This window comes from Pongo pygmaeus, chromosome 9 (genome assembly GCF_028885625.2).
Source record: "Pongo pygmaeus isolate AG05252 chromosome 9, NHGRI_mPonPyg2-v2.0_pri, whole genome shotgun sequence".
Classification (NCBI taxonomy): domain Eukaryota; kingdom Metazoa; phylum Chordata; class Mammalia; order Primates; family Hominidae; genus Pongo; species Pongo pygmaeus.
The window spans coordinates 2,020,045-2,092,133 of record NC_072382.2 but is presented as its reverse complement, the minus strand read 5'-3'; positions in this window follow the sequence as shown (position 1 = coordinate 2,092,133).

The window sequence follows — 72,089 nt, the reverse complement described above, 5'->3', positions numbered from 1 at the left end:
TAAATTTCTTTGGAGATGCAAATCAAAACCACAAGGAGGCCAGGCGCAGTGGCTCACGCCTGTAATCCCAGCACTTTGGGAGGCCGAGGTGGGCGGATCACTTGAGGTCAGGAGTTTGAGACCTGCCTAACCAACGTGGTGAAACCCTGTCTCTGCTAAAAATACAAAAATTATCCGGGTGTGGTGGCACGTGCCTGTAATCTCAGCTACTCAGGAGGCTGAGGCAGGAGAAATGCTTGAACCCGGGAGTCGGAGCTTGCAGTGAGCCAAGATTGCACCACTGCACTCCAGCCTGGGCAACAGAGTGAGACTCTGTCTCAAAAAACAAAACAAAACAAAACAACCCACAAGGATATACCATCTCGCACCAGTCAGAACGCCTATTACTAAAAAGTCAAAAAACAGATGCTGGGGAGGTTGTGGAAAAGAAGGAACACTTTTATTCTGTTGGTGGAAGTGTAAATTAGTTCAGTCATTGTGGAAGACAATATGGTGATTCCTCAAACACCTAGAGACAGAACTACCATTCAACCCAGCAATCCTTTTACTGGGTATATATCTAGAGGAATATAAGTCATTCTATCATAAAGACACATGCACGCCATTGCAGCACTATTCAATAGCGAAGACATGGAATCAACCTAAACGCCCATCAATGATAGACTGGATAGGCTGGGCGAGGTGGCTCATGCCTGTAATCCCAGCAGTTTGGGAGGCCGAGGTGGGTGGATCACGTGAAGCCAAGACTTCGAGACCAGCCTGACCAGCACAGCGAAACCCCATCTCTACTAAAAATACAAAATTAGCCAGGCGTGGTGGTGTGCACCTGTAGTCCTAGCTACTCGGGAGGCTGAGGCAGGAGAATCGCTTGAACCTGGGAGGCAGAAGTTGCAGTGAGCCAGATTGCACCATTGCACTCTAGCCTAGGCAACAAGAAGTAAACTCTATCTCAAAAAAAATAAATAAATAAAGATAGACTAGGTAAAGAAAATGTGGTATATATACACCATGGAATACTCTGCACCCATAAAAAGGAATGAGGTCATGTCCTTTGCAGAGACATGGATGGAACTGGAGGCCATTATCCTTCACAAATCAACGCAGAAACAGAAAACCAAATACCGCATGTTCTCACTTATAAGTGGAAACTGCATGATGAGAACACATGGAGATATGGGGAACAAAGCACACTGGGGCTTATTGAAGGGTGGAGGGTGGGAGAAGGGAGAGGATCTGGAAAAATAACTAATGGATACTAGGCTTAGTACCTGGGTGATGAGATAATCTGTACAACAAACCGCCATGACACACGCTTATGCATGTAACAAACCTGCACATCCTGCACATGTTCCCCTGAACTTAAAAGTTAAAAAAAAAAAAAAAAACCAACTCTTTGGCTGGGCATGGTGGCTCACGCCTGTAATCCCAGCACTTTGGGAGGCTGAGGCAGGCAGATCACGAAGTCAGGAGATCGAGACCATCCTGGCTAGCATGGTGAAACCCCATCTCTACTAAAAATACAAACAATTAGCCAGGCATGGTGGTGGGCGCCCGTAGTCCCAGCTACTCGGGAGGCTGAGGCAGGAGAATGGCGTGAACCTGGGAGACGGAGCTTGCAGTGAGCCGAGATTGCGACACTGCACTCCAGCCTCGGTGACAGAGCAAGACTCCATCTCAAAAAAAAAAAAAAGAAAGAAAAGAAAACTCTTTAAAAGGCGGTTTGGGGGAAGGTGGGGATGGTTAGTGAGTACTAAAAATAGAGAGAATGAATAAGACCTACTATTTGATAGCACAACAGAGTGACTATAGTCAATAACAGCTTAATTACATATTTTAAAATAAAGAATGTAATTGGATTATTTGCAACTCAAAGGATAAATGCATGAGGGAATGGATACCCCATTCTCCATGATGTGCTTATTTCACATTGCATGCCTGTATCAAAACATCTCATGTACTTTATAAATATAGACACCTACTGTGTACCCACAAAATTTTTTTTAAACAATAAAAATAATTTAAATCACTTTAAAAGGTAAAAGACTAGAAAAAATAATAACGGTGTATTATGAGATTTTTAACATACGTAAAAGTAAAATGCTTGACAAGAACTGCGTAACTGAGGGGAAATGGAAGGGTCCAAGTGCAAGGTGCTTCCCTATAAGTAACGTGGTGAGACATCATTGTAGAGAGTGATGCTTAAAATGTATACTAAAGGGACTAATAAAATAAACAAGAAGTTATAGCTACAAAGTCAACAAGAGATAAAATGAAATCATGACAAATATTCAGGCAGGGTGCAGCAGCTCACACCTGTAATCCCAGAACTTTGGGAGGCTAAGGGGGGTGTATCCCTTGAACTCAGAAGTTTGAGACTAGCCAGGACGATGTGGTGAAACTCTGTTTCTACCAAAAATACAAAAAATTAGCCATGGCATAGTGGCGTGTGTCTGTGGTTCCCGCTACTCAGGAGGCTGAGGTTGAAGGATCACTTGAGCCCGGAAAATTGAGGCTGCAGTGAGCTGAGATAGCACCACTGCACTCCAGCCTGGGTGACAGAGTGAGACTCTGTCTCAAAAGAGAAAAAAAATCAATCAATTCAGAAGAAGACAGAGAAGAAAAATAATAAAGAATAAGTATGGCAAATAGAAAACAAATAGGAAGATGATAGAAAATTCAAGCCTAATGATATCAATAATCACATGAGATACAAATGGCCTAAACCTCATTAAAAGTAGAAAATGTCAAATTGGGTTTAAAAAGCAAGGCCTGACTGTATGCTGCCTACATTAAATATACAGACACAAATAGGCTAAAAGAAAAAGAATGAAAAAAGATACAGCATGCTAACGCTTGTCAAAAGAAAGCTGGAGTGACTATCCTAATTTCAGATAAAGGACGTTTTGGAGCAAAGAATATTATAAGGATAATGAAGGCTATTTTATAATGATAAAGAGGTCAATCCATCAAGAGGAAATAAGCATCCTAAACATTTAGGCACCTAATCATATAGCTTCCAAATGCATGATGAGATTGCAAGAAGTAAGCAAAACCATAATTACAGCCAGAGATTTCAATACCCCCTCTCCATAACTACGAGAACAAGCAGGCAGAAAAACTCAGTAAGGATTGAGTAGACGTAGACAGCACTGTGAAGAAATTTGATCCAATTGACATTTACAGGCCATTCCACCCAACGACGGTGGAATACACTCTCCCCTCAAGTGCAGGTGGGGCATTTATAAAGATAGATCATATTCTGGGCCGTAAAATAAGTCTTACTAAATTCAGCAGAATTCAAGTGATGCCAAATGTATTACCTGGCCATAACAGAATAGATTTAGGAATCAATAACAAAAATATCTCTGGAAAATTCCCAAATATTAAGAACTAAATAATAGGGTAAATAACAGACTTCTAAATAACTCATGGATCAAGGACAAAATCAGAAGGCAAATTAGAAAACATTTTGAACTGAATAAAAGTAACAACACAGCACATCCAAATTTGTGGGATGCTGATAAAGTGGTCATTAAAGAAAAAATTATAGCACTAACTGTTATATTGTAAAAGAAGAAATGTCTCAAAACAACGGCTCAACTTTTACCATAAGAAACTGAGGAAAGAAGAGCAAATTAAACCCAAATAAAAGAGAAAGAATGAAGATCAAAACAGAAATCAATAAAATAGAAAACAGAAAAAAAGAGAAAACCAATGAAAGTAAAAATTAGTTTTTTGGTAGGCTCAATCAAATTGATAAGCTTCTAGCCAGAATGATCAGGCAGGAGGGAGGGAGGAAGAGAAGGAGAGAGAGAAAAAAAGAGACATAAGTTCCAAATATCAGAAGCAAGTGACCCAACCACACATTCCACAGGTATTAAAGGGATAATAGGGGACTATTATAAATGACTTTATGCCAATGGGTTCAACAACTTAGATGAAATGGAAAAATATTAGCAATCAACACTCAGAAATTGAAATAACAACATTTACAATGGCATACAAAATATGAAGAACGTAGGAATAAATTTGACAGAAATGCAAAAAGCGTATTCACTGAAAACTGCAAAATGTTACCTAGAGGAGTTAAAAAAGTTTTAAATAAATGAAAGATATACGTTTCTCATAGACCAGGAGATTCATTAACGTTAAGATGTCAATTCTCCTTAAACTGATCTACAGATGAAATGCAATCTCAATCCAAATTACAGAAGTCTTCATTGTAGAAACTGACAAGCTCTAAGATTCATATGAAAACGCAAAGGCCAAGCAACTCTGAAAAAGAAGAAAAAGGTTGGAGGGGTCTCACAATCTGGTATCAAGAGCTGTTATAGTGCGGCATCAGCATAAAGACAGACTAACAGTGCCGCAATAAACAAACATGTGCATGTGTCTTTATAGCAGCATGATTTATACTCCTTTGGGTATATACCCAGTAATGGGATGGCTGGGTCAAATGGTATTTCTAGTTCTAGATCCCTGAGGAATCACCACACTGTCTTCCACAGTGGTTGAACTAGTTTACTTTGAACAATGAGAACACTTGGACACAGGAAGGGGAACATCACACACTGGGGTCTGTTGTAGGGTGGGGGGAAGGGGGAGGGATAGCATTAGGAGATACACCTAATGTAAATGACGAGTTAATGGGTGCAGCACACCAACATGGCACAGGTATACATATGTAACAAACCTGCACGTTGTGCACATGTACCCTAGAAATTAAAGTATAATAAATAAATATATATATATAATTTTTAAAAAGTGAAAAAAAGACAGACTAATAGAAAAATGGAACTGAACAGTGGGACCAGAAATGAGTCCACACATATGTGTCCACACAAAAGAGTCCACACATATGTGTACAACTCTTTTGACAAAGATACAAAGTCAATGCTGTTAAAAATAAAAAAGAGATGAGCTTTTCAACCAGTGATGCTGGAACAATGACCACACACAAGCCCCCCACCCACACACCCTCAAGCTATGTCTCACATATATAAAAATTCACCCAAAATGGATGATAGACCTAAATGTAAAACCTAAAAACATCAAATTTCTAGGAGAAAACATCAAAGAACATTTTTGTGACCTTGGGTTAGGCAAAGATTTCTTAGTTATACCAAAACTATAATTCATAAAAGAACTAATGGATAACATGGCCTTCAGCCAAATTAAAAACTGCTTCACAAAAGAGGCTGTTTAAGAGAATGAAAAAACAAGCCACAGACCAGGAGAAAATCTTTGCAAATTATTAATCTGATGAAGGATATAGAGTTATCAAAACTCAACAATAAGAAAACAAACAATTCAATTAAACATGGTAAAAGATTTGAACAGACACTCCATCAAATAAGATAAACAGCTGGCAAATGAGTACATGGAAAGATTCTCAGCCTGATTTGTCATCAGCTAAACTTGAAATGACTGATTATAACCAGCGTTGCTGAGGATGTGGTGGAACTGGAATTCTCACTGTGGGTACAGGGTATGGTACAACCATTTGGAAACCAATCTGGCAGTTTCTTAGAAAGTTGAACATTCACCCAGCACAGGGCCCAGCCATTCCACTCCTACATATTTACTCAAAAGAAAAAAAAAATATGTTGATGCAAAGACTTGTGCGTGAATATTCACAGAACCTTTTTTTTTTTGTAATAGCCGAAACCTGGGTATGACTCAGGTGTTCATCAACAGATGAGCAGATGAAAACAAGCTCTGGTCTAGCCAGGCACGAGGGTATAGTTAGCAACAGGAAGGGGTGAGTTACTCATACAGAACAACAAACAAGGGCGAAGCTCAAGAGAATTTTCTGAATGAAGGAAGCCAGAGGAAAAAGAAGACTCACTGTATATTTCCATATATACAGTGAAACTCAGAAATGCGGTAGAAAGCAGGTCAGCAGTGGCTCATGGGGGCTGGGGAAAGGGAAGAGTGACAGAAAGGGTTACAAAGGGGCAGGAGGACACCGTCAGGGAGGGGACGTGCCCACTCTCCCCATCATGGTGACCGTTTCTGAGGACATGAGTGGACACAAGTTTCACATGTTTTGAAATGTATCAAACTGTACATTTTTAATATGTGCAGTTTATTGTATGTCAATGATACCTCAATAAAGCTGTTTATTTAATGAACAGAGACTATGAATGAATGGGGAAGAGGCTGAAAGTGATCGCTTCGATAGGAAACCGTGCTGTCTTGCCCTATGTCCGTATCTGAGTTTATTTTCTGACCCAGAGCTTGTTGCTTGAAGACACAGCCAAGGTCTGCAGAGGGAAGGCCCAGCAACACCACTGCCAGCATTTGCTGGAATGTTCTCGCAAAGGAATGTGGCATTTACTCACAGGGCTGAGCACTCTGGCACAGAGAGCCCCTCACATTGTAGGACTGATGGACACAGGCTCTGAGTTGACGTTGGCATCTAAAGACCTGGAGGGTGGCTGGGCACAGTGGCTCATGCCTGTTATCACAGCACTTTGGGAAGCCAAGGAGGAATTGCTTGCACCCAGGAGATCAAGACCAGCCTGTGCATCACCACACCTGACTAATTTCTCTTAATTTTTCTTTTTTTGTAGACAGACACCCTTTTGTAGAGAGACAAAAAAAGAAAAATTAAGAGAAATTAGCCAGGCATGCTGGTGTACACCTCGGGTCCCAGCTGCTTGGGAAGGTGAGGCAGGAGGATCATTTGAGCCCAGGGGTTTGAGGCTGCAGTGAGCCATGATCATGCCACTGCACTCCAGCTGGGCAACATGGCAAGACCTTGTCTCGCAAAACAAACAGACAAGACCTGAAACGTTATCACTGTCTTCTGTTAGAGAGGAGCCTCATGGGTCAAGAAGTGAATGGTGTTCCTGCCAAGCTTAGAATGGGCCCTCAGGCAGGGTTCATGGACCCATCCAGTGGTCATTTTTACGGTCTCTGAATATTCCATTGGGATTGAGATATTCAGCAGTTAGAGTAATCCCCGTAAATCGTCCTTGGCCTGTGAGGTGAAAGCCACCATGAATGAACTGAGGAAGTCAAGGGTAGGTCACTGAAAGCATCCTCGGTCAAGATAATAAATCAGAAACACAACTGCATCTCGGCGAGGACAGTGGATGTTTGTGTGCACCATCAAGATCTCTGGTGTGACGAATTATTTCTATGTGTTCACTTAACTGGGCCACAGGGTGCCCAGATTAAACCTTGATCTGGGCATGTCTGTGAGGTTGATTCTGGGTGAGATGAGTATTGGGATGGGTGGACTCAGGAAGGCAGATGCCCTCCCCAGCATGGGGGCCTCCTCCCATCCATTGTGAACCTGAATAGAACAGGAAGGCAGGGGAAGAAGAATCTGCCCTCTTTTTCTTGCGTCACTGCTTGAGCTGGGACATCTTATCTCATCTCCTGCCCTCGGACTGGGATTTACTCTACTGGCTCTGCTGGGTCTCAGCTTGCAGAGGGGACAGATCATGGGAGCCAATTGCTCTCATCTCTCTCTCTCTCGTGTGTGTGTGTGTGTGTGTGTTCGTTCGCTGGGCTGGTCCTTGTGGAAGGTGAATAGATGGGATAGATTCTGGAAAATGGAAATGACTCCTGCAGGCTCAATGTGGCCCTGTCTCTGGTCACAACTGATGTGCTGGATGCGGTGTTTTTGCCAAAGCCTCAGGTGTGCAGTGTGTGACTATGATTTGTGGGTGTGTTGCCGGCTTGGCTGATGAAAGCTGTCAGCTCTAGTTCCCACTCCCACGGAATGGACAGTGTGGCTCCGTGCTCCTGGGACCTCTTCCACTATCTGTTAAAAGGTTGAAGAAATGAAAAGGTAACCTATGAAATGGGAGAAAATACTTGCAAACCATATATATGCTAAAGCTAATATCTAGCACATACAAAGAACAACTTAACAATGACAACTACAAAACAACCCAGTCCAAAAAACTGACAGAGGACTTGAAGAAGCTTTTCTCCAAAAAAGATATACAAATGGCCCATAAGCACATGAAAAGACGCTGAACATCAGTAATCATCAGGGAAATAGAACGAGATACTGCCTCTCACCCACTAGGATGGCGGCTAAGAAACCCCGAAAATAATGAGGTAAGGACGTGGCAACGTTGGAACCCCCGGGCACTGCTGGTGAGAGTGTAGAATGATGCAGCCGCTCTGGAGAACAGTATGGTGGCTTCTCACAACGTTAAAGATATAATTCCCATACGACCCAGCAATCCCACTTCTGATTCTGTGCCCAAAAGAGTTGAAAGCTGAGACACAAAGAGATGCTTGTCTACACATGTTCACAGCAGCATTATTCACACTAGCCAAAAGGCGAAGGTAACTCAAGTATCTATTGAGAGACAAATGAATATACAAAATGTGGTCCATCCATGCTGTGGAATATTATTCAGCCATAAACAGGAAGGAAATTCTGACACAGGCGACAACGTGGGTGAACCTTGAGGACTCGATGCTCAGTGAGATAAGCTGGTTGCAAAAGGACAGATGTCTAATTTCAGTTTTACGAGGTCCTTAGAGTAGAATTTGACCCTCATAGCTATGACTGAACGATGGTGGCCAAGGGCTGGATCGGGGGACGCGGGAACTGTTGTGTAATGGAGGCAGTTTCAGTAGGGGGCGCTGTCTTTCAGAAGCAAAGAGGCCTCGCTGGCTTTGTGCTTTCTCCTTTGTCACAGGGGAGACACGTGCAGCGTGTGTCTTTGATCTACACATCCAAACTTGCCCCTCCCTATGTTTGGGAAGATGAGAAAGTTCTGGAGATGGATGGTGGCGATGGCACCAATATAAATGTATTTAATGCCACTGAACTATACACTTAAAATGGTTAAGATGGTAAACTTTGTGATTTGTATATTTTATCACAATTTCAAAAAAAAAAAAAAAAGGAGAGATCTGGACTTCCTGACATCTGCAGTACAGCCCATTGAGTCAATGGATCATTAATTGAACATGAATGACTTAACAGGGAGCCGGCAGGATGAGTGGGGGTAGCGGGCGCACTGGGGTCCTCCTTAGGATGTGCCCGGGAGGACATGTGGTAATCCCTGCAAAGATCCAGGGTCCAGACCTGCGGGAAAGTTCTCAGAGGCCCAGGCTCAGGGGCATGTTTGCACGTCGAAATAAAAGACACATGGCTGCACATGTCTCCCCTGTGACAAAGGAGGCACAAAGCTGGCTAGGCCTCTTTGCTTTTCAAAGAAAGTGCCCCCTACTCCTGGAAATGTGGGGAGACAGTGTCACCTACTCCCAGGAATGGGGGAAACAGTGCACCCCACTCCATGGAACACAGAGAGACAGTGGCCCCCACTCCTGGGAATGTGGAGAGTCAGTGGCCCCCACTCTTGGGGACGTGGAGAGCCAGCGGCCCCCACTCTTGGGGACGTGGAGAGCCAGCGGCCCCCACTCTTGGGGACGTGGAGAGCCAGCGGCCCCCACTCTTGGGGACGTGGAGAGCCAGCGGCCCCCACTCTTGGGGACGTGGAGAGCCAGCGGCCCCCACTCTTGGGGATGTGGAGAGTCAGTGGCCCCGACTCTTGGGGATGTGGAGAGTCAGTGGCCCCGACTCTTGAGGACGTGGGGAGTCAGTGGCCCCACTCCAGGGAATATTGCCCTGGGCCATACTCTGGGCAATAGGGAAGCTGCAGCTCTGAGTGGGGCCTGTCGCAGAGGAGGCCTGACCACAGCCCAGTGCCAGGGCTTGGGAGGTTGGAATGCCCATCTGGGGTGCAGCAGGAGCACCAGCTCAGAGGCGAATCTCAGCATGCACCAGGGAGCTTCATGCAGCCCCGTGTCCCCAACAGGAGACGTGCATATGGTGCTGAGAACGGGGGTGGTTGTCGGGGTGGCCCCACTTCCCATCATTTCCAGTGCTCCATGGGGACTTCCTGTTTCTTGTGTCCTTAACGCCTGGCTCTGCGGCATTGGAGGCCCCTGTGCCTGAAGGAGAACCCTGGCAAGGGTGCAGAGAGGGTGTCTTTGAACTTCAAGGTCTGTCTGCCACGTGAGTCCTTTGGATTCCTGTGTCCAAGGACCACCAAGAAGAGGAGACAGCACCTTGTTGGGGTCAATTGACCCTGGCCGGCAGGAGGAGGCAGGGCTGCTGCAGCCCATTGTGGCCTGGGAGGGACATGGGCGGACTGCAGGGGACCTGTTCATGTACCCCTTGTACTCCTTGGCTAGGTGTGACCATGAATGGACAAGTAAAGTGGCCCTGGCCTAAGAAGGGCCTGTGCTGGGGCCAGACCATGCAGGTGAGAGGTGAGGGGAGTGCAGACTGGGCGGAGGAAGAGGGAGATGGTAAGTGCTGCTCACAGCCCCAGAGGAGCTCCAGTGAGCGGGGGCTGTGGTTTGTCCCAGGAGCCCTATTCCCAGGGCCCTGTGAGCTGCTCTTGCATCATGTGTAGGGAAGTGGATGACGCAGCACAGGGGCGCCATGCAGAGCCGCATGGAGAAAGGGCTCCCCGCCCGCTGCGAGGAGTGAGGACAACTGATGCTCCAGTGTCCAGAGCCTCCAGAATCCACCTCGGCTTTCGTGCCAACATCAGGCTGTTCTTGGGGTTCCCCTGGCCAAGGACTGAGCCAGGCAGCAGTACAAGGGCCCAGCCACTTCCACCCAAGGGACACTCTCCTGATGCCCAACCCTTGCTCCTGTGCTCCCTTAGCTTGGCAGAGCCCTTCGCAGGGGGCACTGGGACTTGGGGGCTGCCTCTGCCCCATCCTGAAGCCATCTCTATATTTTCATAGGTGTCCTCCCAGCACACCTTGTGCTCACCCGACTCCATCTCAGCATCTTCTCCTCTGAGAACTCAGCTCGCAACAACCCAAATTTTGGCTTTTTAATCCTCCTCCCAACAGAGAAATCATAATCGCTTCTAATGAGGCCAGAGTCTTCATTCATTCACCAAATCCTGAGTGAATGCAAGTTCAGGGGAGAAAAAGCTCTGCAGCGACCCGAGAAAACACAGTCCTAGGCAGCAGGGACAGCAAGTGCAAAGGCCCTGGGGCATGACCTCATTGGGTACAGTCAGGGAACAGCAGGGGGAATAGGGAGGCTGGAGTTGGCTGAACAAAAGTGCAACCAGGTGGCTAGAGGGATTCCAGGCCAGACCTGTGGGTCTTAGGCACTGCAAGCACTTAAAACTTTACTCTGAGCGAGGCAGGGCCGATGCAGGGCTCTGAGCAGAAGAGGGACGGGTCTGGTCTGTCTTATGTTGTGACAAGACCACTCCACCCACAGCCGCTGTGTGGAGAGTGGTCGGAAGGGGACCAGGGCAGAAGCAGGAAGACCACTGAGGACATTGGTGTTGTGCTCCAGGAGCCAAATGGTGGCTTGGACTGGGGTGGGGGATGTGGAGGTCTGAGGGTGGTCGGATTCTGGGTGCCTCCAACAGATGCGAGGTTGGGGAGTCAGAGAAAGAGGAGCCAAGCCTGGTGCCCAAACATCTGTGCAGGAATCAGACGCGGAGATGAGGTGGGAGCAGGAGGGAGGAGGGAAGCTGGCATTGGCCTGGTTCTGATGGAAACACTTGTCAGACAAGGGTGAGTGGGAACCTCAAGGCTGCACGCGACTATCTGGGTCTGCAATGGAGCCTGGACACGAGAGTCGGCACAGAGGCAGTCCATGTGGTCATAAGCAGAGGGGTCACCAAGTCTGTGAGTGTGGATGGAAAGGGACCAAGCCAGGCCCCGCAGCATGGAAAAGAGAGGAAGATGAGGACACTGAGCAATGAAGCACAGACAAAAATGCCCAGATGGTGGGATACACCCAGGAGGGTCCTACGGCCTGGGGCAAGGTGTAGGCACTAGCTCAAGGAGAGAAAGTGATCCAAGGAGGCGCCGGATGTGAACGATTATTCAGGTAAGGGGGTCCTGAGCCAGGACCTTGGGTGGAGTGCCTTGGGGGAGTCACTGCTGAGCTTGGGGTGTGTTGAGGAGAGGACAGGCTGTGGTCAAGTGGAGACACAGTGTGGAAGAATCGTCTGGGTGGCCTGTGTGTTTGCTGGTTTTCAGATGAAAGGAATACCCTTCATCAGGATGTTGGAAGGATCCTGAATGGAGATCTTTTCCCAGATAGCTGCATGGCTCCCTCACTCTCCTCCTAATTTTGACTTTCAAATCATATCCTTTTGGGATTTGGTGAGTGAAGGAAGACTCCAAACTCACCAGCAGCTGTTATCATTTCTTCCTTAGGGGAAGGTTTGGGCTGTTGCAGGTTGAGTTCTCCTAGAAGGAGAGGCTGAGGCAGAGTCAGGTTAACCCAGGAGTGGGGCCTGTGAGAACATTCCTCCTGCTGCGATATCCTGAGCTGGGGCAGGAACCTGCTGTCCAATGGACGGGTGACCTTTGAAGGAGCATGGGGAGTTTCCACCCAACATTGAGGGAAAGGAGCGATTTCATGGGATAGGCACAGAGGTTGGTGGGCACAGCACGTGTTGGTGGGCATGGGGCAGGGCATGATGTGCACCAAGACAACTGAAAGGCCAGGTCCCTAGTGGGACAGGATGGTGGAGGGGGCTGCTGGAAGTCAGAGACAAGAAGAAAGATAGAAGAGCCTCCAGGAGAGAGGGGTGTCAGTGGACACAATGGTGTGTGAAGGATGGAACAGAAAGAATGGAGTGTGGGGTACACAGTGTGAAGCATGGGGAAATATGGGACATGGAGAACGGAGTAAGCAGAATAGACAGTGGGCATGAAGAATGGGGAAGAGAACATGGAGAATGAAGCACTGGCTATAAAGGATGGAGAATGGAGCGTGGAACATTGAGAGTGAAGTGAGGAGAATGGGAAACGGAGTATGAAGAGACTGAATGTGGAGGCAGAGTATACAAGATGAAGAATGGAGGATGGAGAATGAAGTCTGAAGAATTCTGTAGCAGCATGGAACATGGAAGACGTATGGAAAACGGAGTGAGTATGGAGAATGGAGAACGGATAATAGAGGTAGCAAATGGGGTTGAGAGAATGGAGCATGGAGAATGAAGAAGGGAGTAGAGATGGAGTTTGGTGTAAGGAGGATAGAGAATTGAGAATGGAGGGTGGAGTGTGAGGTAGGGTATGGTGGACAGAATGTGGAATGCATCATGAGAGTGGGTCATGAGCATGCTGTATGGGGAACAGTGATGCAGAGTGAGGAATAGAGAAAGAAGTGTGCAGTATGGAGAGGAGCGCATGGAAAATGGAGCATGCAGAATGGAGATTAGAGAATGGAGTACAGTCAGTCCCTGACTTACAATGGTTCAACTTACAATTTTTTTTTACAATGGTGTGAAAGTGATATGCATTCAGTAGAAGTGATACTTCAAATCTGGAATTTTGAGGTTTTCCCAGGCTAGTGACCTGAAGTAGAATACTGTCTTATGAAGCTGCTGGGCAACCGCGATCCACAGCCCCCAGTCAGCCAGGCTAGTGTGAGTGCTCTGAACATGTTCCAGACAGAATGGGCTTACCTATGATGTTCAGTAGATTAGGTGTATTAAATGCATTTTCGACTTAAACAATGTATTTCACGTATGATGTTTATCAGGACATAACTCTCATAACTCAGAAGCATCTGGATAGAATATGGACAGAAAAGTATGGAGAATGAACAAGGGAAACTGTAGCATCTAATAACAGAGTATGGAGAATGAAGAATGGAGAATGAACAAGGGAAACTGTAGCATCTAATAACAGTATGGAGAATGAAGAATGGAGTATGAAAAGGAGAGGAATGTGGAAAATAAGGCACAGAATATGGAGAATGGCGCATCAAGAATGGAGTATGAAATATGAAGAATAGAATATGAACCATAGAGCATGGAGAATGGAAAACAAGGAATGAAGTACAGAATACGAAGGATGAAGTACTGAGTGTGGGGAATGGAGAATGGAAAATGATGTGTGGAAAATGGAAATTGGAGTTTGTGGGATGGAGTATAGAAAATGCAGAATGGTGATGGGTAGGAAGTACTGATTCTGGAGACTGTAGACGGATAATGAGAATGGAGGATAGAGAACGCACAGCCACACCTGGTTTTATTGTGCTTTGCAAATATTGTGTTTTTTACAAATTGAAGGTTGTAGCAACCCTGTGTCCAGCAAGTGGTACCATTTTTTCCAATAGTGTGTGCTCACTTCGTGTCTCTGGGTCACATTTGGGAAATTCTTCAAATATTTCACACTTTATTATTTTAGCATTTATGGCAATCTGTGATCAGTGATCTTTGAGGTTACTATTATCATTGTTTTGAGGTGCTATGGACCATGCCCATATAAGATGGGGAACTTAATCGATGTGCTGTTTGTGCTCTGACTGCTCTACCAACTGGCCATTCCCCTATCTCTCTCCCTCTCCTCAGGCTTCTCTATTCACTGAGGCACAACAGTATGGAAATTAGGCCAATTAATAAACCAGCAATGGCCTCTGAGAGTTCAAATGTAAAAAGAGTCTCATGTCTCTCACTTTAAATCAAAAACTAGACATGATTAAGCTTACTGAGAAAGGCCTGTTGAAAGCCAAGATAGGTGAAAGCTAGGCCTTTTGCACCAATTAGTCACGTTGTGGATGTAAAGGAAAAGTTCTTGAAGGAAATTAAAAATGCTACTCCAATGAACACATGAATAATAAAGAAGCAAAACAGTCTTTTGCTGATAGGGAGAAATTTTAGTGGTCTGCATAAAAGATCACACCCCCCCCCATAACATTCCCTTAAGCCTTATTCAGAGCAAGGCCCTAACTCTCCTCAATTCTGTGAAGGGTGAGGAAGCTGCAGAAGAAAAGTTGGAAGATAGTAGAACTTGGATCATGAAGTTTAAGGGAGGAAGCCATCTCCATAACATAAAAGTACAAAGTGAAGCAGTAAGTGCTGATATAAAAGCTGCAGCAACTTATCCGGAAGACCTAGCTAAGATCATTGAGGGAGGTAACTACATTAAATAGCAGATTTTCAATGTAGATGAAATGGCCTTCTATGGGGAGGAGATCCCATCTAGGACTTTCATAGCTAGAGAGGAGAAGTCAATGCCTGGCTTCAAAGCTTCATATGAAAGGCTGACTGTTTTTTTATGGCTAATAGAGCTGGTGAAGCCAACATTCACAATTCCAAAAACTCTAGGGCCCTTAAGAATTTTTATGCTAAATCTACTCTGCCTGTGCTCTGTCAGTGGAACAAAAAAGCCTGGATGACAGCACGTCTGTTTACAACATGGTTTGCTCAATATTTGAGGTCCACTTTTGAGAACTACTGCTCAGAAAAGAATTCCTTTCAAAACTTTACTGCATATTAAGAATGCACCTGGTCACTCAAGAGCTCTGATGGAGATGTACCAGGAGTCAAATGTTGTTTTCATACCTGCTAACACAACATCCATTCTGCAGCCCATGGATCAAAGAGTAATTTTGACTTTCAAATAATATTATTTAAGAAATATACTTCGTAAGGCTATCAGTCCCATAGATGGAGATTCCTCACATGGATCTGAATCTGAGCAAAGTAAATTGAGAGGCTTCTGAAAAGGATTCACCATTCTAGATGCCATTAAGGACATTTGTGATTCATAGGAGGAGGTAAAAATATCAACATTAGCAGGAGATTGGAAGAAGCCATTTCTCTCATGGATGATTTTAAGGAGCTTAAGACTTCAGTGGATGAAGTAATTGCAGACATTATGGAAATGGCAAGAAAACTAGCAGTGGGGCCTAAAGATATGATGAAATTGCTATAGCCTCATGATAAAATTTGATCAGATGAGGAGTTGCTTCTAGGGATGAGCAAAGATTGTGGTTTCTTGAGATGGAATCTACTCCTGCTAAAGAAGATGCAGTGAATATTGTTGAAATGACAACAAGGGATATAAAATATGACATAAACTTAGTTGATAAAGCAGTGGCAGGGTTTGAGAGGCTTGATTCCAGTTTTGAAAGAAATTCTACTGTGGTTAAAATGCTATCAAACAGCATCACATACTACAGAGAAATCTTCCATAAAAGGAATAGCCAATCAATGTGGCAAACTTCATTGTTGTCTTATTTTAAGAAATTGCCACAGCCACCCCATCCTTCAGCAACCACCACCCTGATCAGTCAGCAGCCGTCAATAACTAGGAAAGACCCTCCACCAACAAAAAGATCATGACTCCTTGAAGGCTCAGATGATCATTAGCATTTTTTAGCAATACAATTTATTTAAGCTAAGGTATATATATTGTTTTTTAGACATAATTCTATCGCACACTTAATAGACTATAGTATAGTATAAGCATATATGCACTGGGAAACAAAAAAATGTGTTACTTGTTTTATTGCAATATTTTCTTTATTGTTGTGGTCTGGAACTGAACCTGCAATAGCTTTGAGGCATTCCTGTAGTATGGAGAATGGTTATGTTGAATGGAGAATGAGGTATAGAATATGAAGACTGGATTATGGAGTATAGAGAACAAAGAATGGAGTACAGTTGATTTCTGACTTATGATTTCATTTACTATTTTTCAATTTTACAATGGTGTGAAAGCGATGGGCTGTCAGTAGAAACCATACTGAATTTTGATTTCTCCTGGCCTATAATACTGTATCATCACGGTGGGCAGCCACGGAGAGTCACAGCCCTCAGTCACCCAGGCTAATGTAAGTGTTCTACGCATGTTTAAGGTAGGCTGGGCTAAGCTATGATGTACAGTAGATTAGGTGTATTCAATGCATTTATGACTTGTAATATTTTCAATTTACCATGGAGGTCAAGATGTAACCCCATTGTAAGTTGAGGAGCATGTGTGTAGAATATAAACAAAAGAGTACAGAGTATGAAAGACAGAGAATAGGGAAAGAAGCATGAGAAAAGAGATTGGGATAAAAATATATAGCTAGAATACAGAGAATAGATAATGAACTATGGAGATAGGACAATGAAGAGTGGGGCACGGAGTATAGACTAGGGAGAAAGGAGATGAAATATAAAGAACATAGAATATAGAGAGGGGGTATGGAGAATGGAATATAGCTTGGACTATAGCATATAGAGAATAAAATATAAAGTATGGAGTATGGAGAAAAAAATGTGGAGCATGGAAAATGAAGAACGAGGAACAGAGTATGAAGAATAAAGAATGGAATGGGGTCTAGAATATGGAGAATGATACCTGGAGCATGGAAAATGGAGAATGGAATGGAATATGGAAAATGAAGAATAGACAGTGGAATACAGACAATGGTAGGTGTATGAAGTATGAAACTTGGAGGATGGAGAATGAAGAAAAAGTACAGAGTATGGAGACTGAGTATGGAGAATGAAGTATGGAGTATAGAGTATGGAGAATGGAGTACCAAGTATGATAAATATTGTGCAAAGTGTGTACTGCATGTGTGCACAGAGAACCTGAAACAATATATGGTCCAAGAGGAAGGCCTAGTGCAAGGCCTGATATATGATAGATGTTCCCAGAAACTAAGGTAAGACAGGTAGCACTGGATCTGCACACAGTGGGGGCAGTAATCCATAATCCATAACTATGAATATGGGGTATAAGAACTGCAGAATAGAGTATAGAGTATGAAGTGGGTTATGGGGTATGGAAAATGGTGTATGGAGTATAAAGAATGGAAAATGGAAAATAAATAACAAAGAATTGAAAGCAGCTGGAGCAGGAAAATGGTATATGGAGAATGAAGAGTGGAGTATGAACAATGAATATGAAGTATGGAAGATGGAGAATAGAATATAGAGTATGAAGGATGGCATATGCAGTATGAGAAATGCATGCACAATGGAGTATAAAAAATAAAGAATAAAATTGGAGAATGGAGTGGAGTAGATAGATAACAGTCTACAGAGAATAAATTAAGGACAATGTGGTATGAAATATGGGCTATGGTGTATAAAAATGATGTATGGAAATGGAGTATAAAGTGAAAAGTATGGTGTATGGAGAAAAGAGAATGGAGGACAGTGTACAGAGTATGCAGTATGGTGAATAGAGAACGGTATGTGTATGGAGTGTGGAGAAAGGAAAATGGGGGATGATTTATGGGCTATGGACTACAGAGAATAAAGAATGAAGAATGAAAGCAGACAACATATAATGGAGTATGGAGAATGGAAAATAAAGAAAGGAGAATGGAGCATGGAGAATGGAAAATGGAGAAAGACATATGGAGAATGAAGTATAGAGAAAATAATAGAGAATGGATTATGAACTATGAACTAGGGAGCATGGAGTGTGGAGCATGAGAAATGAAGAATAGAGAATGGTACATGCAGAATGGAGAATTGTGTATGGAGAATGGAGAAATATTGAAAAGAATAATGAAGCATACAATATGGAAAATGGAAAGTTGAGAATGGTGTATGGAGAATGGAAAATATAGAATGGAAATTGGTGCATGAAGAATCAGATGTGAAGAAAGAATAACTGAGTATAGAGTTTGGAGAACAAAGGATGGAATTGGAAAAGGAGGAAGGGGGAATGGCATATGAAGAAAAGAGTATGGAGGACAAAGAATGGAGAATGGAGCATGCAGTGTGAAGTATGAAGAATGGAGAATGGAAAATGGTGCATGGAGAATGGAGTTTGGAGAAAGGTGAACGGAAAATGCAGTGTGGAGAAAGAAGAATGGAAGATGGAGGATGAAGAAAGAAGAAGGGAGAATACAGTATGGAGTACAAAGGATGGAATATGGAGAATGGAGTATAGAGAAAAAAGAATGAATCGTGGAGATTGGAAAATGTATAGAAAAGTATGACATATGGGAGAAAATTTTCGCAACCTACTCATCTGACAAAGGGCTAATATCCAGAATCTACAATGAACTCCAACAAATTTACAAGAAAAAAACAAACAACCCCATCAAAAAGTGGGCAAAGGATATGAACAGACACTTCTCAAAAGAAGACATTTATGCAGCCAAAAGACACATGAAAAAATGCTCATCATCACTGGCCATCAGAGAAATGCAAATCAAAACCACAATGAGATACCATCTCACACCAGTTAGAATGGCGATCATTAAAAAGTCAGGAAACAACAGGTGCTGGAGAGGATGTGGAGAAATAGGAACACTTTTACACTGTTGGTGGGACTGTAAACTAGTTCAACCATTGTGGAAGTCAGTGTGGCGATTCCTCAGGGATCTAGAACTAGAAATACCATTTGACCCAGCCATCCCATTACTGGGTATATACCCAAAGGACTATAAATCATGCTGCTATAAAGACACATGCACAGGTATGTTTATTGCGGCACTATTCACAATAGCAAAGACTTGGAACCAATCCAAATGTCCAACAATGATAGACTGGATTAAGAAAATGTGGCACATATACACCATGGAATACTATGCAGCCATAAAAAATGATGAGTTCATGTCCTTTGTAGGGACATGGATGAAACTGGAAATCATCATTCTCAGTAAACTATCGCAAGGACAAAAAACCAAACACCGCATGTTCTCACTCATAGATGGGAATTGAACAATGAGAACACATGGACACAGGAAGGGGAACATCACACTCTGGGGACTGTTGTGGGGTGGGGGGAGGGGGGAGGGATAGCTTTAGGAGATATACCTAATGCTAAATGACGAGTTAATGGGTGCAGCACACCAGCATGCCACATGTATACGTATGTAACTAACCTGCACATTGTGCACATGTACCCTAAAACTTAAAGTATAATAAAAAAAAAAGAAAAGTGTGATGTATGGATAAAGGAGAATGGAAAGTGGAGTATAAAGAATGAAGAATGAAGGAAGTGTATGGAGAATAAAGTATGAAGAAAGGAGAATTAAGAACAGAGTATAGACAATGGAGTATGAGGAGAGAAGAATGAGCAATGGAGTATAGGGAATGGAGTATGGAGAAAACAGTATGAAGAATGAAGAATGCCAAAAGCAAAATGGAGTATGGAGAACAAAGCATGGAAAATAGAAAATGGAGAATGAAGAATGATGTATGAGAGTAGAGTATGAAGAAAGGAGAATGGAGTATAGAGATGGAGAACGGAGAATAGGTAGTGACATATGGAGAATGGAATATGGGGAAAGAAAAGTGGAGAATAGCCTATGGAGAATGGAGGATGGTGAATGATGTATAAGGAATGGAGTATGGAGCACACCAGTCAGAATGGCAATTATTAAAAAGTCAAGAAACAACATATGCTGGTGAGGTTGCAGAGAAAAAGTAACACTTTTACACTGTTGGTGGGAATGTAAATTAGTTCAACCATTGTGGCAGGCAGTGTGGAGATTCCTCAAAGATCTAGATGCAGAAAAACCATTTGACCCAGCAACTGCATTACTGGGTATATACCCAAAGGAATATAAATCATTCTACCATAAAGACACAAGCACGTGTACATTCATTGCAGCACTACTCACAATAGCAAAGCAATGGAATCAACCCAATGTCCATCACTGGTAGGCTGGATAAAGAAAATGTGGTATATATACACCATGGAATACTATGCAGCCATTAAAAATGAGATCTCGTCCTTTGCAGGGACATGAATGGAGCTGAAAGTTGTTATCCTCAGCAAACTCATGTAGGAACAGAAAACTCAACACCACATGTTCTCACTTATAAGTGGGAGCTAAACAATGAGAACACGCGGACACATGGAGTGGGGGAAACAACACACACTGAGGCCTGTCAGTCAGGGGGCAGGGGGAGGGACAACATAAGGAAGAATAGATAATGGATGCTGGGCTTAATGCTTAGGTGATGGGTTGATCTGTGCATCAAACCACCATGGCACATGTTTACCTATATAACAAACCTGCACATCCTACACATGTACCCCAGAACTTAAAATAAAAGTTGAAGAAAAAAATGGAGTATGGAGAAAAATGGAGAATGGACTATGGAATATTAGTATAAAGAATGTAGTACGGAAAAGGGGGAATGAAGAATGCAGAATGCCATATGTAAAATGGACCACGAAGAAAGGAGAATAGAGCATAGAGTATGGAGAATAAAAAACTGTAATGGAAAGGTGTATGAAGAACAGAATATGGCAAATAGAAAATGGAGAATGGTGTTTGAAGAAAGGTGAATAGAGAATGGAGCATGGAGAATGAACTATGAACAAAAGTATGAAAAAGGGAGTGTGCAGAATAAAAAATGGAGAATGAAGAATGGTGTATGTAAAGTGGGGTAGGAAGAAAGCAGGATGGAGTATAGAGTATAGAGTATGGAGGATTAAAAATGGAGAATGAACCATGGTGTACGAAGAATGAAGAAAGGACATTAGAAAATAAAGAATGAAGAACAGCATATGAGGATGGAGTATAAAATATATAGTATGGAAAATGGAGGATGGGGAATGGTGCCTGGAGAATGAAGTATAGAGAAAGGAGTAAGGAGAATGAAGTATGAAGAATGGAGTATGTTGAAAAGAGAACGAATGAACAATGAGTATAGAGAATGAGGTATAGAGAAAGGAGCATGATGAACAGAAAATGGAGAATGAAGAATGGTGTATGAAAAATGAAGTATGAAGAAAGAATTGAGTATAGAGTACATAATGTGGAGAATAAAAAGTGGAGAATGGAATACGGAGAATAAGGTATGAGGAGGAGGATGAAGAAATGATAATACAGAAAGGAGTATAGAGAATGGAGAGTGGAGAATGGTATGTGGAAAATGAAGTATGGAGAAAAAGAATGAAGAACGGAGTATAGAAAATAAAAAATGGAGAATGGAGAGTAGTGTACAGAGAAGCGAATATGAAGTATACCATATGGAAAATGGAGAATGCTATACAGAGAAAGGAATAAGGAGTATGGAACAAGAAGAATGGAGTATGATGAAAAAAGAAAGAAGAATGGAGTATGGAGAATGAGTATGGAGAAAGGAGAATAGAGTATGCAGAATGGAGTATGGAGAAAGGATCATGAAGAATAGAAAATGTAGAATGAAGAATGGTGTATGTACAATGGCATATGAAGAAAGAAGAATGGATTATAGAGTATGGAGAATAAAAAATGAAGAATGTACAACAGTGTATGAAGAATGGAGGATGAAGAATAGAAAATGAGGAATGAAGAATGGCATATGAGGAGGGGTATGAAGAAAGGAGAGTGGAGAAAGGAGCATGGTGAGAGTAAAGAGTAATGTGTGGAGAATGGACTATGAAATATGGCTTATGGAGTATGCAGAATCCATAATGGACAGTACAGGATGGTGTATAGACAATGGAGTACAAAGTATAGAGTAAGGAAAATGGAAAATGGTGTATAGAGAAAGGAGTCTGAATAATGGAATATGACAAAAGAAAAAGAAGAATAAAATATGGAGGAGAGTGTGGAGAAAGGAGAATGGAGAAGAGATAATAAACTATGGAGAATAGAAAACAGAGATTTAAAATGGTGTATGTAGAACGGAATATGAAGATAAAAGAATGGAACATAGAGTATGGAGAATGAACAATGGTGTGTGAAGAATGTAGTATGGAGAACAGAAAATGAAGAATGGAGAAAGAATGGAGAATGGAATATGAGGAGGACTGCGAAAAAAGGAGAATGGAGAAAGGAATATGGAGAAAGGAGTCTGGAGAATGGTGTATGGAGTATGGTTTATGGAGAGTGGAGTGTGGAATCCAAAAGAGAGAATGGAGAATAGAAAATGGTGTATAAGGAATGGAGCAGGGGGGGGAAAGAATGGAGTGTGAAATGTGGGATATAAAAAATGGAGGATGGAGAATGGAAAACGGGGAATGAAGTTCTTGGATGGATAATAAAGTATGAAAAGAGAAGAATGAGTATTGGGTATGTAGAATGAAGTCAGAAGAATGGAAAATGAAGAACAGAGGATAGTGTACAGAGAATGGCATATAGTGAGAGGGGAAAAGAAAATGGAGTTTGGAGAATAAGTATGAATAATTTTAAAAAGGTATAGAATATGGCATATGGAATGTGAAGATTACAAAATGCAATGCGGAATGAAAAATGGTATATAAAGAATGCAGTATGGAGAAAGGAGAATGGAATATGGAAAATGGAGTATAGACAAAGAAGCGATAATGGAGTATAAAGAATAATGTTTGGAGAATGGAAAATGGGATATGAAAAATGGAGAATGGTGTAAGGGGATTAGTATGGAAAAAGAGTGTGGAGTATAAAGTATAGACAATGGAGAATGCAGAAAGGGGGATGGAATTTGGAGTGTGATTATGGAGAAAGGAGTTTGGAGAATGGAAATGGAGAATGGTGTATGGAGAATGAACTATAGGTGAGGGAGAATGGAGAACGATGTATAAAGTATGGAGTATTGAAAATGCAGAATGTAGTATGAAGAAACAGGAATGGAGAATGGGATATGAAAAATGGAGAATAGAGAATAGCTTATGGAGAATGAAGTATGGAGAAACCAGACTGGAATACAAAATATGAGAAATAGAGATTGAGAATAGAGTATGGAGAATGGAGAGTATTGTATGGAGAATGTAGCATACAGTGTGGAGAAACAGTATTGAGAATAAAGTACGGAGTATGGAGAATTTATAGAGAAGTATAGAGCATGGAGAATGGTGCACAGAAAGGAGAATGAAGAATGGTATATATAGAATAAAGTATTGTGTATGAAGAAAGAGGAATGGAGAAGAGAATACGAAGAATACATAATGGTTTATGGAGAATGGAATATGAAAACTTCAGATTGAAATATAAAGTATGCAAATGGAGAATGAAGAATAATAGAGTATGTAAAATGAAAAATGGTGGATTGAGAATGAGGAAAGAGTAAGAGAAATGGAGGATGGATGATAATGTATGGAGAATGAAGTATGGAAAAAAGAATAAAGTATTGAATACAGAGATTGATGATGGAGAAAGGAGTATGGAGAAAGCAGAATGAGAATAATGTATACATTATGTAGTGGGGGAATTGAGAATGGAGGTTGGAGTCAGGAATACGAAGTATGGATAATGAAAAATGGAGTATGGTATATGCAGAATAGAGTTAGAAGAAAGAAAAATGGAGTATAGAGTATGAAGAATGGCTTATGGAGAACTGACGTGGAGAATGGAGAATAAGGAATATAGTACGGAGAACAAAGAATAAAGAATTGTGTGTGAAGAATAAAGTATGGAAAAAGAAGACTGGAGAATTGTGTATGGAGTGAGTATGGAGAAGGGAACGTTAAGAATGGATATTAGAGAATGGTATATGGAGGATGGAGAGTGGAATATAGTAAATGGGGAATAAAGAATAGAGTATGGAGAATGAAATATGAAGAAAAGAGAATAAAGTGTGGAATATGGGGCATTGAGAATGGTGTATAGAGAATGAGGTGTGAGGAAAAAGAATGAGAATGAAGTATTAAGTAAGTCTGGAATATGGGGAATGGAGAATAGAAAAAGGAGAATGGAGCATGGTGTGTAAAGAATTGAGAATGAAGAATGGGGCATAAAATATGGAGAACGGTGTGTGGAGAATAGAGTATGGAGAAAGAAGAATGAAGAATGGAATACGGAGAATGGTGTATGAAGAATGAAGTATGGAGAAAAGAGAATGGAGTATGGAATACAAAGAATGAACAAAGAAAAATGGTGTGTGGAGAATGGAGGGTGTAGAAAGGAGAATGAGAATGGTGAAGTATAATGCATGAAGTATGGAAAATGAAGTGAGTCTGGAATATGATGCATGGTGTATGCTGAATGGTTTATTGAGAAAGAAACATGAAATATGGAGTATGGAAAATTGAGAATGGTGTACAGAGAACAGAGTATGGAGAAAGGAGAATAAAGAACATAGTACAGAGAATGGAGAAAAAGAAAATAGTGTATGGAGAATAAAGTATGTAAAATGAAGAATGGGGAATTGTATATGGCATATAGAGTATGGAGAATGGAACAGAAAAAATGAAGAATGGAGAGTGTTGAATGGAGAATGCAGTATAAATAATGAAGAATGGAGTATTGTTAATCAAATAATAAAAGAACTGAAAATAGTCCAGGTGCGGTGGCTCACGCCTGTAATCCTAGCACTTTGGGAGGCCGAGGCAGGTGGATCACTTGAGGTCAGTAGTTCAGGACCAGCCTGGCCAACATAGTGAAACCCAATCTCTACTAAAAATACAAAAATTAGCTGGGCATGGCGGTGCTTGCCTGTAATCACAGTTACTTGGGAGACAGAGGCAGGAGAATCACTTGAATCTGGGAGGCGGAGGTTGCAGTGAGCCGAGATCACGCCACTGCACTCCAGCCTGGATGACAGAGTAAGACTCCATCTCAAAAAGAAAAAAAAAAGAATGGAATGTAAAGAATGAAAAGCCAAGAAAGGAGAATGGAGAATGATGTATGGAGAATAAGGTATGGAGAAAGAGAATGGAGAATAGGCCATGATGTATGGAGAATGGACTGTGAAAATGGAGAATGGTGTATGAAAAGTGGTGTATCTGAGAGCAGAAAAGGAAATGGAGGATGGAGAATGAGTATGAAGAACAAAGAACCAAGCATGGAGCAAGTAGTATAAAGAATGGAGTACAGAGATGAAAAAATGGAGAATGGAGAATGGTGTATAAAGAATGAAGCATGGAGAAAGGAGAACGGAGTACAAAGAATGAAGCATGGAGAAAGGAGAATGGAGTGCGGAGAAAAGACAAGAGAGGATGGAGTATAAAGAATAAGGTTTGGAGAATGGAATATGGGTATGAAAATGAAGGGTATAAAGAAATTGGAGTATGGAGAAAGAACAAAGGAGTGTGGAGTGTGGAATATGAAGAATGGAAAATGCACAATAGAGAATGACGTGTGGAGGGGAAAGATTGAGAGAAGAGAATGGAGAATAGAGTGTGGAGTGTGGAGAATTTGAAATAGAGACTGGAGAATGTTTATGAGGAATAGAGAATGGAGTAAGGAGTATGGAGAAAAGAGAATGGAGAATGAAGAGTGGAGAATAGAGAATGGAGAGTAGAGACTGGAGTATGGATAAGGAAGTATGGAGAAAAGAGTGGAGAATGAAGTATGGAGCGTGAAGAAGAGGGAAAGGAGAATGGTGTGTAATGAATGGAGAATGTAAAAAGGGGAATGAAGAATGGAGAATGGAGGAAGGTATATGGGGAATAAAGTACAGAGAAAAAAGCATGGAGTGTGAAGTACAAAGAATGGAGAGGTCGGGAGTGGTGGCTGAAGCCTGTATTCCCAGCACTTTGGGAGGCCAAGGTGGGTGAATCCCTTGAGCCCTAGAGTTTCAGACCAGAGTGGGCAATATGGCAAAACCTTGTCTCTACAAAAAATACAAAAATTAGCTGGGCATGGTGGCACACGCTTGTAGTCCCAGCTACTCAGAAGACTGAGGTAGGAAGATTGCTTGAGCCCAGGAGGTGGAGGTTGCAGTGAGCCGAGATTGTACCACTGCACTCCAGTCTGGGCGACAGAGCAAGATCCTGTCTCAACTAAATGAATAAATAAATAAATAATGGAGAATGAAAAATGGAGTATGGAGAATGGATTGTGGAAAAAGAAGAATAAAGATTGAACTATGGGTATAGAGTATGGAAAACATTATGGAAATTGAAAAATGGAGAATGGAATATAGAGAAAAAAGAGTGAAGTGTGGAGAATGGAGCATGGCAAAAGGAGAAAAGAGAAAAAAATGTAGAGAATAAAATTTGGAGAATGGAGTATGGGGAATGAAAATGGAGAAGAGACTACGGCCTACAGAGAATGAAGTATAAAGTATAGAAAATGGAAAATGGAGAATTGAGAATCATGTATATTGAATGGAGTATGGAGAAAGCAGTAAGGACGATGAAGTATAATGAGGGGAAAAAGAAAGTGAAGCATGCAAAATGACTATGGAGGCCGGGCACAGTGGCTCACGCCTGTAATCCCAGCACTTTGGGAGGCTGAGGCGGGCAGATAACTTGAGGCCAGGAGTTCGAGACCAGCCTGGCCAACATGGTGAAACCCCATCTCTACTAAAAATACAAAAATTAGCCAGTGTGGTGGTGAGGGCCTGTAATCCCAGCTACTCAGGAGGCTGAGAGTAGAAGAATCTCTTGAACCTGGGAGGTAGAGGTTGCAGTGAGCCGAGATTGTGCCATTGCACTCCAGCCTGGGTGACAGAGCAAGACTCCATCTCAAACAAAAAAAAAAGACTATGGAGAAAGAAGAAGAATATGGAGAATGGTGAATGGAGAACTGAGAATAAAGTATAGAGAATGGACTATGAGGAGAGGAGAATGAGCAATGGAATATAGCAAATGGAGGATGGAAAAGGAGCATGGAGAATAGAAGAAAACTGAATATGGGGAATGGAATATGGACAAAGTAGAATGGAGGATGGAAAATGAAGAATGGCATATGGAGAATAAAGCATTAACAAAGGAGAATGGGGAATAGAGTATGGAGAAGAGAAAAAAATAGAATGGAGAAAGGAGTATGAAGAACGGTGAATGGAGCTGGTGTATGATGAATGGAGTATGGAGCATGAAATATGTTGAATGGAGCTGAGAGAAGGAAAAATGGAGAGTGGTGCATGAAGAAGGGTGTATAGTGAGGGGGGAAAGAACATGGAGTATAAAGAAGGAGTATGAAGAATGAAGAACAAATATGGAGTATGTAGACCTGAGTGCAGAGACAAAAGAATGGAAAATAGTGTATAAAAAATAGTGTATGGAGAAAGCAGAAAGGAGGATTAAGTATGGAAAATAGAGTATAAAGAAAGAAGGAGAACAAAATATAGAGAATAATGATTGGAGAATGGAGTATGGGGAATTTAAAATGCTGAATAATGTAAGGAGATTGAAGCATGGAGAAAGGAGAAAGAAGTGTGTATTATGGAGTATGGAGAAAGAAGAATGAATATGGAGTGTGCAGTATGATTATGGAGGATGGAAGATGAAAAATGGAAAATTCAGAATGAAGAATGGTGTATGAAGGAGAAGATATGGAGAGAGAACAATGGAGAACGGAATATGAACGATGTTCAATTTGGAATAGACAACATTGTAGGCAGAATGGAGAATAAAGAGAGAGGAATGGAGAATGGTGTATGATGTATGTAGTATGAAATATGAAGAAAGGAGAATGGTGTGTGAAAAATGAAATATGGAGAATAGTGTATAGAGGTGGAATATAGAGAATGAAAAATGTATAATAGAAATGGTGCATGGACAATGGCATATGGAGAAAATAGTGAATAATGGAGTATGGAGAAAAGCAAATGGAGACTGTTGCATGACAAATGGAATATGAAGAAAGTAGAATAGAGAATGGAGTATGGAGAATAAAGATTGGTGTATATAAAATTAATTAAAGAGAAAACAGAATGGAGTATGGAGTATGCAGTATGGACAATGAAGAATGATGTATAAAGAGTGGTGTATGTAAAAAAATGAAGAATAGAGAATGGAGGTGAGAAAATGGAGACGGGAGAATATTGTGTGGATAATGGAGTATGAAGAAAAAAGGATGAAGTATGAAGAATGGGCATGGAAAAAGAAAAACAGAGCAGGGAATATAGAGAATAAAGTTTTCAGAATGAAGTATTGAGAATGGAAAGTGGAGAAATGAATGGTGTATTGAGAATGAAGTATGAAGAAAGGAGAATGAAGTATGGAGTATTATTATATAGAGTAAGGAGAATAAAGAAAGGAGAATGGAAAAAATTGTATGAAGAAGTATGGAAAGAGGAGAATGGAGATTGGAGTATGAAGTATAAAAATGGAGTATGGAGAATGGTGTATGAAGAATGGAGAACAGTGTATGGAGAATGGATTATGGAAGAAAGGAGAATAAAAACTAGTGTATAAAGTATGAACTATGGGAAATACAGTATGAAAATTGGAGAACTGCATCTGGCAAATGGTGTACGAAGAAAAAAGAATAAGGAATGGAGTGTGGAAAATGAAACACAGAGCAGGGAGAATGTTGTATGAAAAAAGAGGAATGGCAAATGGAATATAAAGAATGAAGAATGGTTTATGAAGAGTAAAGTACAAAGCAATGAGATTGGAGTATAAAGTATGGAGAATGGAGTATGGAGAATGTTGTACAGAATATGGAGAAATGAGAATTGCGAATGAAATATAAAGAATGAAGAATAAGGTATGAAGAATGGATTACTGAGAATGAGAGAATGTTGTATGGAGAATGGTGTATGGAAAATAGAGTATGAATAAAGAAGAATTGAGACTGAAGATTAAAGTATGGAGAATGGTATGTGGAGAATGGCATGTTGTGAATGCAGACTGTAATATGAAAAAAGAGGAGGGGGAATGGAACATGAAGAATGGTTTACAGAGAATAGAATGTGGAGAAAACGGATTGGAGTATTATGTATGCAGAATGACAAATGAAGAAAGGAGCAAAAGAATAGAGTATAGGGAATGGAAAATGGTGTATAGAGAATACAAAATGGAGAAAGGATAATGAAGAATATAGTATGGAGCATGGAGAATTAAAAATGGTGTATGAAGAATAATGAATGGAGAAAGAAGAATAAGAAACAGTGTATAAAATGTGGACTATGGAGAATGAAACATAAAGAGTGAAGATTAGATAATGGTGTATGGAACATAGAGAATGGAGAGTAGGGTATGGAGAATGAAGAATGGAGACAAAGAGTAAATTGTAGATTTGAAGAATGGAGAATGGAGTATGAAAAAATGAGAATAAGAATAAAGTATAAAACACAGAGTGTAGGGAATGAAGTTTGAATAATGTAAAAGGAAGAATGGAGTGTAATGCGTTAAAAAAATGAGAATGGGCCAGGTGTAGTGGCTCACGCCTGTTATCCCAGCACTTTGGGAGGCCAAGGCGGTGGATGGCTTGAGGTCAGGGGTTCGAGACCAGCCTGACCAACATGGTTAAACCCTGTCTCTACTAAAAATACAAAAATTAGCCAGGCCTGGTGGCAGGCACCTGTAATCCCAGATACTCGGGAGGTTAGGCAGGAGAATTGCTTGAACCTAGGAGACAGAGATTGTAGTGAGCTGAGGTCGTGCCACTACACTCCAGCCTGGATGACAAAGTGAGACTTTGTCTCAAAAAAAAAAAAAAAAAAAAGAGAATGAAAAATGGGGCATAAAATATGGAGAACGTTGTATGGAGAATGGAATATGGAGAAAAAAGAATGGAGAAGGGAGTGTGGAGAACAGAGTAGGGAGAATGAAAAATGGAGCATGGTGTATGGAAAATAAGGAACAAAGTATGAAAATGGAGAATGGACAATAGTGTACGAACAATAAAGTATGAAGAAAGGGGAATGAAGAATGGATAATGGTGAATGGAGAATGGGTTATGAAGAAATAAGATTGAGAATAAAGTACAAAGTATATTGTATGGAAAATGGAGAATGAAGTTTGGAATGTGGAATATGAAACAGGAAGAATAGAATATGGAGAAAGAAGCATGAAGTATTGAGTATAGAGAATGTAGTATAGACAATGGAGAATGAGGAATATAGTATGAAGCATGGAGAAAAAAGAATGGTGTGTGGAGAATAAAATATAGATTAAAAATTGCTAATGATGTATGGAGTATAGAATATGGTGAATGGAATATAAATAATAGAGAATGGAGAGTGTTGAATGGAGAATGAAGTAGAAGAGTGGATAATAATGTATTGAGAATGGAAAATGGAGTTTGAGAAAGGGGAATGAAGAAATGAGTGTAGTGAATAAAGAATGGTGTCTGGAGAAAGAATAATTAGAACGAAGAAATGATAATAGAGTATGAAAACCAGAGTATAGAGAGAAGAGAAGAAGAATGGTGTATGGAGAACAAAGTATGTAGAATTGGGAATGGAGAATAGAGTATGGCATATTGAGTATCGAGTATGGAGAATACAGAATGGTGTATAGATATCAAAGTATGGAGAAGGGGAAATAGAGAATAAAGAGTGGAGCACGGAGGATGGAGACTAGACAATGCTATATACAGAATAGACTATAAAGAAAAAGAACAGCATATGTTGTATGAAGAATGAAGAAGTGTGGAAAAAGGAGAAAGGGGAATGGCATATGGAAAAATGGTGTATAGTTGGAGCAAGAAAGGAAATGGAGTATGGAGAACGAGTGTGAAGAATGAAGAACAAAATATAGAGTATATACTATGGAGAATGAAGTATGAAGCTGAAAAAATGTAGAATGTAGAATGGTATATAAAGAATAAAGTATGAAGAAAGGAGAATGAAGTATAGAAAATGAAGTATGGAGACAAGACTAAAGAGAATGAAGTATAAAGAATAAGGTTTGGAGAATGAAGAATGGGATATAAAAAATGAAGAGTGGAGAATGGTGTAAGGAGATTGGAGTATGGAGAAAGAAGGAAGGAGTGTGGTTTATGTAGTATAAAGAGTGGAAAATACAGAATGGAGACTAATGTATAGAGGGAAAAGTACTGAGAAGAGAGGATGGAGTGTGGAATGTGGAGAATAAAGCATGAGAATGTGAAATGGAGACTGAAGAATGTTGGATGAGAAATAAAGAACAGAGAATGGTGCATGGAGTATGGAGCACGGGGTATGAAGAAAAGAGAATGGAGTATGAAGAAAAGAGTACGGAGAAAAGAAAATGGAGAGTGAAGAATGAAGAATGGTATATAAAGAATAAATTATGGAGAATGAAAAATAAAAAGGAGAAAATGATGTATAGATAATGAAGTATGGAGACAAAAGGTGAAGAATGGAGTATGGAGAAAAGAGAATAGAGAATAGTGTATAATGAATGAAGAATAAAGAAAAGAGAATGAAAAGTGGAGATTGGGGAGGGCATATGGGAAATAAAATATAGAAAGGAAAGAATAGAGTTTGGGGTATAAAGAATGGAGAATGAACAATGGTATATGGAGGATGAATTATGGAGAAAGAAGAATGAGGATTGAACTATGGGTATAGAGTATGGAAAACAGTATGGAGACTGAGAAATGGAGAATGAACAAAGGTGTATGGAAAATAGAATATAGAGAAAAAATGGAGTATAGAGAATGGAGCATGATGAAAGGAGAACAGAGAATATAAAACAAAGAATGAAGTTTGGAGAATGGAGTACGGGGAATGGAAAATGGAGAATAGACTGGTGTACACAGAATAAAGTATGAAGAATGAGAATCTTCATACTCATGGAAAATGGAGAATGAGAATTATGTATAGAGAATGGAGTATGGAGAAAGCAGTAGGACAATAAAGTATGAACAATGGAGTATAATGAGAGGAGAGAGAGGGAAGAAGACTGGAGTAAAGAGAATGACTATGGAGAAAGAAGAATGGAGTATGGAGAATGATGCATGGAGAATTGAGAATGGAGTATAAAAAATGGACTATGAGGAGAGAAAATAAGTAATGGAGTATAGTGAATGAAGTATAGAAAAAGGAGTATAGACAAGAAAGAATAAAAGAAAAATGGAATATAGAGAATGTAATATGGACAAAGAAGAATGGAGGATGAAAAATGGAGAATAAAGAATGGCATATGGAGAATGGCATATTAAGAAAGAATGAAGAAAGGAGTATGGAGAATGGTGAATGAAGTATGAAGAGAGACAAATTAAGTATGAAGTACGGAGTATGTAGAATGGAGTCAGGAGAATGGAAAATGGAGAATGGTTTATGAGAATGATGTGTAGTAAGAGGAAAAGAGAACACGGAGTATGAAGGATGAATATAAAAAACAAAGAATAAAGTATGGAGTATGTAGACCAAAGTATGGAAATGAAAAATGGACAATGGTGTGTAAAGAATGAAGTATGGAAATAGAGTATAGAGAAATGAGAAGAGAAAACAAAGTATAGAGAACAATGTTTGGAGAATGGAGGATGTAGGATAAAAAGTGCAAAATAGTGTAACAGGTTGAAGTAGGAGAAAAGATAAAAAGTGTGGAGAATGGAGTATGGGGAATGGAGAATTAAGTATAGCGTATAGAGGATGAAGAATGGAAAATGCAGAATAAAGAATAGTATATGAAGGAGAAAATACGGAGAGAGAAGAATGAAGAATAGAGTATGGAGAACTGTGTATGAAGAATGAAGAATGATGTATGAAGAATTAAGTATAGAGAAAGAAGAATAAAGATTGATGTATGGAGTATGGAAAATGAAATATGAATACTAAAAAATGGAGACGTGTTTATAGAGAATGATGTGTGAAGATAAAAGAAGAATGGACTGTGGAAAATGAGGAATGGGGAATGGAATATGGAGAATAGACTCTAGAGTAAAGAGAATTGAGAAGGATGCATAAAGTTTGAAATATGGAGAATGGAGTATGGAGAATGCAGAAAAGTGTAAGAGTATCGAATGGGGAGAAAGGTGAATGAACAATGGAATAAGGAGTATGTATTATGGAGAATAACGTTTAGATAATAGAAAATGGAGAATGGTGAATGGCATATGGAGAATAGAGTATGAAGAAAAAAGCATGGCATATGGAGAATGCAGTATGAAGAAAGAGGAATGGAGAATGGAATATGAAGAATGGAGAATTGTGCGTGGAGAATGGAGTATGGAGAAACAAGACTGCAGAATAAAGTACGGATCATTAAGAAATAAGAATGAAGTGTGTAAAATAGTGTATGGAGAATGTAGTATAGAATATAAAGAAATGAGAATTGAGAATGAAGTATGGAGAATGGAGAATAAGGTACAAAGAATGGAGAATAAGGAATAACAAATGAATTACTGAGAATGAGAGAGTGTGGTATGGAGAATAGTGTATGGATAATGGGGGATGGAGAAAGAAGAATGGAGACTGGAATATGGAGAAAGAAGAATGGAGATTGGATATGGAGAAAACAGAATAGAGAATGGTGCATGGAGAATGGAGAATAAGGTACAAAGAATAAAGAATAAGAAATAAGCCCTGGCTGGGTGGCTCACACCTGTAATCCCAGCATTTTGGGAGGCCAAGGTGGGCGGATCACCTGAGGTCAGGAGTTCGAGACCAGCCTGGCCAACATGGTGAAACCCCATCTCTACAAAAACTTCAAAAATTAGCCAGGCATGGTGGCAGGAACCTGTAATCCCAGCTACTTGGAAGGCTGAGGTTGAAGAATCACTTGAACCTGGGAGATGGAGGTTGCAGTGAGCCGAGATTGTGCCACTGCACTCCAGCCTGGGTGACAGAGTGAAACTCTGTCTTAAATAAATAAATAAATAAAAGATTATTGAGAATGAGAAAATGTGGTATGAAGAATGGTGTATGGAAAATGAGGTATGGAGAAAGAAGACAGAAGAATGGAGAATGGTGTATGGAGAATGGAGAATGGAGTGTTGTGAATGCAGAATGTAGAACAAAGGAAAAGGAAGGGTTAACGGAATACGAAGAATGGAGAATGAACAATGGAATATGGAGAAAACAGACTGCAGTATAATGTTTGAAGAATGAAGAAAGGAGCTAGAGAAGAGAGTATGGAAAATAGAAAATGATGTGTGGAAAATGGAGAATGGAGAAAGATATTAAAGAATATAGTATGAAGAAAAGAGAATACAAATGGTGTATGGATAATAATAAATGGAGAAAGAAGAATGGGAAATGGTGTATAAAGTATGAAGTATGGAGAATGAAGCATAAAGAATGAGATTGAACAATGATATATAAAAAATGGAAAATGGAGAGTAGGGTATAGAGAATAAAAATGGAGAAAGAAGAATCAATTATGGACATGAAGAGTGAAGTATGAAGAAAAAAGGAAAAGAATAAAGTATGAAGTATGAGGAATGGAGTATGGAGAATGGAAAAGGAAGAATGAAGTGTAATGCATAAAGAAATGAGAACGGAGAATTGAGTGTAAAGGATGGATAATAGAGTGTGGAGAATGAAGAATATTATATGGAGAATGAAGAATTGAGAAAAAAGAATGGAGTATAGAGAATAAAGAATGGTGTATGGAGGATGGAGAATGGAATGTGGAGAAAGGATAATTAGAATGAAGAATGGGTAATAGAGTATGGAGAATAGACTATAAAGTATAGAAAATGGAGAACGATGTATGGAGAATGATGTATGGAAATGGAATATGGAGAATAGACAATGAAGAATAGTGTACATATAATGAAGTATGGTGTATGAAAGCCAAAGTGTGGAGAAAGGGGAATGAAGAATGGAGAATAAAGATGGAGAATGGAGAATAGACAATGATATTTAAAGAATGGACTATGGAGAAAGGAAATAGAATATGGGGTATAAGAAATGGTGAATGGTGTATGAGGAAAGGAGTATGGACAAAGGAGAATGGTGTATGAATTACAGAATATGAATAATGAAGAATGGTATACAGAGAAAAGAATATAAAGAAATAAGAAAGGGAATGAAATATGAAGTATGGAGTATGAGAAATTGAGTATAAAGAATGCAAAATTAAGGATGAATAATGGTATGTGGAGAATGGGATATGAATTATGGAGAATGAAGAATGGTGTATGGGTTCCTTAATGGAGTATGGAGAAAGGATAAATTGAGATTGGAGAATTTAGCATGGAATATACAGAATGAAGAATGGAGAATGATGTATAAGAATGGAGTACGGAGAAAGGAGAGTGAAGTTTGGAGAATTGAGAACAGTGTATGTAAATGGGGTATGGAGAAGGGAGAATGGAGTATCAAGTATGAAATATGGAGATTGGAAAGAAGTATGAAGAATGAAGAACATAATAGAGAGAATAAAAAAGGTGTATTAAGAATGGACTAAGGAGAATTTAAAATAGATAAGTATTATGTATGGAGAATGTAGTATGTAAAAAGAAGGAAGAATGCCATGTGAAGAACGAATCATGGCATATGAAGAATTGAGTATGGAGAAAGGAGAATGGAGTATTATATATGGACAATGGAGAGTGGAGAATAGTGCATAAAGAATTAAGTATGCAGAAAGGAGAATGAAAAATGGAGGATGAAGAAAGGAAAATAGAGTATGGAGTAAAAAGAATGGAGTATGGAGAAAGGAGAATGAAGAATGGAGTGTGGAATATGGATTATGGAGTGTTGATAATGACATATAAAGAAAGGAAAATGGAGAATGCATAATGGTGTATAGAGAATGGAGTATGGAGAAAGGAGAATATAAAGCGCAATACGGAGTATGGAGTGTGGGGAATGGAGTATGGAGAAAAAAAGAATGAAGTAAGAAGTGTGAAGTATGGAGTATAGAGAATGGAGAATGGTGTATGAGAAATGAGGTGCTGAGAATACAAAATGGAGAAAGAAGTATGATGTATGGAGAAAAGCTAATGAAGAATGAAGTAGAAGTGGAGAATGAGTATGGTATATGGGAATGGATAATGGAGTAAGAGAAATGAGAATGGAGAATGGCGCTTGGAGAATTGAGTGCAGAAAAAGGAGAATGAAGACTGGTGTTTGGGGAATGAAATATGGAAAATGAAGAATGGATTCTAGAGTACAAAGTATAAAGAATGGAAACTGGAGTACGGAGAAGAGAAAGTGATGAATGAAATATAGAGAGTGAAGAAGGATGGATGGAGAATGAAATATGCAGAATAGAAAGCAAAGAATGTCACATTGTGTGTGAACAAAAGAGAATGGGGCATGGAGTATGGAGAATAAAGTATTAGGAATGGAGCTGGAGAATGAAGTATAGAAATAATGTATAGAGAATGAAGAAAAAAGAGAATGGTGTGCAGAGAGAATGGAATACAGAGAAAGGAGAATAGACAATGGAGTATGAAGTATGGACAATAATGAATGAAGAATGGAGTTTGAAGAATGCAGTATGGACAATAGACAGTACTGAGTAAACAATGGTTTACAAAGAATGAAAAATAGAGGGTGGAGTATGGTGCATGAAGAATGGAGAAGGGAGAAAGAAGAATGGAGAATGAGAAATGGAGAATGCAGAAGAATGTATAGAGAATGGAGCGTGGTAAAAAGATCATAAAATGTAGTTAGGAGTATGAAGTATGGAGAAATTAGTGTGAAGAATAGAGAATGGTGTGTAAACAATGGAGTATAGAGTATGAAGAATGAACTGAGGAAAATGAAAAAATGGAGAATAGAAAAAATAATGTATGGAGAATGCAGTATGGACAAAGAATAGAGAATGGAGTGTGAGGTATAAAGTATGAAGAACGGAGTATGGAGAATGATGCATGGAAAATGAAGTATAGATAATGGACGATGAAGAATGAGGCATGGTTAACAAAAAATGAAGAATTAAGTATGGCAAATGGAAAAATAAGAATGAAGAATGTAGTATGGATGATGAAGAATGGAGAATAGAGTCTAGAAATAGAGAAAGGAGAATGATGTATGAAAAATGGAGAACTGTATATAGAGAGTGGAGTACGGAGAAAGAAGGAGAACAAAGTATGAAATATGGAGAATACAAAATTAAGAATGGTGAGCTGAGATGGAGTATGGAGTTTTTTTAAAGAGAAGGACAATACTGTTTAACAAATGAAGTATAAAAATGGGGAATGGAGAATGAATTTCAGAGTACAGAGTACAAAAATGGAGGATGGAGTATAAAGAATGGAATATGGAGAGAGGAAAATTAAGAACGGCATATACAGAATGAAGTATTCAAAATGAAGAATGTAGTACAGAGTGTGTAAAATGGAGAATGAAGTATGGAGAAAGAAAAGTGGAGAATGGAGCAAGGTGTATGGAGAAAAAAGAATGAAGAATGTCAAATGGAGAAAGGATAATGGAGGCCAGGTGTGGTGGCTCACGCCTGTAATCCCAGCACTTTGGGAGGCCGAGGCGGGAGGATCACTTCAGGTCAGGAGTTGGAGACCAGCCTGGCCAACAAGGTAAAACCCTGTGTGATGGTTAAAACTGAGTTTCAACTTGATTAGATTGAAGTATACAAAGTACTGATCCTGGGTGTGTCTCTGAGGGTGCTGCGAAAGGAAATCAACATTTCAGTCAGTGGGCTGGGAAAGGCAGACCCACCCTTAATCTGGATGGGCACAATCTAATCAGCTGCCAGCACAGCTAGAATATAAGCAGGCATAAAAATGTGAAAAGAGAGACTGGCCTAGCCTCCCAGGCTACATCTTTCTCCTGTGCTGGATGCTTCCTGACCTTGAACATCATCAGACTCCAAGTTCTTCAGTTTTGGAACACGGACTGGATCTCCTTGCTCCTCAGCCTGCAGACAGCCTGTTGTGGGACCCTGTGATCATGTGAGTTAATACTCAATAAATTCCCTTTTATATATAAAAATAAATATATATATATAAATGTATATATTTCATTAGTTCTGTCTCTCTAGAGAACGTTAATACAGACTTGGTACCAGGAGTGGGGTCTGTCGAGATATTTCTTCTAAGGTGAAGGATAAGTTGCCACATTTGGCCCCTCCTACAACCAGAAAAGGAGCACAATGCCTTTTGGATTTTGGATTTTGGAGGCAACATATTCCTCCTTTGGGTGTGTTACTCTGGCCCATTTATCAAGTGACCCAAAAGGCTGCCAGTTTTGACGGGTCCAGAACAGGAGAAGGCTCTGCAACAGGTCGGGGCTGCTGTGCAAGCTGCTGTACCACTTGGCCCATATGACCCAGCAGATCCAATGGTGCCGTTTCTCCCATAGCCAGGACTCACAGGTCCAGGAATCAAGGGATGGAAGTGGAAGTGGCACCACTCACCATCACCCCTAGTGATCCACTAGCAAAATTTTTGCTTCCTGTTCCCATGACATTACATTCTGCTGGCCTAGAGGTCTTAGTTCCAGAGGGAGGAACGCTGCCACCAGGAGACACAAAAATTATTCCATTAAACTGGAAGTTAAAATTGCCACCTGGACACATTGGGCTCCCCCTACCTTTAAGCCAACAGGCTAAGAAGAGAGTTAGAGTGTTGGCTGGGGTGACTGACCAGGCTATCAAGAAGAAATCAGTCTATTACTCCACAACAGAGGTAAGGAAGAATATGCATGGAATACAGGAGATCTATTAGGGTGTCTCTTAGTATTACCATGCCCTGTGATTAAGGTCAATGGGAAACTATAACAGCCCAATCCAGGCAGGACTACAGGTGACCCCGACCCTTCAGGAATGAAGGTTTGGGTCACTCCACCAGGAAAAAAACAACGACCTGCTGAGGTGCTTGCTGAAGGCAAAGGGAATAGAGAATGGATAGTAGAAGAAGGTGTTAATCAATACCAGCTACGACCATGTGCCCAGCTGCAGAAAGGAGGACTGTAATTGTCATGAGTATTTCCTCCTTCTTTTGTTAAAAACATGTTTGTGTATGTACACACTAGTACTAAGAAAATATCTTCATTTCATTTCCTTTCTCCTTTATCATGTGACATAAGATTTATTGACTTCACACCAACATTTATTGTTAACTTTATTTAATAGTATTTGGGTTGGGAATTGGTGTGTTTCTGGTTGTACGAGGACAGTTGTATTACGTTAGGTGTAATTATGACCTTATTATTGTCTTTATTTGAAGATTATGTATAATCTCAGGAGATGTATATGGGTTCAAGTTGACAAAGGGTGGACTTGTGATGGTTAATACTGAGTGTCAACTTGATTGGATTGAAGGACACAAAGTATTGATCCTGGGTGTGTCTGTGAAGGTGTTGCTGAAGGAGATTAACATTTCAGTCAGTGGGCTGGGAAAGGCACACCCACCCTTAATCTGGATGGGTACAATCTAATCAACTGCCATTAAGGCCAGAATATAAGCAGGCAGAAAAATGTGAAAAGAGAGACTGGCCTAGCCTCCTAGCCTACATCTTTCTTCTGTGTTGGATGGTTCCTGCCCTTGAACATTGGACTCCAAGTTCTTCAGTTTTGGAACTCAACCTGTCTCTCCTTGCTCTTCAGCTTGCAGATGGCCTATTGTGGAATATATATATTCCATTAGTTCTGTCCCTCTAGAGAACCCTAATACACCCCATCTCTACTAAAAATACAAAAATTAGTCAGGCATGGTGGTGTGTCCCTGTAATCCCAGCTACTCAGGAGTCTGAGGCAGAAGAAAGCTTGAACCCAGGAGGTGGAGGTTGCAGTGAGCAGACATCGTGCCACTGCACTGCAGCCTGGGTGATGGAGCAAGACTCCATCTCAAAAAATAAAAATAAAAAAAAAAGAGAGAGAGAAAGGAGAATGAAGAATTGAGAATGGAGAATGGTACAGAGAATAGACTACAGAGAAAAAACAATGAAGTTTGAAGTATGGAGAACGAAGAAGGACATACAGAGAATTGATTAAAGTGAAAACAGAATGATGGATGAGGTATGTAGTATAATGAATAGAGTATACCAAATAGAAAAATGGAGAGTGGTGTGTGGAGACTGGAGTATGAAGTATGAAGGGAGGAAAATGGAGAATGGATTATAAAAATGGAGAATGGAGGATAGTGTATAGAGAGAATGGAGTATAAAGAAAGAGGATGGAGAATGGAGTGTGAGATAGGGAGTATGGAGAATGGAGAATGAACACTAGGATATAGAGCATGAAGTATGGACAATGGAAAAATGGAGAATGGACTGGTGCGTGGAGAATAGTGTAGGAAGGATAGAGAATGATGTATAGAGAATTTTTAAAAAACTGTGTATGAAGAATGGAATATGAAAAAGTAGAATGGGGTATGAGTAAAAAAATGGAGGGAAAATGCAAAATGAAGAATAATGTAGGGAGAATGAAAATGGAGAAAGGAGAATGGAGTATGTGGTATGGCGTACAGAGACTGGAGTATGGAGATAAGAGAATGGAAGACGGAAAATGAAGAATGGAGCATGGAGAATAGAGAATTGTGTATGGTGAATGGGGTATAAAGATAGGAGAATGGAAAATGTAGTATAAATTATAGAGTATGTAGAAAGGAGTAAGGAGTTTACAGAGTAAGTAAAAAGGAGTAAGGAGTATGGAGAATACAGAATGGACAATAGAGTATCAAATATGGAGTATAGAGAATAGAAAATGGAGAATGCAGAATGGTGTATAGAGAATGGAGTGTAAAGAAAAAAGAATGTAGGGCCAGGGGTGGTGGCTTATGCCTGTAATCCCAGCACTTTGGGAGGCCAAGGTGGGCAGATCACCTGAGGTCAGGAGTTCAAGACCAGCCTGGCCAACATGGTGAAACCCCATCTCTACTAAAAATACAAAAAAAAAAAAAAATTAGCCAGACTTGGTGGTGGGTGCCTGTAATCCCAGCTACTTGGGAGGCCAAGCCAGGAGAATTGCTTGAACCCAGGAGGCAGAGGTTGTGGTGAGCCAAGATCATGCCATTGCACTCCAGCTTGGGCAACAAGAGCGAAACTCCATCTCAAAAAAAAAGAAAAAGAATATAGAATTCAGGATGGAGTATGGAGTATGGAAAATGAAGAACAGTGAATAACATATGAAGTATGGAGAATGCAGCATGGAGATTGGAAAACGAAGAGTGGAGAATGCAGTATGAAGTATGAAGAATGGACTGTGGAAAATGAAAAAATGGAGATCAGAGACTAGTGTATAAAGAATGGAGTAGGGAGTATGAAGGAAGGAGAGTTGAGAATGAGGTATGAAGTTTGGAGTTTGGAGAATGGAGAAAAAACAATGGAAAATGGAATCTGAAATATAAAGTATGTAGAATGAAGAATGAAATTGGAAAACAAAGTGTGGTGTATGGAGAATGAAGTATTAAGAATGAAGAATGGAGTATAGAAATGGATAAAGGAGCTGGGCATGGTGGTTCATGCCTGTAATCCCAGCACTTTGAGAGGCTGAGGCAGGTAGATCATTTGAGGCCAGGAGTTCGAGGCCAGCCTGGCCAACATGGTGAAACCCTGTCTCTACTAAAAATGTAAAAATTGGTGCACACCTGTAGTCCCAGCTACTCAGGAGGCTGAGGCAGGAGAATAGTTCTCACCACTGCAAATAGTTCTCACCACTGCACTTCAGCCTGGGAGACAGAGCAAGACTCTGTCTCAAAAAAGAAAGAAAGAAAAGAAGAAAGGAAGGGAAAGGAAGGGAAGGGAAGTAAGGGAAGGGAAGGGAAGGGAAGGGAAGGGAAGGGAAGGGAGGGGAGGGGAGGGGAGGGGAAGGGAAGGGAAGGGAAAGAAAGGGAAGGGAGAGGAAAGGAGGAAAGAAAGGAGGAAGGAAAGGAGGAAGGAAGGAAAGGAAGGAAAGGAAGGAAGGAGAGAGAAAGGGAGAAAGGAAAATGGAGAATGGTATGTAGATAATGGAGTATGGAGAAAGAAGAACAGAGTATGGAGAATGAAAAACTGAGAATAGTGTATGGAGAATGGATTATTGAGAAAAAAAAGCATGTAGAATGGTGTTTGGAGAATGGAATATGAAAAATGGAGAATGGAGCATGGATTCTGGGGGTATACAGTATGGATAATTAAGAATGGAGAATAGAGAATGGAGGATTGACGATGAAGAACGAAGTATGAAGAACGGAATGAAGTATGGAGAATGATGTGTGGAGGAAGGAGAATGGAAAAGGGAGCATGCAGTATGGAGTCTGGAGAAGGAAGAATGGAGTATGCAGAATGGAAAATAGTGAATGGAGCATGAAGAATGGAGATTGAAGAATTAAGTATAAGGAATGGAGAATGGGGATAGAGAATGAAGTATACAGAAAGGAGAATAAGATTGGAGTATGGAGAATGGAGAATAAAGAATTGATGTGCCGTCTGGATTATGGAGAATGAAGCATGGTGTATGGAGAATGGAGAATGAAATGTTGCTTATGGAGAATAAAGAATGGTGTATGGAGAATGGAAAAAGGAAACGGAGTATGAATAATGAAGAACAGAAGATAAAAATGGAGAAGAGGAATGATGTACGGAGAATGGAGTATGGAATATGAAGAAATGAGAATAGCAAATGTAGTACAGAGTATGAATAATGAAGAATAATGTATGAAGAATGGAATATGGAGAATGAAGTATGGAGAAAGGAGAATAGAGAATGGTGTTTGGAGGGTGGAGTCTGAAAAAGGGAGAGTGGAGAATGAATTCTGGAGTATAGAGTATGGAGAATGGAGTATGAAAAAGCAGAACTAAGAATGGAGTACAGAGAATAGAGTATTGAGGTTGCAGAATGTAATACAGGTATGGAGAATGAAAAATTGTGGAGAATGGCATACAGAGAAGGGAAAATGGAGAATGGAGTATGGTGTATGAAAAAAAGAGAATAAAGAATGGACTAGAGAAAGGAGTATGAAGCATGGGGTACAGAGAAAGGAGAATGGAGTATGGATTATGGAGTATGGAGAATGAAGAATGGAATAAGGAAAATGGAGGTTGGGTATGGAGTATGGAGAATGGAGGTTGGTGTATGGAGAATGGAGAATGGAGAATGAAGGTTAGAGTAGGGAGAGTGGACTCTGGAGAATGGAGTATGGAGAATGGAGAATGGAATAAGGAAAATGGTTGGGTATGGAGTATGGAGAATGAAGATTAGAGTATGGAGAGTGGATTATGGAGAATGGAGGTTGGAGAATGGAGGGTGGAATATGGAGAATGGAATATGGGGAATGGAGGTTGGAGAATGGAGAATACAGCATGGAGCATGGACAATGAGTATGGAGGGTGGAATATGGAGAATGGAGGCTGGAGAATGGACCATGGAGAATGGAGAATAAAGCATGGAGAATGGAGGGTGGAGAATGGAGTATGGACTATGAGTATGGAGGGTGAAATATGGGGAATGGAGTTTGGAGAGTGGAGTATGGAGTATGGAGAATGAGTATGCAGGGTGGACGATGGAGAATGGAGGTTGTAGAATGAGTATGGAGGGTGGAGTATGGATAATGGAGGGTGGAATATGGATAATGGAATATGGGGAATGGAGGTTGGAAAATGGAGAATACAGCATGGAGCATGGAGAATGAGTATGGAGGGTGGAATATGGCAAATGGAGGTTGGAGAATGGAGAATACAGCATGGAGCATGGAGAATGAGTACGGACGGTGGACCATGGAGAATGAGTATGGAGGGTGGAATATGGAGAATGGAGGGTGGAATATGGAGAATGGAATATGGGGAATGGAGGTTGGAGAATGGAGAATACAGCATGGAGCATGGAGAACGAGTATGGAGGGTGGACTATGGAGAATGAGTATGGAGGGTGGAATATGGAGAATGGAGGGTGGAATACGGAGAATGGAATATGGGGAATGGAGGTTGGAGAATGGAGAATATAGCATAGAGCATGGAGAATGAGTATGGAGGGTGGAATATGGAGAATGGAGGTTGGAGAATGGAATATGGGAATGGAGGTTGGAGAATGAAGAATACAGCATGGAGCATGGAGAATGAGTGTGGAGGGTGGACTATGGAGAATGAGTATGGAGGGTGGAATATGGAGAATGGAGGGTGAAGAATGGAGTATGGGGAATGGAGGTTGGAGAATGGAGAATACAGCATGGAGCATGGAGAATGAGTGTGGAGGGTGGACTATGGAGAATGAGTATGGAGGGTGGAATATGGAGAATGGAGGGTGAAGAATGGAGTATGGGGAATGGAGGTTGGAGAATGGAGAATACAGCATGGAGCATGGAGAATGAGTGTGGAGGGTGGACTATGGAGAATGAGTATGGAGGGTGGAATATGGAGAATGGAGGTTGGAGAATGGAATATGGGAATGGAGGTTGGAGAATGAAGAATACAGCATGGAGCATGGAGAATGAGTATGGAGGGTGGACTATGGAGAATGAGTATGGAGGGCAGAATATGGAGAATGGAGGGTGGGGAATGGAGTATGGAGTACGGAGAATAGAGATTGGAGAATGAAGAATGAGTGTGGAGGGTGGACTAGTGCCTTCCACTCTGTGCAGACCCAGTGGTATCTGCATTACCTTCTCTGCCGACAACTCCTGTCATGGGCCAGGCACTGCTTTGTCCGCCCCCGACCATGGGCCATGCATTGTGCCAAGTGCTCTGGGGACACGTGCAGCACACGTGGCATGGATGCAGTGATGGAAGCCTCTCCTGTGCTGCCCAGAACCCTGGCTCTGGACTGTGCCCCGTGGTGGTGGTGATCTGCCTGCCTTGCTCCCTCCAAGCCACGTGCTGGCCGCTTTTGTCGGAAGTTGCGTTTGTCCTCTGGGTGTGGACATGATGCCAGCAGTTTCACCTGCTAACTCCATGTCTGCTGGGGGCTGAACACTGCCAGGCACTGGACAGACATTATTGAGTGCCAACTGTGTGCTGTCACCATGCGCAGCTCTGTGTGCCTTTCTGACAGCTTTACCTACATCACGTGCTTTGCTGGGCTTCACTCCAACTAACCTCCGTGTGCTCATTATTGAGCACCTGCAGTATGCTAGCCATGGTTTAGACTCTTCATCTAGAGTACCTTCTTTATATATGTTAGTGAGCATCTACTGAAAACCAGATACTCTTAGGCTCTTCAGACTAATTATTTAGCACCTCCTATGTACAGATATTCTTTTTTTTTTTTTTTTTTTGAGACGGAGTCTCGCTCTGTCGCCCAGGCTGGAGTGCAGTGGCACCATCTCGGCTCACTGCAAGCTCCACCTCCCGGTTCACGCCATTCTCCTGCTTCAGCCTCCCGAGTAGCTGGGACTACAGGTGCCCACCACCATGCCCGGCTAATTTTTTGTATTTTTAGTAGAGACGGGGTTTCACCGTGTTAGCCAGGATGGTCTCGATCTCCTGACCTCATGATCTGCCTGCCTCGGCCTCCCAAAGTGCTGGGATTACAGGCGTCCACCGCACCTGGCCGTGTACAGATATTCTTCTAAGCTCCTTACCACATCCCCACAGCCTGCTGGCCTTTGTGGTAGCATTGCTGCACATCTTGAAGGACCGGGTCATGCCCATGTCACGCTGTGGGATTTACTCACCCCATGTGCTGGGCTCCATGCTGGGTGTTTCGCTTTTATTTCTGAGCACGTCTTGGGGGCTGGATGTTCTCACAGGCTCTTTACCTTTGTGGCCAAAGCACCTGCTCTGCGTCACACGCTGTCCTAGGAATGTACATGCGTCAGGAGGTGATGAGCAAAGGCAGATCTCCATTTCCCCATCTGTTCATGGGGACCGACATGCCATCTTTCCAGGGTGCTCTGAAACCCAGGAGAACCCCCAGCACTAGGCCATGCAAGGCAAGAAATGCCAAGAGAAGGGCAGGTCTGTCCAAGGCTCCCCCCTTGGGGGGCTGGGACACCAGGAATACCCGAGGCCTAGGCACAGGGCTCACAGCCCATGCACCTCCCTCTGGAAGCCTTCATGGCAACTGTGGGGGTGTCAGGGGGCTTCTGGGCTGCCCTTCCACTAGAGGATTCCCTGGCAGCTGCCCTGGAGTGGACTCTCACGTGGATCTTCCAGCCAGCCCAGGTATCCCAGCTCTCATCCCACAATGGCTTCTCCAGGAGGTCCTTTAGGACAACACACTTGGCCTTGGGGTGCAGTGGGACTGCCTCCTGTCTGCCCCGCTCTTCACCCAGAACCATCTCTGCGGTTCCACTTCCCCAACCCAGGCCTTCCTCACACCTCAGCTTCTCTCACGATGGGCCTCCCTGCCGCCCCTAGACCTCTCCCTACCTTGGGCCTCCTCATATGTGGCTCCCAGAGCCTCTGGGTGGTTTCTACAAGCCAAGCCCCATCAGAGGAGGACGAAGATTTGCCTGTTTCAGAAGGCTCAGAAGTGGTTCAAGCTAGCAAGCAAATGGAGGCCCCTCACCAGCCCCAACTAAAACCTCCCCAAACACACACAGACCTATGAGTCCCCACCTGGCTCTGACCTCAGGCGCAACTCCCCACCCCCACCCACAAACATGATCCACCCAGCTCCAGCCCCAGGGCCAAGGAGCTAAGCCGGCAAAAAAAAATCCATGAGGCCCCTCCGCCTGCCTGGCCCAGGCCTGGGGCTGGGAAGGGAGCTGGGCTGATTGACGGGGCAGGTGGTGGTGGTGCAGCCTCTGCCCCACAGCCTGGCACAGCCAGGGCTCAAGTGCCCCCTGAGCTGCCACAGGAGGTGCCTGTGCCCCGGAAACCTGGGGGCTGTCACCCCCAGGCAAAGGCGAAGGCCGCAGGAGGGCAGTTGCACAAGCCAGGAAGCAAAGGTTAGAGAAAAGCAAATTCAATAAGCCGGCTTTTGATCCGTTTTCCACGAAAAGGTCCCCTCCTGGTCCCCAGGCCTCGTGGCCAGCAGGGAAGCCCGCCAAGCTGGCTTGCCCACACCCATCAGATCCCCACCTGTCCCCCGACCTGCTGCAGGTCCCCAGCCCCTGACTCTTGGGGCCTTTCCCCTTTGCCCATTCTCCCTGGGCTTCCCTGCCCAACCACCCCACCCTCCCAGCCTCCAGGACCACCTGACAGACAGTCCCCTACTTTGGGAAGAGGCACAGAGACAAAGGCCTGGGACCCTACATGCAAGCCCCTCAACCTCTCTGGGCTGCGTTGGGCCCAGGCCTGAGCCATCTACCTCTCAAGGAAGGGTGACACACAGAGGCTGGGGGCCCTGAGGGACCCGCATGGTGTGGGGAAGACCCTCCTCCCTGTCCCCTCCATGCTGCCTCTCTGCCATGGCTGTGCTCCTCTTGGGGATTCTCAGTTCCACGCAGTTCTGAGATCATAGCATGGCACCTCCAGCTGAGCAGGAGCTGAGAACAAATGGGGAAACTGAGGCCCAGGAGAGGAAGAGCATGAGGAAAACAAGGGGTGCTCCTTGCCCTGGGGATAGACCGGGAGGTGTCTTGAGGGCCCCGAGACCTGAGTGTCCGCCTGGCCCAGCAGTGGCCAGCTGGGGTCCTCTGGGCCTCAGTTTCTCTCTGCTGTACCCTTCCTGCAGGGTGGTGGTGCACGATGGCAGAGGCTGAGGAACGCCGCTCACATGTCAAGGGGCTGCCACCAGCCGGGGCTTATTGAGTTACAGGTGTACATCATCTGCTTCAGGACTGGCCTTTTGAGAAGGGAGGAAGATATTAAGGTGGGCTGCTGGGGGATCTAAGATGCTGGGGGTAGGGCTGGGGTGGGCCAAGCCCTCGGGGAACCCTGTCTGGCCCAGGCCCCTAAAGCTCCTCCACCTGGGACTCCCCACCTTCTGCTGTGCAGCCTTCCCTGGGTCCCTAGTGCCCAGCCACTCACGCTTCTCAGGCGCTGGGGGCTTCTGCTCAACTCTTTCCCAGCTTGTTTGGAACGCTGGCAGCTGAGCCTCCCTCCCACTCTCTACCCACCAGCTGCCGCCCTCTGCCAGAGTTCTCTCTGCCCAGAGTCCCAGCATCCAGGCTGGAAGGGAAAAGGAGCCCCCCATCCCGTGCTGCCCCACCCAACACAGGCCAGCCCTGTAGCCTCCAGGGTGTGCTGGGAAGACCCCCATAGGAATGTCTCCTCTGGGCCCAGAGCCAAACCAGTGCCAGGAGGAAGAACATTTGCTTAGAAACTTGGGAAGTGTCTGCTGAAAGATGCACGTGGCTCAGCTGTGTCTGACAAGCCCAGGAGGGGAAGTGAGTGGCCCCCACCCCAACAGCCCAGGACTCTGGGAGCTGGCCAGGCCTGGGCGTGGGCCTCCTTGGTAGAGCTGGGGGGTGAGGGTGGGGGTCAGGAGGGACCGTCCACTTTCCCATTCAGCTTCCGGCAGGCTTGCCCTTGCTCAGCAACGTTCCATGGCTCCCCAGTACTGGAGGGGATGATTATGTCTCTTCTCCTTGCACCATCAGCCTCAGACCCGGGAGAGTGCCTCCCGCAGCCGCCCCTGAGTTTATCTTTCTGGCTACTCCTGGACAGCTCCCCCAGGTCCCCTGTGAAGAGTACTCCTGCTGACCCTCGGGAGTCTGGCTCTGGCAATGGGGCCCCCAGCACACCCCTCACTGCTCCTGCCTGAAGCTGGGTCCCCTCACCTCTCCCTCCTGCTCCCACCTCCTCAATGTCCCTGGAATCCCCCACCCAAGCCCCTGGGCTGCCCTCTGCCTGTCTCCGGCCCCTCTGTGCCTCAATTCTTCATCTCCTCTCCCCAGCCCATTCCCATCCAGGGCCTCCGCCCAGCTTTGGAGCCTTCAGCCACCTCTCCCAAGCTCCTGGGCAGGGGCCACACCTGGCTCCCAGGCCCTTCCCAGAGCTGCCCACTCCCCTCGGCTGCCTGGGACCTGTGGCCCCTCAGCCCCAGCTGCAGACCCTTTCCTCCCGCCTCCACCGCCCCCAGGGAGCCTCAGTCCCCAGCCTGGTCTGGGGTGGGCCTGGGCTTATTCCCGCCTGCCTGGCCCAAGGAAAGGGAGGGGGGAAGAGGAGAGGAGAAGGGAGAGCGGCCTAGGGAGGAGGACAGAGGCAAGAGGGGCTGCAAGGTCAAGGGACATTGTTCAGGATGGGAGGTGAGTGGGGTCAGGCAGGGTGGCTCGTCTTTGAGAGACGGCTGGGGAGCCCCTGCTGAGCCCCCACTAAGCCGCTCAGCCCAGAGGATCCAGCCACAAAGGGACCTTCCCTTGAACCGGCTGAAATTTTGTTGTCTCCTGCGCCCCCGTGAGGTCAGTGGGCAGCATGACACCCATTTGGCCACTGAGGTGGGGCTCCTGGGGGGGGGCGGGGGGCAGGTGGGAAGCGACCCCAGCCCCCTCCCGCCACCCGCAAAGCTGGGCCCTTCCTTCCAGCCATCGTCCCCGTATTCCCAGGGCCTGAGGAGGGGGTGGACCTTTCCAGATCTGATTTCATCTCCCAGGCAGCAGGGAGGGGTTGCCGAGCCCCTCACCCCTGCCTCCTTTCCCTTCTAACATGTGGAGACCCTCATCCCAGATGACAGGGTCCTTCCAATCCTAAGCCCCCCGAGACCCATCGCTTGGTGGAAAGAGGCACCAGCCGTCTGGGCTCCAAAGGAAGCCCCAAGTCTGGGCTTGTGCTGAGCTCCCAGCCCGGTCACAGAGGCCTCTAACTCCAGCTGCAGCCTGGGACACAACAGCCCCCAGCCCTGGCCCTGGCTCCACACTTGCTATGGGTGTTGGGGGCCACAGGGTGCCACCCCTGGCCCAACTGGAGACAGAGCCTGGGGCCTCAGCCCTCAGCACATGAGTCCCCAAGACCAGAACCCCGGAGAGAAGGGGTCTCCAAGGCCCCCCAGGCTGCAGCACCCTATGCAATGAGCTGAGGCCCTCCCTTTGGAGCCTGGGCAGCCAGATGCCTTCTGCCACTGACAGAAGCTGCTGGGAAGGAGTCCTGCCTAGTCACCCACTTCCCTGCAGCCTGGCCCGGCCCCGAGGCTCCCAGCACTCTGGGCCTCTGTCACAGGGACGCCCTAGGAGGGTTCCCAGCCTCCTGGCCTCCCACCTGCAGCTGGCTGTCAGGCCCAATGGGTCAGAAAGGCTTTATGAGCAACCTGAGGCCAGAGGTAAGCCTCACAGGACAGCAGATTGAAGTAGGGGCAGACAGGGACCAGGGCTGCTGGGCACTGCAGGCATCTGGTCTGGTGGAGGCACTGGCTACAGAGGCCATCCCCACCTCAGCCACCCACGGCGAGGGGTCGGACTGCAATGTGGCCCCTCACCAGCAAGGTGCCGTGAGGAACAGGAGGAGTCCCAATGGGGAGGTGTAGAGGGGGCCTCGTGGGCGAGGGGAGCACGGCGAAGCTGCCCCACCTCCTGGCTAGAGTTGCACAACCCCCTTCTCCCCTAAGGGGTCTTCATTTGCCCTTCAGAAAAGGAGGGGGTTCAATCACCCTGTCACCAAGGACCCTTGTAGAGAAGCTGACGATGGGACGGTTCTAGTCAGGACGAGCCCCCAGGCCAGGCTGATGGGGGTTGGGAATCTGAGGGATGGAGTGTGCAGACTGCTTTGGAGGGGCTGGGGGCATATCCTGGAGCCTCCCCAGGGGTCCCCTGGGTCCCACCCTGAGCAGCTGGGCGTTGGAAGCCGCCTCCCCTTCCCAGAAGAGCAGCTCTCTGTCGGCATCCTCCCTCCCCCCAGGCTGAGCGGACAGGCTCCCATGGAACAGCCTCTGAGCAGAGAGAGCTGTGTCCTCAGATCTGCCGGGGCCAGGGCTAGGGCAGAGGAAGGGGCGTGCAGTGAGCCCAGCTGGGACAGCAAACAGGCCTCTGGGGTCTCTCCTTTCCCTTGCCTGCCCACTGCAGGGGGCTGGCCGGGGCCAGGGCCGGGGGAGACTTCCTCGATTTATCTCTGCAGCCAGCGGACAGCCTACAGCCTGGAATCTGGGGTTAGGCTGAGGTTTGCGTGTCCTGCTGTGAGCAGCTTGCAGCAGGACAGAGGGACTGGGCTTGGGGGTGGGGGGGGCACTGAGGGAATGCAGGCGGGATGGGGTGGGGGGCTGGGACAGAGAGGATGCTGGGATGCCTCTGAGCTGGCTGGGGACCCCGTTGCTTTGATGGGGCCTGAGTGTGTGTAGAACCCTGGTATGGGCCATGGCCATGTTCTCTGAGGAGCCAGGGGACTGAGGGCTGTAGGAAGTGTGTGGGGGGGTGCCAGGCGATGTAGACACAGCCCCGCCTGCGGCAGAGGGTGGGAGCGGGTGCCGGAGCCTGAGCTTCAGCTGGAGGAGGAAGGCACAGACAGAAAGAAGAGGATTCAGCAGGAAAGGGCAAGGCCGGGTCCTGGAACACCAGGCCGGAGCCAGCTGGAGGGAGGCAGGAGCTGGGGGGCTTCCAGAGGCTTCAGGCAGGAAGGAAGGGAGGCCTGGGGAGCCACAGGCTGGCGACCAGAGACAGCACAGCTCCAGGACTGCCACCGAAGCAAGGCCCCAGACACAGGCGAGGGCCCCACCAGCGGCCCTGTAGACAGAGGCTCCTGGCCTGGTTGCAAAAGCCCCACACGGCTTCCCTGTGTTTTCATGACACGACTAGCCTCTCCCCCTACAGCTGCCCCAAGACGAGGGGCCCTTCACGGCTGCCCACGCATTGCTGTCCCATAGAGGACCCTCCGCAGTCCCTCAGGAGACCCCTGCCCAGGTTCCCGTCATCAGGGAGCTGGAAGCCCAGCTGTGCTCCTCACCCACAAAATGAGAGGGGGACTCCTGGAAGCCCAGCTGTGCCCCTCACCCACAAAATGAGAGGGGGGCTCCTGGAAGCCCAGCTGTGCCACTCACCGACAAAATGAGAGGGGGACTCCTGGAAGCCCAGCTGTGCTCCTCACCCACAAAATGAGAGGGGGACTCCTGGAAGCCCAGCTGTGCTCCTCATCCACAAAATGAGAGGGGGGCTCCTGGAAGCCCAGCTGTGCTCATCACCCACAAAATGAGAGGGGGGCTCTAGACCCCACAGTGAGGGTCACATGTCAGCACCCGGCCTTGGACAAGGAAGATGTTGCTGGCTCCGATGACCTGGCTTCCTGGAGAAGGCAGCGCCCGGTGGAGCTTTGACATCAGGATAGGTGTGGAGGGGGCGCAGCCACAGACGAGCGAGGCAGTAGATCACAGACTATCCGAGCAAGATGGACTCTGAGACTCACCAGGGTCATTGTCGGCCCCCCAGGCTCCAAGGCGGGAGCCTCACGAGTCCTCATGGCTCAGCACACACAGCACATGGCACTCCCCAGTGCCGCTCCAGCCCTGGCACCTCCTGAGGTCAACAGATTCCCCCGCTGATGCCGGCCCTCCCTGCCCAGGCCACTGGGGCCATGCTGCCCCCACCTCCTCCCTGCGGCAGTGGCACCCGAGTGCCGTCCAGAGGACCTGCTGCCCGAGGGAGCACAGCTCTGGGCTTTTCTTTCCACCTTGTCGCCACTCAGGAGAGGACAGTGCATATGTGGGAAAATCCTCATGCTCTTTCCCACTTCAGGCCCCACGCCGGCACCAGACTGTGAGCAGGGCAGGCCTCATTGCAAAGTGCACCTGCACCCACTCACCACCCCATCCTCTGCCCCAGGAAGGCCCCAGGGGATGTGGAGCAAAGTCCCACACCACCCTGCTGGTGCTGCCCCCAGGGAGCCCACGACATTGTCTGTGAAGGTTGTAGCTGGGCTTTCCACATAGAATCTTGCCCCCCATGAGCCTGGAGCAAGGTCCATCCTCAAGCCCGATGGGCCTCAGTTTTCCCCTGGGCCCTGGGGTGGTGGAAACCCTGCTTACTGACCTCAGAGACGTGGAAATGCTTTGGACACATAGGGCTGCCCAAGACCCCAGCTACTCCCCGGCCTCACATGCGTGACACCCCCCGCTGAACTCGGGCGTGGCCCACCCTGGTCTGCTTGCTGTGGGCCGCAGCTGTCCTTCCCTCTTGCACCTTCTGGGGCCCTCTCAAACCTCCCTTTCCGAGGTGGTCCTGCTCTGTGGGATGTCTCTTGTGGGTGCAGGGCCCCTGATGGATGGGCTCTGTTCACCTGTCCTGGTGGCCTCAAGGGGAGAGGAGAGAGAGCACAGAGGTCTTCCTGGCACAGATCCACGTACTTTGGCCAGGGAGGGTGGCGGTGGTACCCTGGTGGGCCACACTCACCCCTCCTGTGTCCCCCTGGGCCATCAGGCTATCAGGACAGCAGCCCACATCTTAGCAGAACCCCCAATGGGCAGAGGCTGTGGGCCCCTTTGAATCCCTGAGTGCCCCCTTGGGTGTCTCTTGGCCTGCTGGGGCTCCCTGATGGGCCTAGCCCCCGTGCCCAGGCTGTGGGCCTGAGCCCCGATTTCCCCGAGGCCTCACAGGCCTCCCGACCCGGCAGACAGGCTCCGGGGAGCTCCAAGGCACCCAGGTCTAAGCCAGGCTAGGGTGGGTGCGACTACACTGAGATCTGCCCATGGTTTCTACCAGCCCCCGAGGCCAGCCCGTGGCTATGCCAGATAAACACACGTGTTGAGCCATGGTGGATGTGTGGGTGGGGCCACTCTGCCTCCCACTGCCATCGTCACTTTTTCCTCTTCCTCTAATCCCAGCCGGGCTGCTCCAGCCCAGTGGGCCCAATCAGTCTGCGGGGTCCAGCAAGGGGGCGCAGGAAGAAGGGTCCCCTGCAGAGGTAGTGTCTGAGGGTAGCACATTGAGGCATGGTTTGGAGAGCCCACACCCAGAGCCAGAGCTTGGGGTCCCAGGAAACTCATTTCTAGGCAGCCGAGGTTAAGTTTGGCACAGAGCGAGAGGCCTCTCTACCTTCCCCCAAGCCCAACCTGCTGAGACATCGAGGCCCCGTCCACTCCTCCCGGGCCTTCTCTTCCTGCAGAAGGTTCTGAGGGGTTTCTTAGAAAGAGCCATTAGAAAGAGGTGCAGGGCCTGCGAAATCCAAGCGGCTCTGCTGCAGGTCCAGCCCGCTTCCTCCCCGGCCTGCAGAGCCAAAGGGTCCCAGGGAGCCAAAGACGCAGGCAGCCAGCCTGCCCCAACGCCAGCCACACTGGGAGCTGGGAGCCTCCTTCCGCTGTGGTGTGAGGGCACTGTGCCGGCAGGGAGGCCGAGGCCCTGGTCCACCAACAAGCCAGGAGGAGAAGGGCTTTGGGGCAGCCCTGCCATCAGCAGTTTACAACCCACAGCTCCGGGTCCCTACCTGGACTTGTCAGCAGATGGGTCCTCCTTGGGACAGGTCACAGGGACACTGGCTTTAGCCCTGGGAACCAAGATATGGGGCCTTTGACTGGGCAGCAGAGACCGGCATGGGACATATCCCAGGGCCAAAGGGACCAGGAGGGCTTTCTAAGGAGGCAGGAGAAGGGCAAGACGACCCCAAAGTGTGAGGGGGAAGCCAGCCTACCCAAAGCCTCTCTTAGGTGCTGCGTGAGGGCTTCCTAGAATAGTGGGGTGGGCCGGGCAGGCGGAGGGGCAGGGATGGGCTGGATAGACTTGGGGCAAGGACCAGTGATGTTGTGGTGGCTGAGGGGCCTCTCGCCTAAAGCCTCCTCCTTGTGAGGTTCCCTGGAGGTGGGCAGGCAGAGCAGCCATGGCAGGCAGCGCACATTGGCGGTGTTGGGCCGTGCTCTGCTCTCAATACCATATCCTGGGCCTTGGGCCTCAAAGACTGGGTCGGTGTCACCCCTGTGACACAGAGGGGTCATAGCTAGAAGAGGCAGGGCTGCCTGCGCATACCTCACTGTACAGGCACCCAGGAGCACAGGGAATGCTGCCTAGTGAGCACATGGGACAGTGAAAGCTGAGCTGGCCAAGTCCAGTTTTTGAGCTGAACCTCAACACGGGGTCTTGCGGCCCCCTCCAAACTCCCAACCCAGGGCCTGTGGGCACCAGGGTCCAGCTGCTGCCATCAATTCCAACAGCTGAGCTTCCCCCTGGGCTGGCAGGGCCTCCTTGGCACTCCCTGTGCCCCCATGCCAGCTCTGCACGTACAAACCCCACTGCAAGCAACACCCCCACCTCGGCCACAAAGCAGCCCTGTTCGAAGGGGCCCTACTGGGCCTCAGGGTCAACAAGACTGAATTCAGAGGACTGAGAAGACCCTGGCAGAGCCGCCTGGCTCCTGGGGAAGCCATTTATCACTCCCAGGCCCCGGCCCGCCGCCTGCTGTGTGGCTGCGGCCAGCAGGCCTCACAGCGCCCACCCGCCACTCTGCCAAGAGCCCCTTGGCCAGGGCTCCCTTCACCACCCTCAGCCAGCGCTTTCTGCTGGGCTGGCCTTCCTAGCTCCAGAAGGGTCCCCAGCCCCTCTGCTCAAACCAAAGCTTCCCAAACCCACCCACATTTCTCCCCAGCTGTCCACTTGCCCAGGGTCTGTGGGCCTTGGTCAAAGGCAAAGGGGTCCCACTTGAAGAAATCCTAGTAGATGATGAGCCATTTCACAGACGGGTCCCCTGAGGCCACCTGGAGAGATCCCTGAAAAACCCCCTGCCCACCTGGAGACCCCCCTGCCCAGCTGGAGACCCCCCTGCCCAGCTGGAGACCCCCCTGCCCAGCTGGAGACCCCCCTGCCCAGCTGGAGAGCTCCCTGCCCACCTGGAGAGCCTCCTGGACACCTGGAGAGCCCCCTGGCATCCTGGCGCATTGCAAATGAGCTTTTATTGACACAGCTTTTCAGGAGTGGACGCAGGCAGACACGGGTGTGGATGCCCTGTTGGGGCACAGGTGCAGACATAGTGGGCCATTTCAGCAGCCACCTGGGAAGCCCCGGCCCCGACACCTTTGGGCAAGGCCTCTGCTTCCTGGTGAAGTGTCTGGGCGCTGTGTGTTCCTGGACTTCTGGGGCTCAAGGGAGCTGGGGCGGCCCCAGGGGCCCTGCCTCTGACACTGAGGCCTTCAGGTGACATGCTGGGCTGAACCCTGTGCCGTCCTCCTCTCTTGCCTGCCCCTCCAGACCTGGCTGTCATCTGCTCAGGCAGGCCAAGGGGGCTGTAGCCTTGTGTCCCTCCCCTGCTGAAGGCCCAGGACCCTCCTCAATTCAAAGGTCAGTATCCCTCAAAGCAGCAGGCTATGCCCCACCCAGCACCACCTCCCCACAGCCCCACACCACGGCCCTGGACAGGTGGGAGCTCTCCCCACCTGGGGCCTGGCACAGTGTGGAGCGGCAGGGGCTGCCAGGGGAGCCCTGGAAGGATTTGGAAATGGGTGAAGGTCAAATCCCAAACCTCCATGCTGCCCTGAAGGGGAGGGTGAGGCAAGAGGCCTGGCAGCCCCCAGGACGCCTACAGCTGGTAGCCACATACACACCCTCCTCTGGGCACCACCAGCGATGTGGCCTGTGCCTGTCCTGGTGCTGGGCCTGCGCCCGGGGGCAGTGGTGCAAGGACTGAGACTGGAGCCCTGACTGCCTGAGACCCCTGGCCCCTCCTTGCTGTGTTGAGCCAAATGTGAAGCTGGGTATCCAGCCAAGAGGCAGCACTGGAGCCCAGACCTGGGCCCCGCTCCCCAAGGAGCACATACACCCGGCTTGCCATCCTGGCACAGCTCGATGACACATGCTTTCCAGGCCTGCCTGGTGTTTGCCCAGGGAGACTGCAAGCTCTCTGCAGGCAGAGCCTACTGCCCCTGGACCACTGCTCCCAAGGGCTGGCCAGCACTCCCATCTGGCACCCAGCTCTGAGCGTCCAGAACCCTCCAAGCCCCCAATGCCCCCATCCAGGCTGAAGCTCACCCTTGAGCTCCAGGTTGGAGGGGAAGACTGTCGACCCCAAGTCAAAGGCCTGTGGTCAAACAGAACCCACCCGAGCCTACAGGATTTAGCCAGACTTTAGCTTTTCTGTGTTCGCTGGCCCCTGTCTCTCCCAGCCCCAACTCCAAGCAGGCAGAGCTGGTAGCCCACTAGCTCAGGGAGGTCTTCTGGTTTCTGTCCCCACCTCACCAGGAGCAGGCTGGGACAGCTCTGGGGCTTGACAGGGGCTCTGCCCCGAGGTGGTTGGGTAGTGCCAGCTCTGCTTTTGGGAGCTCAAGCCAGCCCGGGTAACCTGTCTCCAGAGGACCCGGGCACCCAGGCACTGGTGCCGACCCCCAGCACCCTGGGGCTGGAGCAGTTTGGCAGCCTCTCCAAACCCTGCGCCCATTTCTTACTGTCCCAGGAAGAAAACAAGCCGGGCATGTGGTCAGTTCTTTGGGCATTTTCAGCCCCGGGAAGCACTGACCAGGGTGTCTCCCCAGAGGACACAGAACCAGCCCCAGCCGTTTTCGGAAGCTCACTCTGGCAGGCCTGGGAAGCCAGCTGAGTGGGCTGGCTGAGAGGGTGGTCAGTGCCATGGGTGGGGGTTTGGGCTGAGTGAGCAACCTGGGGTCTTGTGGGCCAGGGAGTCAGCCCAGCAAACAGCCCTGAAGTGGGGCTCTTGGGGACAGAAGGACTTCCCCTTCGAGTGTTCCAGGTGGCTCCAGAGCTGGCTGGGTTGATTGGTGGAGCTTCCTCCCGCTCCATCTTACTTGCCTTGCTTGTGCCACGGCTCCCCCAGCCCCCTCCGTCTTCCCCCACCCGCTTGCTCTCCAGGTGGCTGGGGGGGGTCTAAGTATTCACTCTGAGGCTTGGAGCCCTCCTTGCCAGGGGACCTGCTGGAGAGAGAAACCCCCACCAGGGCAGCACTGGCTCCCTTGGGCTCTCCTGGAGTGGAGGAGATGGCGCAGGGGCACGGGGCAGGGCAGAGGGAACACGGCCGACTGCCACTCACGCCTGCAGAGGCTCGGGGAGTGCCGTGTGTGCTGAGCTGCCTGCCACCCATTTGTGATGAAGACTGCCCCTCTCCACCATCCCGAGCCAGCCTAAGGAGGGCCCAGCCTCCCTCTAAAACAGTCTGTAGCTCACTCTCATCCTGTACCAGCCCGGTGGCCTTACTAGTTGGCAAGTGAGGAGGGACCTGATTTGTCCTCCAAGAGCTGCTGAGCCCAGCCCCAAAGCCAGGGCTTCACAATGGAGGCACCAGAGTGGCCTCTTGAAGGGTCTGGGGCCCCCGAGGTGTTGTCAGAGGGGGCTGAGGTTCCCTCCAACCCTGGGGCAGGGAGAAGCTGCAAAAGCAAAAGGGAATACCAGGGCCACCAGGGCCGCCCTGCATGCCCTGGAGGAAGGGCCGGTTCCCCTACCCTGTCCTGGAACCAGGGAGTGGGGAGGCGGTGACATGGGGGCCTCAAAACTGCTCAAGGGCCAGAACCCGTGAGCTCATGGGCAGAAAGGGGAGCTGGACGGGCCTGGGCTGGCCTCTCTTCTCCCTTCCTTGCTGCCCTTTCTGGGGTCTCCAAGTGCCTGGCTGGCGCTTGTCCGGGCCAGGCGTCTACATTCCCTTCCTCTTTGGGAAGAGGACAGGGAAACTGACGCCAGGCCCTGAAATAGCCGCCGTCCTTCGGCCTGCGCGCCTGTGCAGACGGCTGTGCTGACTGGCCCCCCTCGGTGGGCACAGGTGGCCCTGCAGTGGACAGGCCCAAAAAAGGCCAACAGCCTCCCTGGGCGCTCTTGTGCCCCACACGGCCGGTGCCTGGGAGCTGGGGATGAGGCTGGCAGTGATGTCTGCCCCTGCAGGGGGGGCCCGGGCCAGGCTGGCATAGCAGCTGGGACTGCCATTCACAGCCAGTGGAGACCAGTGGGATGGGAGGGGCAGCTGAGCCAGCAGGGCCGGTGAGGGCACCGCCTGGAGAGGACAGGCCTTGGTGCTGGCGTAGGCAGTGGCGAGATGTTGCCTCGTCCATGCTGCCCCGAGTTCCATCTCCCCGGCCAGTCCCCATCTGGCCCTGAGCCATGAGACGTGTGCTGGTGGCCCCTGCAAGCCTGGCCCCGGGCTAAGCCTGTGCATTCTCACAGGGAGGAGCCCCAGGTGCCTGCTGCAGAGCTGTGGGCCCAGTGGGCAAGGGTGCAGCCCCATCAGACCACATGCTTGGTGTCTGAGAACCCGTCCCTCACAGGCCTGAAAGCCAGAGGCCGGGGTGGAGGGTGAAGCCCATGAGCCTGGCAGTGGATGGGCGGCGGGCTGGCCGTGTGACGGCATCGAGCGGCAGCTGCCCCCGAGTTCCATTTGTGTCACCTCAGCAGCCCTGGGCCCTCCACGGCGCCTGACTGCCTAGCTGTCTTTGTGGCCACACTCCCTGACTCTTTAGGAAAAGGAGGCTGAGCTCCAGGGCTGGAAGTAGCCGTGCCCTAAAGAGGCCCTCGAGGACACCTGGGCAGTCAGGGACCACGGCCCCCCTCGAAGCCAGGATGGCCCAGGATCACCCTGTGTGGGTCTCTGTGCAGCCCCCACCCCGGCCCTGCCTGTCTCTGTCCCCTGTCTCCCTCTGCCCAGGGTCTGTGGGCCTCGGTTTCTCAGCCAGTAGCCACAGCTGGGTGGGCTGGGCAGGGAGTTTGAGGTGCAGAGAAAGTCAGGTGGGCAGGGGGATGAGGAAAGCTGCAGCTCATGGAAAGAACAGGGCAGCGGGCAGCACGGTGGGGGCAGTGACCCGGCCATGTCTCACACATGATGCTGCTCTCCCGGAGGCCTTGGCCTGGCGCACCTCCCTTGCTAAAGTTTCTCACTTTCCACTGCTTCCTGCTTCCCAAGTTTGCTTTCCAGGGTCCAGGCAGACGGGTGGCCACGGAGCCTGCTCAGTGAGACTTGGTTTCTTCTGAGATCCACTTCCTGGAAGCTTCTCGCCCAGGAGCTGCCAGTCCCCTGCCCCGGCTGCGCTCCCACCCTTTATGCTGCTGCCCACGGGGACGGCAGTTCAAAGGACCTGGACTGTCCAGGCTGACAGTGAGTGGGGTGGGGGGCAGAGGCTTGGGCCCCAGCACCTGCTCATCTACCCAGAGACCCCCAGGCAGGGGCATCAAGAAGAAATAAACACAAAGAAAGCAAGGCCCGGCCCTCAGGCAAACCCAGCTCCGACTCTCAGCCTCAGTTTCTCCATGTGTCAAATAAGGGAGTGGGACTGGCCCCACTGGGCTGTAGCACTGGCTCTTGGCTCCAGGATACAGGCCTTCCTTCTCTTGTCCCCAGCCCCTGCTCAGGGCATTCTCCCCTTTGAAGCCCCCTCAAGCCTGGGGACCCAGTGCCCATTCACCAGTGACAGTGCAGAAACCTGCCCTCAGCCAGGTCTCTGTTCTCTGCCAGTGGCCATCCCTCTGAGACCGAGAGCCCTCACCCAAGGCTGGAGCTCAGCCACACCCTGTTCTCTTCCCACCAGCCCCTCCTGGACTGTCCCCCGGGGTGGGTACACAGTGGGCACTTGGCAGGGACTGTGCCATGAACATGGGCTGCCCCTCACTGCCCACCTGTGCTGAGCAAACATGCACTTGGTCCCTGGCTGTTGGACCCAGTGAGGTGGCAGTGGCAGCAGCAGGGGCCACCATTCACACCTGGCAGGGAGACCTTCCCAAGGCCACCTGCCAGCTGCACTCAGGGCCAGGGCACAGGCTGTGCTGCTGGCCCCTCAGCCCATGCTTCCCAGGATGGCCACCTGGTCAGGAAGGAGAGGTCAGGGGCTCCGTCAGCCAGCATCCTCCCTTTTAGCATCCACCAGGGGATGGGAAGGGGGTCTTCAAGAAGCCAGGGGTCAGGGAATCGCTGTGGGCATGGGGGCGCCCGGGGCTCCTCAGGGTTCTCCTGGCCCTCCACGGCCATTGTGGGGAGGAGGTGCCTGAGGCTCCTCTGTGGGTTCTCCTGGCCCTCCACAGCCGTCATGGGTTGAGGGGTGCCTGAGGTTCCTCTGGGTTCCCCTGGCCCTCCATGGTCATTGTGGGTGAGGGGGTGCCCGAGGCTCTTCTAGGGGTTCTCCTGGGATCTCCACGGCCATCGGGTTATTTGTGCCCATCCAGGTGGCAAGAGCAAGTGGATGAGACACAGGGAGAGGGGTCAGCTTTGTGCCCACCCTCAAGCCATGGTGCATCCCTGGCTCAGGACCAGACAGGGGTGGAATTTGGGAAGATCAGGAGGCACACAGCACAGAGCGGGTGGGTCAGCACCCACAGCATCGCCTGTACCTGCTCAGGCCTAGACACTCGGCGACGGTCCACACAGAGGCTGGGAGGACTGAACTCCCTGCACAAAGGGAGCAGCCAGGGGCCTCCAGTCACCGAGCACACCTGTGCCCCAGGGAGCCCTGCCTGATGACAGGGCTGGGCTTGGCTGGGATCCTGCACCTGCGCCTCTCAAATGCTCTGGTTCCCCCGGCCTGGATGTCAGCTGGAAAAGGTCTTTTTTCCCCTTTCTTCCGCAGGGGAACATGTGGCCATTGCAATTACTGGTGCCATGCAGGAGCTTCAGCTCCAGGCCTCAGGACCACAGGCAGCTCCTGAAGTTGGAGCAGGGTGAGGAGAGACAGCACGGGAATGGGGGCCGGTGCCTGGGTATAAGAAGACCCTTGCGGGCAGGGAGAGGGAGAGGAGGGGTGAAAGAGGACAGAAGCCCTTGGTCTTGATAGCTGGCCTGCCAGAGTGTGGGCAGGTGGCTTCTCATCTGAGTTGAGCATCTTGGTGAGCCCCAACCCTCCCGCCTGGGGGTCTCTGCCCAGCCTGGTCCCTGGCCAGTCGGCCAGCAAGCCCCTCTGCAGCCCTTTCCAGAGGCTGCTGTGAGTCTGCACCCACCTGCAGTCTCCTGCAGGGCCCTGGGAGGGGAAGGGGGGTGCAGGCAGCCCCAGCACCCAGCCTCACAGACACTGTTTCTCGGGAGCCGTTTCTGGGGTGCAGCTCCAACTCACACCCCAGAGCCCCTTGTAGGAAGGAGCAGCAGGCCCCAGGTAGGTGCTGGTGGTGGGGCCCGTCTGCTTGATCGCATTGGCAACCCAGCCCTGGAGCTGGGGGTTGGGGGGTTGCTGCCTGGAAGGCACATAAAGAAAGATGGAGCCTGGAATTTTTCCCTTTGAAAAAAGAAAACTTGTTCTAAAAGGGGAAAGATTGATGCTCTTGCTTTCCCACACTTGGTTTGGAGCCAACGAGGTGGTTTCAGAAGAAATTTTCCTCTCCTCTATTAAATGTAACCAAACACGATCGACATTTGCAGATCACATGGGGACCTCCAGGCAGCAGAGCTTAGGAACCTTCCTGCCCTCTGCCCAGCCAGGCGAGAACAGACGCACCTCTCACCCCCTGGCCAGACAGCCGGGCAGGGGCTGTGGGCAGGAGGGCGGTGGGGGCTCCTCAGGGCCCCAGTGTCAGGAGGTGTCCCAGACAAGAGTGGAGGCGGAGGCCTGCAGCCAGGGGCTGCCCACCAGCCAGCTGGCCAGATGAGGCCCCAAAGGAGCCCAGGTGAGGATGGTAATGGCAATGGGGCCGCGATGGGACAGGGGCCGTGGCATCCCACACCACACCTGCCCCTCTTGGAGGCCGTCAGGAAAGCTGAGAAGCCAGGGTGGCCAAGTGAGGTGCTGGTGGCCCCCGCAGAGTCCCCCAGCTGCATCTCGGCCTTGACCCTGGACAGGCTGGCCCCTCCAAAGGTGGACTCTGATCCTACAGGGGCAGTCCAGCCTCCTCCACCACGCAGGTGCCCACGCATCCCTGCCTCTACAGGCGAGGGCGAAGCTGGCCCATCGCAGTGATGGCACCCAGGCCAGCCCCGAACCTGGGGTGTTGAGGGGCCCTGATCCTTGGGGCCTGCTCTCACCACAGCTTGGAATGGGGGTGGATGGTCCCTGATGTGCCCTGTCTCAGAAGCCAGGTTCTGCCTGCTGGGCTCTCTGGCTCCATACCTTGCTTCCCTCAGAAAGCACACGCCCGCAGGCAACCACGCACCTCCCACACCCACACATACCCACACACGTCCCACAGCTGCACACCCCAGGACCATCCACACATGCACACTCCCATGTGCTTCCCAAACCCATGCACACCCGCACACCTTCCCACACACACTCACACACCCACACGCACACCCACACACGTGCACACACTCACATGCACACACATGTGTGCATGCACACGCACCTGCACACACACATATGCATGTGTGCACACACCCACACACATGCACACACACACGCACGCACCCACACATGCACACACAAACACACGCACATACCCACCCACCTCCCCCTACCCACCGACACCCACCCACCCACCTCTCCACACCCACGCACACACATCCACCTCCCCCCCCACACACACACCTCCCCACACCAACACACACACAACTTCCCCATACTCGCACACACACACCCACCTCCCCACACCCACACACACACACCCCTCTCCCCACACCCACACACACCCACACACATCACACATAGACACACGCACAACGCCCAAGCACACAGGGCCTCGCTGCCCTTCCAGACACCCAGCCCTTACAAGCCCAGGTTCAGAAGAAACAAGGGTTTAGAATTTGCTGCTTTCCTGAACCTCCCTCTTCTCGAGCCTCCGAGCACTCCTGAGAGCTCCTCAGACAAACTGGAGGCGAGGGGAGCCCCAGACAGTGCAGAGAGAGCCACTTCACTCCACCCTGGAGGGTGGGGTGGGCAGCAGGGGCGTCCCCTCCCCAGGGCCCACGGAATCTGCAGGGGAGATGGGGGAACGCTGGAAATTGTCCTCCATTTAGACACTTGCAGAGCTGATGCCCCAGGGTCCTCTCTTCCCACCAGCACAGCCCAGGAAGGAGCCATGACATCCAGAAGGCCCAGGGCCAGCACCGCACAATGGGTCCGGACTTCTAGGCAGCTTCCATGGGCTGGGGTGCCCTCCTGCGTCCAGCTGGCTGCCTGGACACAGACCCCCAGGATGCTCCCATGCTCAGTGATGGCAGGAAGGAGGGCAGGTGGGGTAGGCAGGGCCTGTGGGAGGGCAGGACCCGGCAGGCAGCCTCACCTCTGGCCCACGCTCAGAGGGGCCGGTTTCCAGCCTCCAGTTTGTTCCCTGGGCAGCCAGGTTGTGTGGGGGCCCGAGGGCAGCCAGAGCCGGCGAGTCCACAGCCTCTGTGTCCTCAGCCAAGACTCCATTTGTCCTTGAGACCACCAGAGGCCCAACAGCAGCCTCCCACTGACCACTCGACTGCCGACCGCAGGCTTCATCCAGACACAGGCTGTCCTGCTGCCGGTGTATGAACAGGGCAGCCAGATCCACCGATGGAAATACAGGGCACCTGTTAAGCCACGAATTTCAGATAAAGAACAGAGGCTTCCTCAGTATTTGTCTCCAACAGTGTCCCAAATATTACATGGCACACACACGAAGAACAGTCATGGTTTACCTGCAATTCAGATTCAGCTGCCATCCAGCACTTTACCTGGTGACCCTCAACCACAGAGCAGAGTGACAGCTGCACAGGCACGCCTTCCGCTCCGTTTCGAAGGCCTGTCTCGGCTCCGCACCATCCAGCGTGGCCATCTCCAGCCACCACAGCTGTTTACAGTGCAATCATGAATACTGCATCAGCCACGTTTCAGGGCCTCTAGAGCCGCGCGCAGCTGGGGCTCCTGGCTGGACTGGGAAGACCCAGAACGCTCCCATCACTGGAGGAAGCTTTGCTGGGCCCTGTGGGTTTGAGAAACTTCCTCCAGTTGTCTGGCCTGCACCGACCAGCGGGTCTGACTTCTCATGCCAGGCCTTTCAACTGGGAGCTACCCGTGCCCAGGGCCTGACTCACAACTGTGGCACAGGGGCATTCACCTACAAGCAGCTCTCGAGGACACGCCTGGCGGGGTGCCTTCACCCGAGTCCGGACGCCATCCTGCTCAGCCCTGGGCCTGACACGCTTGTCTCGCCTTTGTTGGGGGAACTTGCTGCAGCCAGGGGCCTGATGCGGTCCCATCGCCAGCAGAGCCCTCAGCTCCCCTCCCTGCCCTCCTCCCAGCACCTACCCCGCAGTGGAGCTGCTGACCTAGCACAGCCGGATGGTCCCCACCAGCCTCACAGCTGAGTCCCAGCAAGGTGGGCTCAGTAGGAGCACAGCTTGCACCCAAGGACTGGTCGGCAGAGCTCTCCAGGGCTGTCCAGCCACTGCTCCCCAGGCCCCGTTCTCCCAGATTCTCTCTCTCCACGGGGAGAGGAGGGGAAGCTGCTGGGCCTGCATGCTCTCCCCTAGGAGTGGGCACTGGCCAGCTTCATCGGTGGAGTCATGATGAGGGTGCTGTCTGGGGGCCTCCCTGCCCACTCCCAAGTCAAGGGTCTGGTGTGTGCAGAGGGTGCCTACTGTGTGCAGAGTGCAGAGCCCAGTGGGAGGCCAGGCTGCTGCAAGAGCCCGGGTGTGAGGTGATGAGAGCCGGGTGTGGGGGTGGCAGCAGGAAGGAAAGAGGGGCTCAGAGCTGAGCTGGAGCACTGCCAGCGTGGGGGCGGCCCAGGCCCACTGCAGTCACCCCAAACTCAGAGCTGCCACCATGGCCGTGCTGAGTCCCTCATCCCAGCTCTTCATCCAGATCTGACACCTCCGTCCCCTAGGACGCAGGCTGACCAGACTGACCATTAACCTGTGGGCCTGCACTGGGCACCAAATAGTAGGCAAAGGCCCAGCTGACCCCAGACCACTGCAGACCACCCCAGACCACTGCAGACCACTCCAGACCACCCCAAACCCCTCAGGCCACCCCAGACCACTGCAGACCACCCCAGACCACCCCACAGCACCCCACACCACTGCAGACCACCCCCAGACCCCTCTGGCCACCTCGGACCATTCCAGACCACCTCAGACCTCTGCAGAACACCCGAGACCCCTCAGGCGCGGGCCTGCCTTCAAGCCCAGGCCAAAGAAGGCTGAGGCAGGCCTGCACTGCCCGGCCGCCCCAGGTCTGTCTGATGTCCTCGCGCCTCCCACCCCCGGACTCTTCCAGTTGCTTCTGGGCTTTCCTGAGGCTGGGAGCTGCCTCGGGCTGACTGAGCAGATGAGGGGTGTGACGTGGGTGCCCTGGACATGGGAACCAATGGTAACTGCAGCAAGACGGGCTGCGGGCAGAGTCCTGCACCCTCCCAGGAGACTCATGGGGAGCCCAGCCCCACCTGTGGCCCTGCCAGCTCCACCACAGCCCTGCACCTGAGGATCTGGGGTCTGCTCCACAGAAGTTCAGTGGAGCAAAGATGGCGTGTGAATGCAAACCCCACCATGATCCCTGTCCTTGTTTGGACTCATGCGGCCAGGCGGCTCCCCTCTCCGAGGCCCCAGGGAGGAGGCTCATTCAGGATAGGCGGCAGGTGGGAGGGAGGCAGGGAGTGAGCCAGGTGGGCCCTGGGGGTGGGGATAGGAGTGAAGAGGGCAATGAGGGATGCAAATTGCTGCTTGGACCAGAGTCTGGACCCCGTGGAGAGGCAGCGAACCCCTGAGGTCCCACTGAGAACTTTCCATCGTCAAAGTCACTCTTGTGGGGCACTGGAGCCGGCGCTCACCCCCCACCTCGAAATGACCAATCCTCTCCCCTGCTGAGTGCAGCATTTCGGGTTTGCTTGATAATCAGCCTGGGTGGGAATATTCACACCATGGTCACTGGAATACGCTCCAAAGCAAAGCATGTGTTTTCTCCCTGAGAGCCCATTGTTAATGCATCCCAGCACACCCCTGCACTGGCAGTAAATTCCTTTAATTCCTTTTTTATTTTTTGAGACGGAGTTTTGCTCTTGTTGCCCAGGCTGGAGTGCGATGGCGCAATCTCCGCTCACTGCAACCTCTGCCTCCCGGGTTGCAGTGGTTCTCTTGCCTCAGCCTCCCGAGCAGCTAGCTCAGATTACAGGCAGGCGCCACCACGCCCAGCTAATTTTTGTGCTTTTAGTATAGACGGGGTTTCTCTATGTTGGTCAGGCTGGTCTCAAACTCCAGACCTCAGGTGATCCATCCACCTTGGCCTCCCAGAATGCTGGGATTACAGGCGTGAGCCGCCGCACCTGGCTGTAAATTCCATTTTTACAGAATGACTCGGGGGATCAGGGCCATTCTGTGAAAGGTGATGTTCCTGAAAAACAGAAATGGGCAATTCTTCCTAAGAGTTTTATTAAGGGGAAAATATTCCATTTTGTTTAAACAAGGACAAGAGATCTGACACGCCAGGGGCCTTCTGCCCCTCCGCGGATGGTTCAGGATATCAGGCACTCCGTGAAAGTCTCCCACGAGGCCTCCAGCCGCAGGCAGATCCCTACTACCTGTCACTGTCACTGCTCAAGGCGGCGCCCGCTGGCTCCCCTGGGTGGGACTAAGGAAAGCACATTCCACTGGGAAATCACTGAACAGAAGCATCTTAATAGGAAATTCACCTTAAAAGGTAACAGGTGTCCTCCCGGACCAGCTTCTGCAAGACAGAGCATGTCAAGGGAAGGGAAACACGTCTAATCCCCAAGCCTTCCTGTGGGGCTTTGCAGAGGAGATGGTCACAGCTCATGACCCAGGCTGCAACTCCCACCTCCCACGCCCTCAGCCCCAGGGCCTGGCACCCCCACCCTGCTCTGGCTTGGTGGTTTGTAGAGGGGTGGCACAGGGCCACGGCCATCTGCACCTGTGGAGCTGTGAGAGGAAGGGAAGGGGCACAGCCTTGGCCGCAGGTTTCCCCTGGCCCCATTGTAGTCTTTGAAAGGCTCTGTGAGACATCCAAGAGTCAGATGGGGAAACTGAGTCCCAGGGCTCAAGGGCATGCTACGTGGAGGGAAACGGCAAAAGAGCCACTGCCCAGCCTTGCTTATCCTCAGAAGGTGGCAACACAAGCCACTGACGTCCCTAACAAAGTGCCATGTGCTGGAAGGTGTGTGTCTATGGGGGTGAGGACATGGGGTCAGAGGGAGCCTGGCCTTTTCTTGGAGTGCCCCTGTTCTCGCCTCTCCCCCAGCCTCCCCAGGTGCAGCCTCTGCTGGTCCTTCAGAGGGTCGTGCCTGTGGTGCCTGTGGTGCCTGTGGTGCCCGTGGAGCCTGTGGTGTGTGGTGTGTGGTGCCTGCCCCTCTGTCAGGGGTGGGGCCAGATGCTGCGTGTCCAGGACAGGCTCCCCCTCCCCCTGAACATGCCTGGCTGAGGGGCACCGCTGCAAATGTCATTATTACCAGGAGCCGTTTATAGGGTGCACTTTGTCCACGCGCAGAGTTTACAGCCCCTTTTATTCCTCATAAAACGGGAAGGGAGCAAAGCCCCAGCGTGTGGGGGCCAGAGCCTGGCTGCACCCGCTGGAGAGCAGCGAGAGGCTGGCGAGATGCAGGCCCCTTTGCCACACCACCCTGGTAGGCCCTGATCCGAGGGGACCTGGGCGAAGGGGATGGACTGTGGCAGGGCCCCTCTGGAGGCCTGGGTGCAGGATGACCAGGGGTCCCAAAGAACCCGCTGTGCCTGGGTTTTCTAAATCACAGGTGAGGGGTGGCAGGGTCCCTCTGGGGGTCTCGGTGCGGGATGCCCAGGAGCCCCAAAGAGCCCGATGTGCATGGGTTTTCTGGAGCAGAGGGAAGGGGGAGGTGTTGAGGGGCTGAGGCAGTGAGTCTGGGCTGTGTCCCTGATGGGTCCCCTCTTCCAAGCCCCCTTCCCAGCACGTGAATGCTCCACGCTGCCCAGGCCTGCCATCACTCGGATGCCTGCCCCTACGCCGCTGCACCTCTCCTCCCCCACCTCCCCCTCCTTGCCCATCTCACCTCTCTCAGGTGTGTGACACCAGCCGTCTCCGAGCAGCCCCTCACCCCTCAGGCCTTCTGCACCCCCCACTAGCCTGCACCCCAGATCCAGGTGGGGGCTGAACCCACCTCCAAGCCCCTCTCTTCAGCCCTGTTGGGAGCCCCTGACACTTGGAACAGCCTCAGCTGCCGACTCAGAAATCAGCATCCTGTGCCTCTACTCAGCCCGAGGCGGTGCAGCCTCCCCTCCCTGAGCCCTGGTCTGCCAGGCGAGGGGTGCTGGAGCAGGCAGGTCTGGGGCCAGGGGCAGCAAAACTGCCAGGGGCTCACCCTCCACCCTCGAAGCTTGGAATGGGAGGGCAGCCCTGGCCCAGACACCCTGGCGAGGACCCTGGTCTTGGCTCACCCTGGGGCTCCTTCACAGTGCTGCTCCACCCCGGCTCCCCAGAATGGAGTCCAAACTTCTCTCCTATCTGGCCTCCCTTGCTTCTTTGGATTCTGGGGGCCGCGAGGGGAGTGGAGGTTGGGGGTTCCTGGGCAACCTCTCCTGGAGCGCAGGAGGCAGGGGCTTCACCCGGGCAGCTGGCTGAGGCCTAGACGCCCCAGGGGCGTCTGTGGCCCCTGATATGGACTTCGGTTGCCTGGGGAGACCAAGCCAGCGTGCTTCTGGGGGTCTGTGCTCAGTGCCCCCTGCGAATTAGCGCTATCTCAAAGCAGGTGCCCCAGCACACTGAGGGAGCAAAGGAATGTCTGTAACACTGCTAGAGGGCGGGGGGGGGGGCCCTGCCAGAGCCCAGGGAGGGATGCACCAGCCCATGGCAGCCAGGGCACCCCCCACCATGCCCATGTCCCCGCCTGGTTCCCCTTCCTCCTCAGCCCTTCACCTGGTCCAGGAGAAGAGGACAGAAGACACCCCCAGACCCCACGGGGGTATGGGCAGGGAAGGGAGGCGGCTCTCAGTGGAGACTGTCTTGTAACCCAGGAGGCAAGGAGAGAGGACTGCCCTCCCAGGGGCAGCAAACAGTTCCACTGGGTGGAACGGGGTGCCCAGGCCTAATCATCCGCCATGGCACTGTCCAAGGATGCCCAGATCACCGAATGCACAGCATGGAGAAGGGCTGAATCGGGGGTCAGGTGGCGGGGGCTGCTGGTGTGGGCCATGCTCCCCAAACCCCAGGCAGCACAGAGGTCACCAGGTCTCCAGGGCCATCCCTCCAGGGCCTTTACAGATCCCAAGTCCTGACTCCTCACACACAGAGCATGGGCCTGGGAGTGGGAGTCCAGGCATCCCAGGCCCAGGGCCCTGCATCTTCCCTCCCCAGCCAGACTCACAGCCCCAGCCAGACTCACGGCACCAGCCCTTGGGCCACAGGGGCGACAGGCCCAGCTTCAGAGGCACAGTGGCTGTCCCAGCCTCTGGTCGGTCTCGCTGGGGCAGGGGCTGCCTCTCCCCACAGACCAGGGCCTCCCTTGGGGTGGGTGCTGCCTCACAAGGGAGCCTCAGGTGGGGGTGGGTGCGGCCGAGTCTTTAGTGTCTGCCCAGAGGCACCCAGCAGGCAGCTGACCCCCTAGACCAAAGATTCCTGGAGGCTGAGGCACTGCCTCCCCCACCACGTGGAAAGTTGGCCCTGATCAATTAGACCGTGTGCTAAATAAATCACTCGAGGGGCTTAGAGCTGTGTTTTTGCAGCGGCTGCAATAATAATATTAATAACAATGCCCCTCAGAAACCCGGCCAAGGCTGGAGTCTTGGGTGGGGAGCGGCCGGGTGCAGGGCCCATGCTGGCGTCCCTGGGTCTCTCCCCAGCCCCCTGCCCACCCAACAGGGCCCCACCACCTGGTCCACAGCCTGGCCCTGTCTCCTGGCTCAGGGCGTCCCGGGTGTCTCCTACCCGGGGCCCTCTGGCCATGGTTGTGCTGGGACCTGGAACCCACCCCACACCAGCATGCATACAGGGGAGGCTGGGGAAGCCCGGAGGACCCGCAGATATACCCTGACCAGAGTGGACAGGAAGAGGCTGCAGGGCAGGGGCCAGGGTTCAGAGCACAGGGAGAACAGAAGAGAAAAGGAGTGTGGGGAGAAAGAAGGGGTGCAGGGTGGGTGGAGTAGGGGACAAGGGTCTGGGCGCAGGTTCGGCCCCTGACTTCTCCAGGGCCCCTCCTCCCACAGTGCTGAGACCCAGCATGGAAACACAGTGCCCATCTCATGGGGAACTTCCCTGGAGATCCATGCACTCTGTGTAACTGTGGGGGTCCCCAGTGGGCACTGGCCCGGCTCTGCTTCTGGGATGAGGTTGAGTGAGCAAATGGGGGTCCCTGCAAGGTCCAGGGCCAAGGCAGAGACACAGAAGCAGAGGGAGATGGGTCTTCATCATCACCCAGGCCCCTTGAGAGACCCCCACCCCCGCCAGAGCCTGTGGACAGCTGAGCAGGAGCTGCCCCCGCATCCTACAGTGGGAGCGGAGGGTCGGCCAGCACCAGCAATGGAGAGGAGCTGGCCCGGCCCCTCCATCTTCCTTCAGTGCGAGGCTGAGGAGGCCTCTGGCTGGTCAGGCTGCTGGACACCCAAGGCTCGAGAGGAAGCCATGGCTTTGGAGGGTGGCATTAGCACAGAGGGGAGCCGGCAGCCCACGGGCATCCCGCACACCCAGCGCAGTGGTGGCAGCAAGCCTGCCCTGAGGGCTGGTTCTGGGATGGGCAGAAGTGGCTCCTGTGGAGCCGCAGGAGAGAAAGGCAGGTGTGCCCTCCCGGCTCAGGCCTCTCCCCACCTGAAGATCCAGAGAGGAGGCAGCCCCCGGAAGGCTGCACAGGCGGGGCTTACAGACAGGGCTCGGGGACCAAGGTGTGGGCCTCAGGGACAGCGGACAGCAGGGAGGGAAGAGGGGGAAGAGGGGGCTTCTGCTGCAGGCCAGCTGAGGGAGACGGCCCCTCGCTGGACGAAGGGCAGTTCTAGGGGGCCTCACTCCCGCCTGAGCCTGGAGACCCCAGCCCTGCGGGAGGGGCGTTGCCCAGGCCCACCCCTCAGCAGTCACTGACGCTTTGGGAGAGGGTGCCCTGGCTGCGGTTTGGGGAGGCATGTTAAAACATCAAAGACTTTTGAGTTCAAAGATGTCAGGGGGCAGAGGTCGCGGGCCCCGGCTGCCCTCTGTTTAACCTCAGCCCCAAAAGGGAAAAGGGAACCGAAGGGGGAGCGGCTCTGTCCCTGGCCCCATCCCCGGCCCCTCTCTCTCCTCTGATCCTTCCTTCTGGCTCTCTGCAGACACGGAGAGTGAGAGGGCCCCAGTGTGGCTTCAGCCTCCGCACAGGCCCTCTCTCCCCTCCCCTTTTTTTGCAAAAGCAATGGAAAACAAACACGCTCCCCTGCCCGCCCAACTCCCCACCTCCCATCCCCAAAATCAACCCAAGAACTCCGCCAGCCAGCCTGCTCAGCGCAGCGGGAAAACCAGAGTGGTTGCCTGCGACCCAGAGCGCCACGCGAAAAATAAATTCCTTGTTTTATGATGGGAGGGGAAGGTGGGGGAGGAGAAGGAGA